Genomic DNA, 53,933 nt, shown 5'->3' with positions numbered 1-53,933 from the left:
AATCAAACCCTATAAAGAGCTTTAAAGTTCCAGCAAGTAACAAGACAAAAAATTACATTTTTAAAGTGCTAATATACCAATTCTGGGTAGCAACAACTTTGAACATTCTGAACCTCACGTTTTCCACAAAAATCTGTTGTAATGGGTATTGTTCGTGTATCTATCACAAAGATTTGATTTTAAGATGCTTTCATCAAACTTTGGATAGCTTTGGTCAGCTCTCCACAAGTTATTTATTTTCCTGAAGATCCTTCTGTGCCAATGTCTGAAAAGAAAAAATACAGAAATTATTTATGAGGAAAATTAAGTTCCTAATGATGGAATTCCATAAAGTTCATGTAAATTTAACACAACAATAACTGGGCATTTTTAAATCTTCTTTTTGAAAGTTTTTATAAAAAAATATAAATCCTGACATAAGCTATTGGAACATTTTTAAACACGAAATGTTTACAGAAAATAAAGAAACAATATGTAATGTACTAAATTAAAATTACATTTTAACATATTTTAAAGCTAGCTATATATGTCTTCCATTAAAATGGAGCGTGGCAAATACTGCATTCATTTTATAAACAACCAAAGTAAGAGGTTAAAAGCAATTTAAAGTGCTCCCACACAATCCGAAAATAAGTTTCCAATAATTGAATCCAAAGTTCTTGAGATCATAAAAAATCGTAATAAGAAAGTTTTAGGATCAAATATAATAAAAGTATATAATTTATGCCTATCAAAAACAAAAAGCTTTTAAGCATTATGATAGTTAAAACTCCTTCAGTGCATTAATCCTCTAATAACGGTTTCAGTCAAGAGAATGTTGAGAGGTCAGGTTTGGATTTTTTTTTTAACTTAGTTCGAAATTGTACATATTCTCTTTGAATATAATTTGCTTTATGTAGCACCTAACTCTCCAGGAACTCAAAACACTTCAGAGATTTATATCCTGACCTTAGTTTTGCTTCTTGTTGCTGTTTTATTTTTTTGTATCTAGTGAAAATCCCTGTGAAGGGCGAAGCACTAGTTCAGTGATATGTATCCCAGCAAACCTACTCTTGCCAGTAGGGAAAAGCACGGGGAAGAGAAGTTAAACAATCAGGGTGGCTTACCAACTCCAAAACTTCTATTTCTGTTTGGAGAGCTTCCCAAGCACTTTGCATGTCATCTTCCTTATAAAGTTCTAATTCTTTTTTAAGTCTGTTTTAAAGGAAAAATTTACCCTATGAGTGAATAAACTTTTATAATATTTTTTTTAATCCTATGGATAGAGGCAGATTTATAGCTGTAGTCAGAATTTTATCATCATCATTCTATCATCAGAATTTTAACACTAAAGAATTTGGAAAGAAATTTCAATTCTCTATACTTCTAGAAAGACTGTATAATATTGTGAAGAAGTAAAAAAAAAACTTCCATAAAGAAAATAAGGCAGACTAAATAAATAATAGACAATTTTAGGTTAATTAAAAGAGCAACATATTTTGGTGGGGAAAAATATAGTACTGTCTGAAGAGCTCTGTTTGAGTCCTGGCCACTAACAAGCTGAAAAACCTTGGCTAAATCATTTAGCCTCTCTGAACTTCACCTGCAAAATTGTAATTACAGGAAAAAATGACCTCTGAGATTTCTTCTTGAGCTAAAATTAAACATTAACTTTATAGTACACATATGTAATTAAAAATATATTTTAATTTTAGAGCGAGAAAGCAATATCAATATGTCTTTCTTCTAATTAAGTCTTTAATCCTTTGAATATTTGGAAATTTAAACAAATATTTTATGTCTATATTTAATGGAAAAAAATAGTGAAAAAACTGTCTTCCATTTTTTAGCATTAGGACTAATATTCCTTCCAAAAATAAAAACTTAAGGAAAAGCCATGGACTGCCACTGGAGAGGCAGAAAGCTAGGGCAGGGGGCAGATGAGGCTGCCCCGAGGGAGCAACACTGATCTCACAAACCTACGTTGGCTGGGCCAGCCACAAGGTGAAGTGAATAGATAGACTTGAACCTCTGCTGAACTCCAATCCTTAAAGAAGGTCTGAAAGGGTTTTAGGTCAGTAGCATTCCCTGTGTATTTGCAGAAGCAAAAGAAAATCCTCTCTGAAGGAAAGTTTAACGTATTTAGACCTACAGGATTCCTAGTGATTAAGAGGAAACCACACGAGCTCACAATCAAAGATCACCAAGCACTCAAGAAGCCGAGCCACCACAGGTAAAAGTCAGCAGAGACAATCGATTGTGTCCATAATACATGAAGAACTACAAGTCAATAAGAAAAAGACAACACAATGGAAAAGGGGCATTCCACCCCCCACCCCTCCCCGCACAAATTCTACCAGATTATCATTCACAAAAGATATACAATGGCTAACAAAAACATGAAAATGTGCTCAACTTTGTTAGTTATCAAGGAAATACAAAAGAAAAACACAATGAAATGCTATTACACACCCACCAGAAGAGCTAAAATGAAAAACAAGGAATTCCAAGTATTGACAAGGATATGACTATATGCCATAGAGGCTGATCCTTCACATTTGGTTGCAGAATAAAGATGAGAAGTGTGGCTAATGCCCAATGAACATGTATGCAGTGTGAGCAGGAAATAAAACACCCATTGTAAATCACTAACATTTAAGAACTGTTTGCTTCTGAAGCATAATTTAGTCTAGGTCACAGAAAAAAATATAAAAGATAATCACCAGGAACTGAGCACTGATGGCCACTAACACCTCCAAAACAAGAGGCACTAGGGCTCCTGATGGAAAAACAACACCACCTATGATACAGCTTTGCCAAAAAAGAAAAAAAAAATTTCAGCCTAAATTTGATCAAGCTTTTAGATCCAATTACCAATTTACAAAAAATATATATAAGTCAAACAGATTTAATACTACAATGGGAATATAATCAACTACATCCAACTCAAGGGAAACTCTACAGAATAAAAAAAAATAATTTCCTCAACAAATAAATTACAAGTTAAAAAAGAAAAAGGAAGGGGGATCTTCAAGATAAAAGAGATTTAAAAGACTTATCAACTGATTATCATGTGTAGACCTAATTTGAACTAAATTCAGACAAACAAAAAAAAATGACACCTATGAATTGTATGATATATATGATTTGCTTCAAGTAATAAAGCAGAAAAACAAGTAGAGAGAGATGAAACAAGATTGGCCATAAAGGGAGAACTGTTAAAGTTGAGTGATGAGTACATACAATTCATTATATTTTTCTCTTTTGCCTTTGTATGTGTTTTAAATCTTCTGTAATAATTATTTTAAGAAACAGAGTTTAGCAAAGATAGTGGCCATAAAGTCAACATATAAAACCTGTATATATTTTCATGCACCAGCAATAAACAATTAGAACATACCATTTAAAATAAACACACCATTTACAACAGCATCTTAAACTACAAGGTACCTAAAATTAAAACTTACCAAAGATGTGAAAGATCAATAAACATAAAATTATAAAGTTTTATTAAAAGATATTTTAAAAAGACAAATTGAGATATCCTAAGTTCATAGACAGGAAGTCTCAGTTTCATAAAGATAGTCTCTTAAAAGTAACTATAATAATAAGTGCAATTGTAACCAAAATCACAATAGATTTTCATGGATATGATAAATTGATTCAGAGATGTATATAAAAAGCAAAGAGCCAAATATAAACAATAAACTCTTGAGAAGACAAAAAAAAAAAAGACAAAGGGAGGCATCCTACCTTGTATCATGACTCATTGTAAAGTAAGAGTAATTAAATATTTAAAATGGAATAGTATGGATTTAGTAGTAATTAAGGCAGTTCTGAGCAATAAGGAATGAACTGACCAATGAAACAGAATAGAAAATAGAATAAGAATTATATCCATGATCAATTATTATTTTTATTTTTTAATGACCAGTATCTTTCTTTTTTTTTAGTAATTTTTTATTATTTTTATTTTTAATACAAGATGTCAAATTGTAGATCACTAGAGGAAGAAGAAACCATTCAATAAATGTTGCTGGGACAACTGATTATCCATGTGCAAAAAAATGAAAATGGATCTTGTACATATAAACAAAGTCAATGCCGTATATTTTAAAATGTTTTTTATTGTGTTAGGTTAGTCACCATACAGTACATCATTATATTTTTATACTTTACAACTTACACATAGTTAGGGAAGAAAAACATAATAATTGTAGGGATGGAAGAGAAAATAATACCCTATACATGTGAACTTCATTGTGTTCTGAACTTCTATGAATTTAATAGTAAATAGGAATTCTGAAGGAATGCTCAAGTAGGAAAGATAGAACAAGTTATTAATTTTGAGCATTAGATGTTTACACAAGCATAAAAAGCCTTGTAATGAATATTTTTAAAGAGTAAGTGGAAAGTTAAATGGAGAATTACAATGTACTGTGGAGAGCTATACAATGTACTTCAGGCTTCATTTGAATATATTTATCTCTTCAAATAAAATGGTAGCCATCTTTCTTCCACCGTACCATCCATACTCGCTCCTCCCCCTTTTCAGTTGAAATGAACTGCAGGTTCCGTGAGATGTTTCATGACCTCAGAGCTGGGCGGTGGACCACTTTCCCTTTCAGTTAGCTAACCATGAGAATGAGAGACTACTGAAATTAAGGAGGGCATTTAGAGCAAATTATAGGAAGTATTTCACTATTCAGCATATAATCAGGCTATAGAATTTAGATCTGCACTTAAAGAAAAAATTGCTGTTGCTAGCTTTAAAAGACGCTGGATAATAATGGTATGAATATTAAAACATTTGCAGATAGCCAAAGCTATATAATGGTAAGCAGATCTCATGCTTCAGTGCATAGACTGATTGCCTACAGGAGTCAAGAAGGACTTCCTTCACCTGCTGCACAATAACTCAGGGCAGTTTGCATTGGTTATTGTCACCTTTCTCTGAATCATCAAATAATGACGAGGATGGGCCAATACTGCTATAGTTAGTTGTGCAAGACTTATGTTCTGTGTATTTTTATGATTTTCTGCAAATTCCAATTTTTTTTCGGTTACTACTAAGTATTCTAGAAAAGGCTTTACTAAAAGAACACTCTTTTTAGCTATAGAACTGTACATAAGTACTATTTAAGTAGAAAGAAGGGAAAATTTCAGCCAAAGTCCTAGTACACAGACTGAAATGATAATAAAATTAAGGTATATTTTACTAAAAGAACTTACTAAAAGAATACTCATTTTAGCTATAGAACTGTACACAAGTACTCAGTGGAAAGAAGGACAAATTTCACCCAAAGTCCTAAAACACAAACTCAAATGATATTGAAATTTAGGTATATGTCATCGTGGTCTTCTGTTTCCATATAATGGTGATTATGTAATTTTATTTCTAGTTTTTTTTCTTTTGCCTGTTATCACTTATATTTTTCTCAGTTAATTACACATGCCAATTAATACCATAAAGAGAAATATGTAGTAGTCCAAGTGGCGATACCATAATTAACTTAATTGTTCATTTATGGGATAGCAATTAAGTTGTTCCTGTTTTTTCTCTACAATAAATAACATTTCTATGAACACCTTTGTGCATAAAGTTTCCTCTGTACTTAGAATTATTTTCCTTTGGATAGAACTCGTAAGTGTAATTTTTAGGTTAAATCACACAAACATTTTTAAGATGCTTTCAGTGATTTATGTACACCAAATTGCATTTGGAATATATGCAATGTATACTGTCTCAGCAATGTAAAAATAATCTCTGTACCACACCCTTGCCAACTTTGGTATGGTCACTTAGGAATGTCTTTCAAAATTTGATAGAAAAATGATGTTCAGTGGTTTTAATTTGCAAGTAATTGATAAACAGTATAACTGATTTAGCATCTCATTTATTCGTCTTGGTATCCCTACTAACTTGTACAGCGTTAGACACAAAGTACGCATTCAATGCATATTTGTTGGATAAATACATGAATGAAAACTTGATTTTAGTGTTTTCTGACTGTTTTTTTTTTTTTCACAATTGATTACTTGGCATGCTGTTATTCTTTGTTGTAACTACTATAAATTTCTCCCAGTTCACCATTCCCTGATGCTGAACTTCTTCGACACATGGAATTTTAAATCTTATATATTAAGTGTATTAATTTTATCCTTTTTGGTTTCCTTAATCACACCAGATGTTTACTAAGTAGTTCTTTTGACTTTTTGCTAGTGTTTCCATGGCTTGATTTTCCTAATAGTCTTTCTCTGTATTAATTCATATGAAAATATTTTAGTGAAATTTAAACACAAACACACTATTTTTGAAGACATACAGGTCATATACAATTTATCTTTCATATACAATTTATTTCTGAAAGTAGGTTTAAAAGTTGAATGTGTGAAACCGGAGTTTCAGTGTTCTAATTACGCCTTCCCCCAGTCCAGGCCACCAGCAGACAGGTCAGAACCTTCACAGGTGTGTCAGGACAAACCAGAGAGAACAGCTTAGAAGGATGGTAAATGGGGGATGGGTCCCAACAGCATCTCCATTATTTCAAATCCTGAGTGAGCTGGATTAGGCATCTTCTTTAACCACATATTTCCTCTTATCTTCCTACCCCCATACCAAAAGGGGTAGTTCGTAAAGGTAAACATATGAAAATGGAAAAAATTTGTTTTCTATTCTATTTCTATTTCTATTAAAGACACGAGTGATTTTTGAAAATGATTACTTTAACATTTATATACAGCTTCTGCAATAAACAAAATTATTTCAAAGTTTAGGAACATTTACAAATAGTCACATTTACATCAGAATATAATAATCAATTTAAAATAATCAATTGATTCTGTCATCAAAATTTCCCTTGTATTTACTTAGAAGCTTTAATAACTATAGTATGTGCCAAGAATTCACAAAACAGGAGATCTCTATTAGCTTGAAGGCTACATAATCAATGCTGTAGAGACACTTCTGTTAGTGAATAAATGATGAAGTTTTACTAGAAAAGATGCAGAGTCAACAGAAATAGTCAACAAAATACATAGCTAAGAATAATCCTGGAATTAAATGGGGATTTTCATATTTTATAAATGTTAAAAAAAGAGAGAGATGGATTGGCTACAGGTATATAATTATTTGACTGGTATTTTCCAGAAACTTTAATGCTGAGATCTTACTACACTTACCAACTTGGAGTTCATTCTTGTTGATATTACAAAGCACTGCAAGGTACCTGTGCATTATTTCCTCCGTGCAGCCAGGATTACAATTCTTATTACTCTACTAAATAACGCTTATTCTAATAATGTTACAGAAACACTCCCACAAGTATTTAAAGATACATGTGTAAAATGTCTTCAATTACGAAAATGTAAAAACTCTTACATATCTGTCAGTGGTAGAAAGGTTACATCAATATGGCATTTCCATATATTGGCATTAAAGAAGAATGAAGCTGATCAGCACAAACTAATATGGGAAATATCTATAATATTTTTCTAAGTAATAGAGCAAATTACAGACCAGTAATTCTGATCCCATTTTATGCTAAATGCACACACATGGCATGTATGTGCACACACACACACACACACACACACACACACACACACACAGATATAAACTGAAAAGATACATGTCAAACTTTTAACAATGGTTACACAGGGGATTTCTGGAATAAGGTGATAAGAGAGGAGACTTTGATGTTTTACATTTTCATAGTGTTTGAATTTTGGATTCAGTCTACATAGCCTAGTCTCATAATTTAAAAACACCTATATACGTCTGGTAAAATAAAAAAAATTAAATGTGTGTAAATATACATATTTATCTGTGTATCTTTTAGAAAGGTTGGGAGTGTTTGAATACCATCATGTATTTACGGCTTCTTAAAAATTGAAGGACCAGTCAATGTGACCTCTACAACCAACTTAACTGGATGACTTTTCACTGAAAAGGCAACAGCACTGATTTACTACTTCATATAAATGCATTTAAAGTCTCTCAGTAGGAGGTAAGTATTAACTTTCGTGCAGTTTCCATTGTAAATATCTCTTCACAAAACCACACTATCTTCAAAAGTTCAGAAGGAAAATCCCATGCTGTTGACTTTGCAGCTTCATTTCTGAAATAAACTTCCCAATGTATTAAACAGGCACAAATGCTGGTTACAGAAAATGTAAAAGCATTCTAGGAAAAAGTTTCATGGGTAAGGAAAATGCCTGAAATATTTCAAGTTGTCTGGTATGTCAGTATTTGGAGCAAATGAAAAGTCATGATCAAGAACTATATTTTGGTGGCCCTGGTGTTGGGCAATAATACAAAAATAATAGGTGTTGGGAGTTTGAAAGAGCGCAATACATAACATTCTTCTTTCTGCCCAATTGAGAAATAAGGAAAGCAGAAGATAATCTCATTTACTACATATGTAGCAGATACTGGAGAATGTGGCTTATATCTACAAGCGAAGGGCTTACTAAATAGGGAACCCCAGAATTAGACTAACTTAATGCACATCTTTACAGGCACAATTGGATACAACAAGCTCTCTTATGGACTCCTAGCACTGTAAAATTTAAGGGACAGAGGAGCAGAGAGGAACATACACTGTCTGAGGCAGGCCAGCTTCCAAAGAAATAGGGAAAGAAAAGGGGCAAGGCTCCAGTTCACCCTTCCAAATTCACCAGCCAGATTGACTCACTCCTCCCCACCTTCCAAAAAGAAAGGAAGGTGTTGGGGAAAGGCTGTGGGGATTACACCTATATAGCTTTTTCCACATGGAGGAAAAAATCAGGAGTGGAAAAAGAACTCCATCAGGCTATCCCTGTGGTGAGAATATACCACAACTTTGCAAATAACATTGAAATTATGTGAAGGACTTGTACCTTCTTTGTATTGAAAATAAAATTATATGTAGACTCAATCACTGGAGCAAATATTTATTGAACACTATGTGCCCTTGACTGTGCTAGATGTGAGACTGATAGAAAAATGAAAAGGAAGTAAAGGGAATTCCCCATTGAGTGAGATAGATTGATACAAATACCTATTATAGAATATGATTAATGATATAACAGAATTATAAGCATGCTCTCTATGAACACAGAGAAATGAACAGTAGAGGAAAGCTTTCACAACTTATTACACTCATTTATTCATTTATTTATTTAATGCCTACTATATGCCAAGCTCTGTACCCATATCTGTACCCATGAATACACAATGGTAAACCAAGTAGACAAGATCTCTTTTCTTGTGGAGCACATGGCAGAGACAGATACTAACAAAGTAAAGCATGTAAATACGTAATTACAAAATAGAATCTGTGCTATAAAGGAAAAAATATAGGGTGTTATTAAAAAAAGTAAAAACAAATTTAGATCATAGGGTAAGGGAGGGCTTCTCTGAGGAAAATTTCAATTGAGATCTAAAGGACAGGGTATGTTCCACATAGGTAGGAGAAAGACAGGCAGAGGGGCTAAGAGATAATTTGAAGAGAAGGAAAGGCAGAGAAAGAGGTCCTTAAGTGGAAAAAAGCTTGGAGTGCTTGAGGGAGCAGAGGGAAGAGGGGACCACAGCTGAAAATAACATCAAGAGAGGTGGTCAGAGGCCACATTGCGATAGGACCATACTAAGGATGTTGGGTTTTGTTATGTTTGTTATGAAGCCTTTGACTGATTTCAATGACATGATTCAATTTCAATGGATTGGCTGGTGCAAAAATGGAAGAATGGGGAAAAGAAGAAGATTATTACTGTGATCCAGGTGAGAGAGAGTGGTGGCTAGAACCAGGACGTTAGCAATGGGGAGAGAGAACTGGAAGGATTCAGGAAACATTTTCTAGGTAAAAGCAACAAAACTCGATAATGGATTAGGGTGGGGTGAGAATGATGAGAATTATAAATACATCAAAAATGCCTGCTACATTTTAGATTTGAGCAAAACTCATAAAAAATGACATGTGAACTGGGCATTAAGGACTAAGTTAGATTTTAGCTCATGGAGAAGAAAAAAAGATAGAGGTATGAGTTCCTGTATCATATTCAGAATTCCATAAACAGTTTTCTGATGCACTAGTAGTTTAGGATATGTGATAAAAATGCAGGAAGATAGTGGAAGGACCAGATTATGAAGACCTTTGAATTCTCCCATCCAAGTACTAACTAGGCCCAACCCTGCTTAGCTTTTGAGATTAGGCAGATTGGGCATGTTCAGGGTGGTTTGCCCAAGATAAGACCTTTGAACCTCTCATAAGACTTTTGTTTTTGCCTTTTTTTTTTTTTTTGCTTATTTAATCAGCGCAACATCACTTCAGATCTATGTTTATATTAAACTGTTGGGAATTCAGGACTGGAGTTTAAGAAAGAGGGATTTAGGAAAAATATTTGGAAATTATCTATCTGTGATAACTAAAACCATTAGAGCATATGAGGTAGCCCATAAAGAATATAAAGAGAGAAGATTCAGTGATTAACCTTTTGGGATCTCGTGCATTTAAAAGACAGGTGGAAGGAGTCCAAGATGGTGAAGGAGTAAGAGACCTTAGTTTTGTCTGGTCCCGGGAATTCAGCTAGATAGCTATCAAAATCATTCTGAATACCTACGAAATCAACTAGAGATCTAAGAAAAAAATTGCTGCAATTCTACAAATAGATAAGCAACCACTTTCAGCAAGTCTTTTTTTAATTTTCATTTTTATAGGTACATCCTATCATTTTATTTTATTTTATTTTATCTTTGCACATATATAAGTTTTTCTTTCTTCACAATTTTGGGATCTAGTTTACTAAAAAAACAGACCTAACTACACACAGGATCCAGTGTATTGCTCTATTCTGTTCACCTGTCTGATTATACTCTTTTTTTTTTTAATTTGTTTTTAAGTTTTGAGTCTCTTCTGATTTGTTTAGTGTATATTTCTCTGGGATCATTAGTATTTTTTCCCCTCATTCATATATTCTTCTCTAGACAGAATAACAAGAGAAAAAAAACTCACCTCATAAAAGAGAACAAGAGGCAGTACTCTTGGCCAGGGATCTAATCAATATGGATATAAGTAAGATGTCAGAACTAGAGTTCATAATAATGAATATAATGAATAATAATGAATATAAAGATCCTAGCTGGGCTTGAAAAAAGCATGGAAGACACTAGAGAATCCTTTCTGGAGAAATAAAAGAACTAAAATCGTAATCAAGTTGAAATAAAAAAGGGTATTGATGGGATGCAATTAAAAAAAAAGGAGGCTCTAAATGCTAGGATAAATGAGGCAGAAGAGAGAATTAGTGATATAGAAGATAAAATGATGGAGAATAAGGAAGCTGAGAAAGAGGGAGATAAACAACTTCTGGATCACAAGGGGAGAATTTAAGAGATAAGTGGTACCATAAAGCAAAACAATATTAAAATAATTGGGATCCAAGAAAAAGAGTGAGGAGTGGGCAGAAGGTATACTGGAGTAAATTATAGCAAAGAACTTCCCTAATCTGGGGAAGGAAACAGGCATTCAATTCCAGGAGGCAAAGAGAACCTCACTCAAAATCAATAAAAATAGGTCAACACCTTGACATATAATAGTGAAACTTGCAAATCTCAAAGACAAAGAGAAAATCCTAAAAGCAGCTTGGGACAAGAGGTCCATAACCTACAAGGGTAGAAACAATAGACTGGCAGAAGACCTATCCACAGAGGCCTGGCAGGCCGGAAAGGACTCACATGATATATTCAGGGTGTTAAATGAGAAAAATATGCAGCCAAGAATACTTTATCCAGCAAGGCTGTCATTCAAAATGGAGAGATATAAAGCTTCCAGGACAAACAGAAACAAATAATTTGTGATCACTAAATCACCCCTGCAATATTAAAGAGAATTCTTTAAGCAAAGAGAGAGCCCCAAAGTAACATAGACCAGAAAGGAACAGAGACAATACACAGAACCAGTGAATTTTTTTTTTTTAAGATTTTATTTATTTATTTGACAGACAGAGATCACAAGTAGGCAGAGAGGCAGGCAGAGAGAGAGGAGGAAGCAGGCTCCCCGCTGAGCAGAGAGCCCGACGCGGGGCTCTATCCCAGGACCCTGAGATCATGACCTGAGCCGAAGGCAGAGGCTTTAACCCACTGAGCCACCCAGGCGCCCCAAGAACCAGTGAATTTATAGGTAATACAATGTCACTAAATTTCTATCTTTCAACAGTTACTCTGAATGTAAATGGACTAAATGCCCCAATCAAAAGACACAGGGTATGAGGAGAATAAAAAAGGAAACCCATTGATATGCTGTCTGCAAGAGACTCATTTTAGACCCAAAGACACTTCCAGACTGAGGTGATGGGGGTAGAAAACAATTTATCATGCTCATGGACATTAAAAGAAAGCTGGAATTAGATTTCAAACCAAAGACTGAAATAAGAGATGAGAAAGGATACTGTATCATAACTAAAGGGATTATATCATAATCCAACAAGAAGATCTAACCACTGCTCCCTAACATCAGAGCAACCAATTATATAAACCAATTAATAACAAAATTAAACAAACACATTGATAATAATACAATAATATTAGGGGACTTTAACACCCCACTCCCTGCAATGAACAGATCATCTAAGCAGAAGATCAACAAGGAAACAAGGTCTTTGATGACACACCGGACTACATGGACTTCACAGATATATTCAGAACATTCCATCCTAAGGCAACAGAATACACACTCTTCTCACGGGTACATGGAACATTCTCTAGATTAGATCACATACTGATCACAAATCAGGTCTCAACTGGTATCAAATTGTGGGATCAAAAAAAAACCTAAAAAAGTTTGGGATCATTCCCTGCACATTTTCAGACTGCAACGCTTTGAAACTTGAACTCAATCACAAGAGGAAATTTGGAAAGAAGTCAAATACACGGAGGTTAAAGAGAATCCTACTAAGAATAAATGGTCAACCAGGAAATTAAGGAAGAATTAAAATAATTCATGGAAACAAAGGAAAATAAAAACACAACTGTTCAAAACCTTTGGGATGTAGCAAAGGCACTCCTAAGAGGGAAGTATATAGTAATAAAAGACTTTTTCAAGAAACAAGAAAGGTCTCAAATATACAACCTAACTTTATACCTAAAGGAGCTAGAAAAAGAATAGCAAATAAAGCCTAAATCCAGCATGAGAAGAGAATTAATAAAAAGAGCAGAAGTCAATGAAATAGAAACCAAAAGAACAGTAGAAGAGATCACTGAAACTAGGAGCTCATTCTTTGAAAGAATTAATAAGATCATTAAACCCCTGAACAGACTTATCAAAAAGAAAAGAGAAAGGAACCAAATAAACAAAACTATGAATGAAAGAAGAGAGATCACAACAAACATTGAAGAAATACAAACAATTTTAAAAACATATTATGCATAACTATAGGCCAACAAATGGGTCAATCTGGAAGAAATGGATGCATTCCTAGAGACACAGAAATTATCAAAACTGAAACAGAAAGAAATAGTAAACCTGAACAGACCCATAACCAGCAAGGAAATTGAAGCAGTAATAAAAAAATCTCCCAATAACCAAGAGTCCATGGCCAGATGGCTTCCCAGGGGAATTCTATCAAACATTTAAAGAACAATTAATACATATTCTTCTGAAGTTGTTTCAAAAAAAAAGAAGGAAAACTTCCAAACTCTTTCTACGAGGCTAGCATTATCTTGAACCCAAAACCAGACAAAGATCCCACCAAAAAGGAGAATTTCAGATCAATATCCCTGATGAACACAAATGCAAAAAATTCTCACCAGGATACTAGCCAATAGGAACCAAGAGTACATTAAAAGAATTATTCACCATGTCCAAGTAGGATTTATTCCGGGGCTGCAAGGGTGGTTCAACATCAGCAAATCACTCAATGTGATATGCTATATTAATAAAAGAAAGGACAAGAACCACATGATCCTCCTAATAAATGCAAAAAAAGCATTTGACAAAGTACACATCCCAATTCTTGATTAAAACTCTTCACAGTGTAGGGATAAAGGGAACACACCTCAATATCATAAAAGCTATTGACAAAAAGCCCACAGTGAGTATCATTCTCAATGGGGAGAAATTGAGAGAAAAAAATGAGAAAAAAGCTTGAAAGTCATGAAATCCTCATGGATAATATGGAATAAAAATGTAATTATAAGTAATTACATAATTATAATTGAATCTAATTTTAGAGCATTTACTATGTTCTAAGCACTGTTCTAAGGGCTTTTAAGTCATTTAATTTTTACTATAATCTTGTGAGGTAGGTGCTATAATGAACCTCATTTTATAGATGTGGAGACTGAGGACAGACAAGTTAAATTGCTTGTCCAAGGTTACTAACCTAGTAAATAGCAGAGCTGGGATTTAAGGGGGTTGTAATCTTAACCTCTATGCTTACCGCCTCTCAAGAACCCAAGGTTTATCTTTTCTATCCTCTCTGAACTATATGAAAGAACTAGATCAGTCATAGTTATACAGTCTTCCAGGAGCTTCTTATGACTTTAACCCAACCTTCGACTTAAGTGTTAATCATAGCAATATTCTACAAGTTAGCTGCCTTAACATATTTAATTAATGATCCCACACTCTTCAAAATAGAATCTTTTAAATAAATAAGCATCTTGGTATTTATAAATAGGAAATGATTACCTAAAGGAGAGACCATGAAACCACTGTGAATAAGAGTACTAGTTCTTGGGGCTGCCTGGGTGGCTCAGTGGGTTAAAGCCTCTGCCTTCAGGGGGCGCCTGGGTGGCTCAGTGGTTAAAGCCTCTGCCTTCAGCTCAGGTCATGATCTCAGGGTCCTGGGATCGAGTCCCGCATCGGGCTCTCTGCTCAGCGGGGAGCCTACCTCCTCCTCCTCCTTCTCTCTGCCTGCCTCTCTGCCTACTTGCGATCTGTCAAATTTAAAAAAAAAAAAAATCTTTAAAGCCTCTGCCTTCAGCTCAGGTCATGATCTCAGGGTCCTGGGATTGAGTCCCACATCAGGCTCTCTGCTAGACAGGGAGCCTGCTTCCTCCTCTCTCTCTCTCTACTTGTGATCTCTCTCTCTCTGTCAAATAAATTAAAAAAAAAAAATCTTAAAAAAAAAGAGTACTAGTTTTTTATACTAAAGAATGGCATCAAGACAGAGTCCAACAAATAATCTGAACATGGCAGATTAATTAAAAAAAATCATTATGAAAGAATTCCAATGATATAGATAGTATAAAATATGTGTAAAATTTTCTAATTACTAAAAGTAGAAACAATAAATGCATATAAACAAGCTAATATTAATTTTATAATTGCTTTCTTAACTGGTTAAAGTTTAATAAAAGTAGAAGTACAATTATAATAACCTTAAAATAAAACTGGTTCTCAACTGGGGACAATTTTTCTGACCCCTCTCTGTCCAGGGGACGTTTGGCAATGTCTAGAGACATTTTTGGTTGTCAAAGCTGAGGGTGGGAGATGCTGCTGGCATCTAGTGGGTCGAGGCCAGAGATGCTGCTAAACGTCTTAAATTGCACAGGGCTGTCCTTTCGCAACCAAGAATAACCTGGCCCCACTGCCAAGTTTGAGAAACCCTGCTATAAAAATGGCATCTATACCAATAGTAATTAAACCTGACAATTTAAGAAAAAGGCAACAGAATTCAGTATACATTTGAACACACGGATGGAAAAGAATATTCCAAAATTTAGGGATAAAACCAACTTAATTTTGGCCTTCATGATATTAATAAATGTCTTGCCATTATTAGCTTCTTGTTTTTGCACTAATTATAAGGTTTATGGCCCTATTTCCTAAAATCTTTATTTCAATACTTTGACTTGGTTCTTTATACTTGAAATTACTTTTATGGAACATACCAGTAAGCAAACTAAACTACACATATTAAATGATTTAAAGTGGGAACTGGTAAATATTGCCATTTCATTCGATAAGTGCTAAAATGCAAAAAATGGACAATGCATAAAGACTAATGTTTCTTTTTATTCACATTTCTTCTGTCACCATCTGTGAAGGAAAAAACACTCTCTAACAGACTCTGTGTGTTTAATTTTAACCCAGGGCAGATTTTTATGATTGATAAACCCACAAAACTGGAGTTCATGTCAGAAGCCCTTATAATACTACCAATCATGACACCAGTGGGCATTATCATTTTTGAAAATGTAAAAAAATCAATGAGCAGATTGTCATTACAGAAACTCATTCTGCATCACACATATCACCCAAGAGATTGATATTTCATGCTTATAAAACTTAACATAAAATTAAATTGCAAATATTTTCTCACAATCTACTAAAATTATGGCCTAAGGCAATACACAGCTAATATGAAGCATTTGTTCAGCTCTAGTGGACATATTTCTATATGATTTATGTAAAAGAAGGCTTCATTTGCTTCTCATAGATTCAGTAATGAGGTTTCTTTCCTTATATTTAGCCCGGAAAGTACATGAACTTCTTTGAAATTAGGCTGGCAAATATAACATTGAATTATTAATAAACAATAGTAAAATTAACAAACTGAAGGTTTTCTCCTTGTGTGTATGACTATGCTGTTTCAAACACCAGCCATTCTTTCATTATCCAAATACATAAAAAGTAGCTCAATATTCCATACAGAAAATCTATTTCATTCTTTCACCATAAAACAAATAGTAATAAATTTCAAGTAAAATAGTAGGTTGTGATTCCCCCCCCTCAAATTTAAAACGGTAAAAAATAATTTCAATCATTAAAAAAAAAATTAAGGGGTGCCTGGGTGGCTCAGTTGGTTAAGTGTCTGCCTTTGGCTCAGGTCATGATCCCAGGGTCCTGAGATCCAGCCCCACATCAGGCTCACTGGTCTGGAGGCAGTCTGCTTCTCCCTCTCCCTTTCCCTCTGTGTGCTCTCTCTTGTGCTCTTTAATCAATCAATCAATCAATCAATCTTCAAAAAAAAAAGTTAGGAATAACAGAAAGGAGAGTTTTAGAACTAATACTTTGTTTTAATCTACTGGGATGTGAATAACACTAAGTCCATGAGGTAAAAGAAAAAATTGATTTCAGTATTATCAACCTGATACACTGTGAAACTTACATGTACCACTTTTTAGCCAGTGAAGCCTTTTTCATTAGCATATTTCACAATACACATAAAAGGAATTAATATCTTTATCTGGAACTTAAAAAAAAACCTACACATTTAGCTTTATGCTGAAATCTCTTTGACAACTTGAAAAACTACCAGATTTTATATCAAAATACAATAGGGAATTCTTACCTTAAGCACTCAGCATCATTTCGAGGCTTTTCATTGATCTTTACTTTTTCTGCCTCTAGGTATTTGGTAGTACAAATGGCTTCAATCCTTTTATCTTCAAAAACTAAACAATTAAGAAAACGCTTACAATCTTTTAAAAAAATAAACAGAAGAGTTCATTCATAAGAACAATACTCTAATTTTTGGTGTTTTATATAAAACATATGCACTCATGATTCTTAGTTTTCTACTTTAATATAGCAATTACAGGCATAAAAAAAGATCTTGACAAAATTTATGACATTAAAAATATCAGATCTAACACTGTTTTTTTTTAGTGTTTTACCTGTTTCATCTTTATACCAATAATAACACTGTATCTCAATAGGTGAGATTGAAAGAATAATATGACCCTGTTATGCATATGTAACTATATTCATCAGCAAAATAAACTAGCTCATAAAGATAATACCTTTAAGTTTTCTCTGCACAGTAAGTAATTCTTGTACTAATTCACTCTTTTGTTTTTGAAGTTCACATAACTGGCCACTATCATGGTCCATCGATTTCATTTCTAGAAATAGACAAATAAAAGCCATATTTTAACCACTTAGGCTTTGCCTTGAATATGTCAACAAGTATTAACTTTTGTGCGTGTGTGTGTATTAAAAATTTAAGTAGTATATGGTCAATTTTTAAACTGATAAGAACAGATACTGTATTTTATCTTAGTCAAAAGGCTGAGAAATGATTCATATGGTCAATTTTAAGCCCCAACAAGCTTTCTTTGGCCATCTAGAAACTATTTCTAATAAACTGACCAGAATTAAGTAAGCAACAACAAGAAACAAAAGAATTAGTTAATTGAGGGTTAGACTACCTAGAGAAAATTCAAAACAATGTAACATCACTAAGTAAAACAAGCTTCCCAATGAGATAATAAGAAAACTCTATCCTTCATAAGTAAAGCATATTTAAAATACATTGCATAGTACTCACTATATGGCTACAAACTTCCACAATACTGCTAATATTGCTTCTTCTACCTAGAATATCTTTCCTCTTTTTCTCCCCCACAATAAACTCCAATTCATCCTTTAAGATTCATCTCCTAATTTTTCAAAAGGTAAACAATAATTTAGGACACAAAATTTAAACACATGACACCATACAACTAGCTAACTTCCTTAATTTACAAAGAGCTCATATAAATCAGTAAGAACAAAAATGTAGAAAGATGAACAAAGAGTATGAACAGACTGTTCACAGGAAAATAAAAAGAAATTTAACTGACCAATAAATTCAGAGAAGTAAATTTAACATCATGCAAAATCAAAGAAATGTGAATTAAAGCAACAATAAAAATAATATTTTTGCTTGTCAGATTGGCAAAGATTAAAGTCAGTGATAATGCCCACGTTGGTAATGGTATAGGATAATAATACAAGAAAACAGGCACTCTCCTGAACAGTTGGTGGGAAAATTAATTACTTTGGTGATTTAAGGAATCTAATTTGACATTAAGTCTCTTAATATTTTCCTCTGACCTAGCAGTTCCATTAGTAGATTCTATGACACAAATTTAGTGACAAAAGTATAAGGAGATATATACTCAGATAATTAGAGGCCCTTATTGATGGTCATGTAGGTTGTTTACTGATTTTGTTTTTATTTTGTTTTCTTCTGAAATCACCACCAATCCCTCCACCTGTGCACTATTTCCTATCTTCTCTGGGAACTTTACTTCTCTCTTGAATTTTCAACTCTACTTCTCCATGGGCTCTGATCCATCATCATTTAATATGTTCAAATACCTCCTGTCTCAAAAAACAGAAATGAAAAATGGACAACACATAACCCACTAGAAGCCCTCCCCTGACCTCATAACCCCCTGGGTTACTGGACTCTCTCATCCAGAGAAACTTCGTTTCAAGGGCTTGTGGGCGCTTAACGATCACCATCTCCTCTGTTCTCACTGCTGAACCCATTACAACCTGGCCTCTACCCTTCCTCTCTTCCTACCCCCATCTGTTGCTTTCCCTAAAGATCACAACGGACCTTCCAAGGCTGCTTCTTAGTCTCCATGGTTGACAATTTGGCAACATTTAACATGGGCTGATCGCTCCCTCACACACTCTCTCCCCCTGAGGTGATCTCCCATTTCACACAGTAACGTGTCCTGCCTACCTTACACACTCATCACTGGCCTTTTTCTCCTTCTTGCTTTGAAAATCCTGGTGTTCCTCAGTGTTCTATTACTTACTTTCAATACATTTTTCCTGGATGACTCCCGAATTAATTAATTAATTAATTTTTATGTTATGTTATCTTAGTCACCATACAGAACATCATTAGTTTTTTGCTCTAGCATCCCATGATTCATTGTTTGCATATAACAGTTTGAGCTCAAATCTCCCTCGGAGCTCTTGAATTACATATCCAACTTTCTGATATTGACACTCAGATCTGCCATTTGGCTAATTCCTATCACCCTTCAGACCTCAGTCTGAAGGTCACTTGCTCTGGGAGATCTTCCTTCACCCCTGGTCCAGGGTAACTTCCCTTAATATACATTCTCACCTCATTTTATACTTCTTTTGAAACAGTCATCAATTCATAATTATCTCTTTCATACTATTGGAGACAGAGCATTAAACAAAACAAAATCCTGCCATTACAGAGTTTAAAGTTTCATATAAAAATGTTAAAATATATGTAGAGACGGATGCGTTTTGTGCAAGTACAAAGACCAACAGTACCAGGTACTATGGAAGCAAATCTATTAAAATAAATCCATACTTCTGGAAGAAAGGACACAAAAGAGAGGGCTCCTACAGTATTTGTGGTATCAAGGACTTTTTTCTTTTATCAATTTTTGGAGGAATAATTTACATAAAGTATATCCACTTAACAGCATACAATTCTGTGAGTTTTGGCTCTCACATACACTAGTGAAAATACCACCACAATCAAGAAACTGTGTTTCTATCAATCCCAAAAACTTCCTCTGCCCTTTTGCAATTTATTCATTCTGACACTGGCAACCACTGATCAGCTTGTTGTCCCACGCAGTTTGCCTTGTATTTAGTATGTATTCTTCCGTGCCCAGCTTCCTTCCACCACCATATCCTTTTGAGATGCATCCGTGTTGTCTGTGAGCAGATCTGTTATTTCTTAACTCTGAGTATTCCACGGCATGGGTACAGCAATTTTGTTTATCCATTTACCTCTTAATGAACATTTAAGTTATGTTCAGTTTTTAGCTACAGTGAATAAATTTACTAAAAACTTAGTGTGAACCTAAGTTTCACTTCTCTGGCGTATCTAGTTGTAGAATGGCTGGGTCATATGGCATATGTTTGTTTAATGGTTTAAGAAATTGAAAAACAATTTCCAAAGTGGTTGTACCATTTATTTTATGTTCTCATCAGTACCATATGAATTTCAGATGCTCCCCATACTTGCCAACACTTGATATGACCAGCCTTTTGAATTTTAACTAAATGTAGGTACAGTGATATTACACTGTGGTTTTAATTTGTATTTTCCTGATGGCTAAAGATATTGAGTATCTTTTCATGTGTTCATTCATCATCAGTATATGCCCTTTTGTGAAGTTCAATCCTTTTCCCCTTTCAGAATCAGTTTTGATGCCTTCTTATTATTAAGGTGTAAAAGTTCATTATATTCTAGGTAACAGTACGCAAGCAGATGTATGTATTGCAAATATTTTCTTGAAGTCTTTGGTTTGTCTTTTTCTTAATAGTATTTTTTAAAATTTATTTGAAATCCAGTGTATTTTTTTTCATGTTTCTCTGTCCCATCTAAGAATTCTTCTAGGAGTTTCATGATGTTAGCTTTTATGTTTAGATGTATGGTACATTCTGAGTTAATGTTTAATATGGTATGAAGTAAGATTTAAGAATCATTGTTTTGCAATGGATGTCCAATTGTTCCAGCACCATTTACTGAAAAGACTTTCCTTTCCCCACTGAACTGCCTTGCTACTTTTGTTGACAATCAACTGACCCTATCTACATAAGGCTATTTCTCTTTCCTTCCAGTGGTACCAATATGCCTATTTTTAAGGCAGTGACACATTATCTTGATTACTATAGCTTTTCAGCAAAACTTGAAATCAGGGAGTATAAATCCCCAAATTTTGTTCTTTTAAAAAATTTTGGCTGTTCTAAGTGATTTACATTTCTATATAAATATTAGAATTAGCTTGTCAAGGCTTACTAAAACTTAATGGGATTTTTACCGAGATTCTGTTGAACCTATGATCAATTGGAAGAGAATGGACCTATTAACAAATTGAATTTTCTAATCCATGAACATGATAAATCTATCTACTTAGGTCTTCCTTAACTTCTCTCAGCAATGCTCTGTAGTTTATAGTATAGAAGTCCCTCATGTCTCTTGTTAAATTTGTTTCTATTTTGTTTTTTGATGCTGTTTAAACGGTATTTTTATTCCATTTTCTATTGTTTGCTGTTAGTATATAAGAATTCAACTGATTTTTTTTTTTTCTTTAGAGAAAGAGAGAGTGGTGGAGGGAGGGAAATAGGGAGAGGGAAAGAGAGAATCTTAAGCAAGCTCCATGCTGGGCAGACCTGAGATCATGACCTGAACCCAAATCAAGAGTCCGACACTTAACAACTAGGCCACCCAGGTGCCCCTCAACCGATTTTTAAATATATTCCTTATATCCTATAACCTTGCCATATTGACATTAATTTTAGTAATAGTTTTCTAAATTCCTTATAATTTTCTATGTAAACAATCATGTAATCTATAAATAGAGACAACTTTCTCTCATTGAAATGGTTAAAACGGCTAGGACATCCACAGCCATATTGAATGGAAGTGATAAGAATGGACATTCTTGCCTTATTGTCAATCTTTGTGGGTAAAGTATTTAATATGTCACCATTTCAAATGATACTGGTATTTGGTATTTCATCATTAAGTGTAATATTAGATGTAGGCTTTTCAAAGAGGTTCTTAATCTGGTTGAGGAAGTTCCCTTCTATTCCTGGTTTTCTGGGAGTTATGTAGGGCTGTATAGATCCCTTTACCAGTTCTCTTTTCCAGTCCTTTATGAGATAGCTGTCATAGATGCATATGGTATGCATGTATACAAACTGCCTCTGCATACATTATAAATTCCATAAGACAATATATTATTTGCTTTAAACAATCATATATATCTTTTCAAGTTAAGAGAAAAAACTGGTATTTATAATTGTCCATATATTTGCCATTTCTGTTTATTTTAATTCATTAAACATGATCCAAGTTTCTCTCTGGTATTATTTTTGCTTCTACTTGGAAGACTTCCTTTAGCATTTCTTGTCTTTTGGGCATGATGGCAATGGATTCCCCTAATTTTTAATTTATCTGAAAATATATTTTCTTAACTTCATTTTTGAAGGATATTTTCACTGGATTTGGAGGGAAATTTTCCTTTCAACACTTCCAAGATGTTATTGCACTGTCTTATGACTTTATCATTTCTAGTTACAGGAACATAGTCATTAGAGTTATTGTTCCCTGTTTTCAAGACTTTTTCTTTCTCTTTGACTTGTTAACAGTTTGACTATTATTAAATGGCTAGGCATGGATTTCTTTGAATTTATCCTATTTGGATTTGCTGAACTTCTTGAATCTGCAAATTAATGTCTTTTAGAAAATTTGGGAAATTTTCTGCTGAGATTTCTTCAAATATATTTTCTGCCAATTCTCTTTCCTTTCCTTCAGAGACTTCAATTACTTGAATGTTAGACCTTTTAAAATTGTCCTACATGTCCCTAAATTTCTAATTTTTTTTGTTTCATTTTATTTTGCTTTAATTTTCCCCCTCTTTTTTAGATTGGACAATTTCTATCGATCTATCTTCATGTTCACTGGCTCTTCTATGAGTTCCATTCTGTTATTAAACTTATTCAGTGATATTCTTATTTCAGATAATGTATTTTTCAGTTCTAATATTTTTTTCACATTCTCTATTTCTCCACTGAGATTACCTATCATGTATTACAAGTGCATCTTCCTTATCTCACTGAGAGTAGCTCAATAATAGATGCTATAAAGTATTTCATAATTCCAATATCTAGATCACTGTGGGTTTGGCATCTCAGGGTTTTCTTTCTTTCTTTCTTTTTTTTTTTTTTTTTAAGATTTTATTTATTTATTTGACAGACAGAGATCACAAGTAGACAGAGAGGCAGACAGAGAGAGAGGGGGAAGCAGGCTCTCCACTGAGCAGAGAGCCCGATGCAGGGCTCGATCCCAGGACCCTGAGATCATGACCTGACCCAAAGGCAGAGGCTTAACCCATTGAGCCACCCAGGCACCCCTCAGGGTTTTCTTTTGATACTAGGTCACATTTCACTGATTCTTCAAAGGTCAAGTAATTTTGGATTGCATCCTGAACATTGTGAAAACATGCTGTGTAAACTTAGGATTTTTTTTCATAATAGCCACTCTAATGGGTATGAAGTGGTGTCTCTTTGTGGTTTTGATTTCCATTTCTCTAAAGGCTAGTGATGTACACAGCTTTTTGTGTGCTTATTGGCCATATCTTTGGAGAAATGTTTATTCAAATCCTTTGCCCATTTTTTAAATTGAGTTGCTTATTTTTTTGATGTTCAATTATAGTTCTTCTATATTCTGGCCATTAGAAGCACTTGGCTGGCTGAGTCAGTAGAGCATATGACTCTTGACCTTGGGGTTGTGAGTTCAAGCCCTAAACTGGGTGCAGAAACTACTTAAAAAATATCCTGGATATTAATCCCTTATCAAAGATATGATTTGCAAATATTTTCTTCCATAAAAAACCACAACTCATTCTTTCTGAGAGTTCTGTTTTTACTCTCTTGATAGTGTCCTCTGAAATACAAAAGATCTTAATCTTAATGAAATACAATTTATCTATTTTTTCTTTTGTTGCCTGTGTTTTTGATATCCAAGAAGTCATCTCTAAATCCAATATGATGAAGTGTGAAGTGTTTCCTATATGATTTCTTCTAAGAGCTTTCTTGTTTTACTTCTTAAGTTTAAGACTTTCATCCATTTTTAGCTAATTTTTGTATATTGTGTAAGGTAAGGGTGGTTTCCAGTTTTCCCAGGTCCATTTTTTCAAAAGACTATCCTTTCCCATTGAATAGTATTGGCACTGTTATAAAAAATCATTTGACCATATACATGAGAGTTTATATTTGAGCTCTCTATTCTATCTTGATTTTCTATATGTCTATCCTTATTCTAGTACCACACAGTTTTGATTACTGTGGCATTTTAGTAAGTTTTGGGATCAGAAGTATGAGTCTTCCAACTTTGTTCTTTTTTTCCAGGATAGTTTTGGCTCTTTGGGATCCTTTGGGATTCTATATGAATTTTAGGATGGTTTTTCAATTCATGAAAAAAAGACTGTTGGGATTTTGATAGAGATTACTTTGAATCTATACATCATTTTGGGTAATAATGTCATCTTAACAACACTAAGTTTTCCAATCCATGAACATGGGATGTCTTTCCACTTATTTGGGTCTTCTTTAATTTATTTAGCAATGTTTTATATAGTTTTCAATGTACAAGTCTTTTACCACTTGGTTAAATTTATTTTTAAGTATTTTATTCTTTTTGACACTATTATAAATGGAATTTAAATTTTTGTTCCTTTTTAGATCACTTATTGCTCATACATAGAAATGCAACTTATTTTTGTGTGTTGATTTTGTATACTGCAACTTTGCTGTATTTATTTATTAGTTCCAGCAGGGTTTTTTTTGTTTTGTTTTGTTTTTTTTTTTTTTTTTTTTGTGGTATCCTTAGGTGTTTTATATGTAAGAGCATTATCATTTGGGCACAGAGACTACTTTTTCCTTTCCAATGTAGATGCCTTTTATTTCTTTTTCTTGCCTGATTGAATTGGCTAAAATTTCTAATATATGTTCGAAAGAAATGGTGATACCCATGACTTTTTGCAGAAAGTTAGTTTTAAAGTATGCATCTATTACTTTTGTATTCTGACTTGTTATTGAAAATACACATCAATATCACCTCACGGATTTAAAAAAAGTTCCCTATCCTCTCCCACAGATTCTGATTCAATAGGTCTTGAATGAGACTCAAGCATTTAATATTTTTTTAAAGCTTTCCAGATGTGTGCCTCTGTCCTACACTCTCTACCCAAAGTAATTTATCTCTCAGAACTTTATTTCCTTCATCTATAAAATCAGACTAAAAAGTATAATCCTCACATTTTTTGAGGGTTTAATTATGTGGCAGGCAGCATCCTATGTGTTTCAGTATTATTGCACTGAATTCTCACAACAGCCTTTGTTAAGGTCATGACTACTAACCCCCATCTTTACAAATGGGGAAACCGAGCCAAAGAAAAGTTTGGCATCTTGCCCCAAATCACACAGCTATCAAATGGTAAAATTAAGATTTAAATGAAATCAACATGATATTAGCATTTATAGTCTTTAGGATGGCGGTTGCTTTATAGTATAAGCTTGATGAATATTACTTAAAATAGTAGTTGTCATATGTAAAGCAAATCAATAAATTATTCATACTGAGAGTTCCAAGTCAGTAAAAGAGTTAAATGTGTTTATTATTCTCCATTTACTAAAGTCATCAAAGTAACAATATATTTTAGAAAGGCTTCCATTAAAAACTAATTTTGCACTTAATATCATTTATATTTGCATTCTCTACTTCCTCAACTCCCATTGACTTCAATCTATTACCACCAGTCTTTCTCTACTGCTCTACTCTATGCTACTGCACTTGACATCTTCTGTTTGTCAAATTAATATCCTATTTTGTTTTCCACTAATTTGAGGAATACATATCTTGCTTTTGGCTTCTAAAATATTACTCTCTGCTGGACCTCCTCTTGCTTTCTTTGACTACTCTGTCCCATTCTTTTTCTTTTGTTCCATAAACGTAATGCTTTCCCAGTTTTTGGCTTCAGTCTTCGCTCCTCATCTATGTTCCCTCTATATGTTTTCTCTGAATGATGTCACCAACTCCTCTGGATTCAGTCCAAAACCTAATGGTCTAGCTCTAATCTTTCTTACCAGCTTTACAACCAAATTTTCCCCTGCCACCTGGGAATCTTCCCTGGTATATTCCATAGACACCTCCAACTAAAAAGACCTGAAACAAAACTCAGTCATTTTGTCCAGAATAGGCTATAGTTCCAACATACTTCTCTACCTCTGCTCTTCCTCCTGGTACCCTATTCTACCCAATCTCTGACATATGAAAACTATAATTCATACCTACCTATTTTGTTCACCTCAATCAGTGATAAAGTCCTATCATTATGCCTATATATCTCTTTAATTTACCCTCTCTTCTCTTTGGCAATGTCTTTAGTTCAGGATCTTATCACAGATTGCAATAACCTACATGCTAGGGTTTCTGAAATGAAATTCTCCCCATGCCACTGTGTAATCTTGTTTCCTAATTTAAATTGTATTGGTGGTAAAATGAGGATCATCATATCAGTCCTACCCCTATTATTGCTTCTATAATATTGTACTATAAATATCTGCTTCATAATTGATTCCTCCACATTTTAGTTTTATATCACCATAACCCACAACAATGCCCATCACATAACAGAGAGTAATAGATAATTGCTTATTGACTGAATGACTAAAAGCTCATGTCACATCTACTTCTAAAGAACTTGAGACCGCTCACAATGTAAGATACATTTCCATTAGGATAATTAAGATAAAGATAAAAGAATAGCTATGCAATAACCAATTTACTTATGAAAAAGTTAATTTCTGGAAAATTCACTGGCTCAAAATAAGTTATTTTCATTAATGACAGATAAAAGAGGTGGCACTATATACTCATACCCCTCTTCAAAATGTTTGCCTGGTTTTCTAAGGCAGATATTTCAATCTTGGCATTTTCTTTCATCAAAAGCTTTCTTTTCTTTGTTACTTCATACTCATTATTGAAGTCTGCAATTTCCTTAATAAATTTTTCTTCCTCCTCAGTCACCTTTCTCTTTGTAGCCCCCTGAAAAACAGAAACAAAAGATCAACTATAGATGTTAATTGTAATACTATTTTTCTATAGTGATTTGAAATGCAATCCTTTGGAATTACTAACAACAAAAATATAAGATTATACTTCCTGGTGTTATCACAAAAATGCTTTATTCCTCCAGCAATATTAATAAAAACATGAAGCTACTGCCTACTAATAACCAATAATTTCCACATGAAAGTTTTATCCTTAATGTTTTGGGAGTATTACTGAGATAGAAATCCTACAACTTGTCATTATATCTGTGTTTGTTTATGTATTAAACTTAGCAGCATAGGTGCCATTTTGTCACTGAAATATAAAATTAGGTAAAATAATTAAATGTCCAAACAGGAAAATGAAAATCTACACTCAAAGGAATTACTGCTATAGAGAAACAACAAATAAGGAAATTCAAGGAAACCTTTTAAAATATAGACAAAGGAAGTAAAATTATATATTTATTTCCAATTCAGTTCTACAAAGTAGTTTATGTTTTATGAAACATCAACATGAAGAGGAAATAAGAATTTCCAAAAACTCTGTGCCATGATATAATCTAAATATTACTGTATTTTTCTATTTTTTCTAAGAAATGTCAACCAACTGTGAACTACATTGGGGAACTAGCCATGTCATGCATAAGCTCAAACTCTGTTGGTTCTGACTTCAGATAAATATTCTTAGAATTTTTAAATGTATTTTCTTTGAACTGTCAATTAATTGTAAGTAACATTCTTAACATTTAAAACTGAGTCTGCTGGTTCTGAGTTAAGATAAAAAAAAATAATAAAGAAAATCTATCTCTTCACCAAGATCCATAAATATGCCTAAAGTGTGAACCTCTCTGCCTTTCAAAAGCATTAAAACCAAGGTCTGAAAGCCTGAGCAATTCAAGTCAGTTTCACTGGGCTTTTCTATGCTTATTACAATTGCAAATAATTCCTATATTGCATATCTTCTAATAGAATTCTTTCAAACTATATTACTCTACCAACTGGTTATAAGTAGCATTTAATACTTTTCCATATCTGAACAGGACTATCTTCCAATATGCATACGTATAATTTTCTAAAAGTACATCTAAGTATATTTAAATACTTTTCAATACAGTTAGTGGAAATAGATATTTCTAAGGAGCTGGAGACTTACAAAGGTTTGGAGAAGCATATTCCTCTGGTTTGTAATTTCACTACACTGTCTTTCTAAGGCATTTTCATGAATTTTCCAAAGCTGTAAGAGGAAGGCTTTTTCAGAAAACTGCTGAACCTTTAAAGTGAAAAAACAGAAATCAGAATGAAATAATTGTTAAACATTTTAGGGTGCCTTAGCTAACAGAACAGATCTGCATAGTATAAGGTATTTTTTGTATTAATCTTAAATGCAAAATAAAATTCACATTAAACATCTTATTTTAGGGACACCTGGGTGGCTCAGTGGGTTAAAGCCTCTGCCTTCGGCTCCGGTCATGATCCCAGGGTCCTGGGATCGAGCCCCACATCGGGCTCTCTGCTCAGCCAGAAGCCTGCTTCCTCCTCTCTCTCTCTCTCTGGCTGCCTCTCTGCCTACTTGTGATCTCTGTCTGTCAAATAAATAAATAAATAAATAATCTTAAAAAAAAAACCTTATTTTATATACACCATCATATATTATTTTATAACGGTTCTATCATTGCAAGTTTTATAATATTTCCCCCAGTAAGAATATAGGCCCCTCGATGACAGAAAATGTGTTTTCTTTTTTCTTTACAATACCTCACACAATTCTTAGCCTAGATATCAAAAGCTTTTTGACTACACATATTAAACTCTGCTTCAAGACAGCCCATGTTAAAGAACAAGTTTCTATTCTCATCACTTATGAGGAAGATATGGATGAATTAAACATGTATACAGTAAGACTAATAAAATGAGATAAAATCTATAAACCATAGGCAAAAACCCAGTCCCACGACTATAGTTATACCAAGAAAAACACAAATCTGCTAAAGTCCTCCAATGCTTTTGAGAACTCATTTTTTATTTCAGTACCTCATTTGGGTTCTAGTTAGCAAAAGACATAATAAACATTAATATTGGATATGTAACTATTATTTCATTTGGGCTATAAAGAATAGCATCTCCTGAGACCATGAATATTGAAATTAAAGTCAGGAAGCTTTAATATATAAAAGCTAAAATTGATGCCAGACTGGGAATAATCTTTCCTTTATATTCAGCACTGGCCCTCATAAGAAAGCATCACTTTTAGTTTGGGGCTGTTCCCATCTCCACAGTGAAAAGAAAAAGGAAATAAATTCAATTTAAATTGCAGAAAGCAAGATTTATGTTAGCCACCAGAACTTCCTGAAGGTGAGAGACAGGGTGTGAAATCTCTGTCCCAGAAGATACTGAATAGTAAAGAGCTTAAGAATAGTCTAGTCCAGAGGCAAAGGGTTGGCCTGAAAGATATTTTGAAATGATATGGCTAAAAAGTCCAGGAAATACTGGCATTAAAAAAGTAACAGAAAAAAAAAAGTAATGGAAATAAAACAGAAAATATGGTCTTGCATATATATAATATCCTGGCACATCTGCTCACACCTTCAATACTTGTTGCTGTTCTCATCAACTCTATCTTAAGAAAGACATCAATAGAGAACGATGAAAAAGATGCAATTTTCATGACCAAAGAAACTCAGAAAATACTTTTAAAGTTGGCGGAAGGCAGAATGTGGCAGTTAGTTATTTTACTATCTAAGAAGACAGAAATTAGAAAACATATGGCCAGATCTATGAAATTGTTGGGTCCCCCAATAATGGGTCCATGATTAAAGGAGCGAGACTGATACAAAGTGAAGGTCAAGCAAAGCTTTATTTCACACCAAGTATCAAGAATCAAACCCAGCGTTTGGGGCCGCGCCTTTTACAGAGAGGGCGATCCCTCTCTGTTTCACAGACTAGCTTTTATAGAGCAAAGGCCATGTGGTTGGGCCTGGCCACGCACAGGTGGCCAATGAAGTTGTAACACACGGAGAAAGCCGCACAGTCATGCTAGGTCACACATAAGTGATCAACTGAATTACAATTTACCCTAGTAGACATTTGAACCAGCCTGTCACCTTGGTCACAACTGGCGCCCAAAAGGCAGGGCCCATACTCCTTGGTAACTAGGGAGACAGTATGCGGGCCCCCCCCACTGATCGGATGTCTCCACCTGACCTGACCCACCCTTGTATTTGGGCTTTGTTACCTGGGGCTGGACTTGTTTTTAAGTAAGTTCCGGGGGGGGGGGGGCAGAGTCAATTTAATTTTTACAACAAAATGGCAGTTCAACCGGGGTGGGGGGGCTGCTCTGGCTAAATAGGCCCTTACAAAATCATATAGAAGATGGAAGCAGCAAACAAAAGGAGGACCATGAATTCTATCACATTATCACATTCTTTTAGAATAAGAAAATACTTCAGAGCTATTTACTATTTACTTATTATATGAGAATAAAATGAGTTCCAAAAATGTGAAATTTCTTAACATAGGTCATATAATTAATTATGGGCAAACCCGGGACTAAAACCCAGCTCTTCTGATTTCCTTTCTCCTAAATTAGGACTAGAACTATTTCAAAGTAATAGAGACACTTCTGCAACTAAGATGGACTTTAGTCTCTGATAAATGCAGAGTATGAAAGTATGTAAGTTTGAGAAACGGTAAAACCACCAGAACTTAATGAGAGAAGGTTGCTTGTAGTATATACCTAACTCTCAGAGCTGTTATTTTGGACAATAACCATGAATGCCTGCAAAATTGCTTTGAGACCAGATATTGGGCTGGAAAATTTTTGGTTTAATCCAATAAGGTATGTCATGTATGAATCAAAATTCCTGAATTCTAATTGTTTCCGTCAGTGATCTGTTGTGAAAGACCTTTGTCGAAACCCAAAAATGAAGAAAATAGTACTTATCAGGCTAAGAAATTTAAGCCATAACCAAATTTATTATTCAGGTTCATAAAAGCCTTATGGTAAGAAATAAAAAATTAAGGTGTCCCATTCCAGCTATCACCAACTAAGACCTAAAATTACCACTGTCCTCTTTCCTAAAAAAGAAAATAAATATTAAAGAGAGCTATTAGACAAGTTGTCATTTAATTGGAATATTTTACCATAATCTGAAAAATGAAACCTATATACCCCAAATGAAAAGTAGAGAACTATTCAAAAGCTTTATAAGAAAAGCATATCTATAAATTTCCTCTTCCCCCAAACTTCTATGGGAATTATCATTTTGAGGTCTTTTCAGCTTCTTTGTTGTTGTTGTTTTTATTATTATTGGTCTGCTTCTCCTCATCATTCCCACTTTCCCTCTTATATTCCGTCTTTATCTTTTAATTCCACATTTTCCTCTTTAAATCAACCTAAAAAAGTTCCAGAGTCAATAAGTACAGAAAATTATAGTAACACTAATTTCTAAATTCACTTGGGGTCTGTGATGAAAACATTTAATACAAAATAGAATTGGCAAGTAAAGGAAAAAGCGTAATAGAAAAAGAGGCAGGAGTTTGGGAAAGCTCAAGTCAGTAATAGCAGATGCCCACAATATGATGATTCACATGGTGAAGACAACAGTAAGTTAAGGTTCCAGAAGCTACATGGGTCTATTATTAATAGAGTTCTTTCATATTTTAATGAAACTGAAAGGACAAAGACTTGTGGATCTTCCCAGTTCCTCTCTGCCAAGTGTAAGCTGTTACTCTTAAAAACGGAAATAGCTTTTCATGGCCACCTATTTGCAGAATGTGTTTCTCATTATCCCTTTTGTTCTTTCTGTTATCATGACCAACTCCTTAAACTATTTTTCACACTCCTGTGTTTGAAAACCAGACCTACTGATATGTAAAATCTAGGTAAACAATTCCAGACATAACCCGGAACATATTGCTATGATCACAAGACAAGGTCATTTCACAGAATAAATTATCATCAGAAACATCTCTTTTTTTGTAAAAATGATGGGTGCAGTTGAGAATTGGAAAGATACTAGAAGAAATGTAGAACAGACTTAAAAATAATTTTAACTAAGGTATAATTGATTTACAGCGTTATAGTAGTTTTGAGTGTACAACAAAATGATTTGATATTTATATACATTGCCAAATGATCACTACAGCAAGTATAGTTACCATTTGTGTCCAAAGGTATAAAATCTTTTTTTTTCTTTTGAGGACAACTTTTTAAGATTTATTCTCTTAGCAACTTTCAGTATCACTGACTATGGTCACCATGCATTATGACCATGTATTATGACCTGAGCACTTATTTAATTTATAACTGGAATATTGTACCCTTCGACCCTCTTCACCTATTTTGCCCCCCACCCCTACCAAATTCCTCCCCACTGGTAACTACCAATCTATTCTCTGTATCTATTAGTTTGGTTTTCCTTTGTTTGTTAGTATGTTTTGTTTTTTCAGATTCCATATATAAGTGAAATTTTATGGTATTTGTCTTTCTCTATCTGATTTATTTCACTTAGCATAATACCCTCAATTCCATTAATGTTGTTGTGAATGGCAAGATTTCATTCTTTTTGTATGGCTGAGTGGTATTCCATTATATATTTAGCTACATCTTCTTTATCCATTCACCCATTGATGGATACTTAGGTTGTTTCCATATCTTGGCTATCATAAACAGTGCTGCAGTGAACATAGGGGTACACATATCATTTCGAATTAGTGTTCCCGTTTTCTTTGGGTAAATACCCAGAAGTGGAATTGCTGGATCATACAGTAGTTCTGTTTTTAATTTTTGGAGGAACCTCCATACCATTTTCCATAGTAGTTGCACCATTTACTGTCATACCAACAGTGCAAGAGGGTTCCCTTTTCACCACATTCTTGCCAACACTTGTTATTTCTTGTCTTTTTGATTATAACTATCTTAACAGATAGGTGATATCTCATTGTGGTACTGATTTGCATTTCCCTGATGACTAGTAATGTTGAGTATATTTCCATGTGCCTGTTGGCCATCTGTATGTCTTCTTTGGAAAAATATTTATGCAGATCCTCTACCCATTTTTATTTTTTGTGTGTGTGTGCATGTCCACCAGCTTTAATAAGGCAGTGGGAGAATGCAGGGGTGGGGCACATCCACTGGCATTATCGAGGCCGCTGGAGAGTGCTGTGGCTGTGTGCATGTGCCAGCAGTATCAGGATAAAGGGAGAGGGCAAAATGGTGCTAGCAAGTCAGCAAAATGGCACAAGGTGGAGGAAGAGCAGGAAAATGGCGCCCACCTGTGCCTCCATCTTTACAGAGTCCCAGTAGGCCCCTGTCCCTCTGACAGATGCTTTACGATTAGGAAATAAATTTCTCCTTCACATATGTATAGTCTAGGTGCTTTTCAAACTGCTGCTTTTGCACTAGTTCTGGGGCAAATGATTCTACACATGAGCCCTTTAAGAGCAGAACATTCACTTCCTACACCCTTTGGATCTCCTGGATGTAATAAGCACCGCTGATTTTCAAAGCCAGATGTTTTGAGGGTTCATTTCTCCTATCTAAGTCCCAAGTGCTAGTATGCCTGATGCTGATGTGCTTCTCAGGCATAAGCTCCATATCTGTGATCTCCCTCCTGATAACGGGTTGGTGTGCCAAGGTAGAAGAGGGTTCTGGTGAGACTACGTGTCTGCCTCTCCCACCCATCTCATTGTGGCCCTGTCTGTTATCCTTTGTTGCGGAGGAATTTTTTAGCTAGTTTTCAGGTCTTTTTCTGAGGGAATTTTTCCATACGTAGCTATAGATTTGGTGTGTACATGGGAGATGAGTTCAGATATACCTATTCTACCATCTTGAACCACTTCCCAAAATATTTTTGTACATAGCTTTTCCAATCAGGGAAAGGTTTGAGTTGAGGCACTATCTTCTATCCATGGTAGCTTGGACATCTTTCATAAATCAGCACTTTAGAGACTACTAACACTATATCCTAAATTACCCAGGAATGTCAAGGGGTTATAACAACAAGAAGAAAAGGGTAGAAGGTTCCTAGTAGCGGTAATACAAATTTCTCTTTCTCATCTCTCTTCTTCCTCTGACTACAAATGAAGAGAAATATTTGCATGCAGCCTTAAAGTTATATTCTAGAATCAAATAGCCAAGCTTTGTCAGAAAATATTGCTGTTTTGGAAAATTTTAATTTATAGCAGTGCCAACACTCAGGTTAATTCTGCGTCCCTCAGCCATAAAGGCTTTTTTCTTTCCCTGTTTTATTCCTCTTGGGATATTTGATTTTTCAACAGAGCTTATAGTTTTCCCAGTGAGCTGACTTATCTGGTCAACTAGGTCAGTTTTCAGCATAGCCATGATTTGTGACTCTTCACTACCCTTGCTGCCTGGGTGCCTTTAGGTATTTTTCTACCAGAAGAACTCAAAAATTGAAAATGACTGAGAATTCTAAATTAATGTTTAGGTCCAAGTAAGCAAAGTACAAAGCTACTCTTTGTGTGGCTGCTGTTGTTTAAAATATTCTCAGACTTTAGGAACTGACATTTTGCTGATTAAATGACCTACCCCACAGTGTAAGGCAACTTTGCATAAGAGAGTTATGTAGATTTCACATTTGTAAGCTCATGGGAATTGGGGGGGGAGAATGTGTTATGACTATAATAAAAGACATTTTAAATGCTAGAGGTACATCAGTGAATATTGTATCAATAACAGATATGAAGGTTTTGTAAAAGAAAAATATCTATTTTTTATACATCTATTTCTTTTTTTTTAATTTAAGTTCAATTAGCCAACACATATCATTAGTCTCAAATGTAGTGTTCAACAATTTATCAGTTGTATATAATAATACCCAGATGCAGTACTTAAAGGAAAACTCACTATGACACAGGAATCCTAATGTAGGAAGTTTCAATATCAGGAAATATTAATCCTTACATGGCTCATAAGACTTTTCATGATCTGCACTCCTTTATTCACTGTCCAACCTTATCGTCTGCTACTTTCCTCTTCATTCACTTTCTCCAGCCACATTGGCCTTCTTGTCATTCCTCAGATTTACCAGGTGCACTCCCTCATTATGACCTTTGTACTGACTGTTCTCGGCCTGAAAATCTCCTTTCCCAGATTCCTTCTGGTTCATTTCTTTACCTCAGTCAAATCTTCGCTCATCTTTCATCTTTCCATTGGCGGTTATTAGGATGCCAGATAAGACTACTGCTATTTAAGTTTGTTCTGGAAGTTCTCATTAATGCAATATGGCAAGAAAAAGGAATAAGAGATACAATTATCAAAAAGCTGGTACACAGCTCTCTTTCATTTGTTTAGGTAAATGTTATTGTCACATACCCAATAAATCTAAATAAATCTATTGAAAACGGTTAGAAATAAAAAAGAACCCAGTAAAAAAGTTAGTAACAAATAAATATAAAAACAAAGTATCTTTTCTAGTTACCAACAATAAATAGAAAAAAAGCATGGAAAAGATTTCATTCATAACAGTAACCACATAAAGAAAACACAAATAAGCTTTCAAAATATGAGACCTATATGGGAAAAAAAACAAAACCCTCTACTGGAGAACATAAAAGATCCAAATAAGTAAAATGATAGGCTTTGTCCTTGAATGCAAAGATGCAAAGATGGAAATACACCAATTCTTCCTGAATTATCACATAACTGTAGTAGAGTCTTAATTAAAACCCCATAATTTTGTTAGAATTTTACAAAACGATTTTAATTTTATCTAGAATAACAAAAAACCTGAGAAGAATCAGGAAACTTCTAAAAAAGAAACTATCCTTCCAGAGAATCAAAGATACTTAGAAGCAAATGTAATTAAGTAAATATGTTACTGGCGCTGAAACAAACAGATTAATAGAAGGGTACAGGCTATCTAAAAACAAATATATATGCATTACTGTATCATAAAGATGGTGCTTTTGGTCAGTGGAGATCATGTGATATTTACCCAGGGAAAAATGGAGGAAGAGTCATTTTTATTTAAGATATTAAAGAAAAAAAAAACTGGAAAAGTACTGGAAAAACACACTGTTTAAAAATTTTGGAGTGGGGTAGGCTTTCCCAAGCCTGAGATAGATTTCAGATTTAATCTTTTAAAAGATTAAAAATTCTATCAAGACAAACATTCTAAACTTTGACTAGATAAAATATGTCATAAAAAGCCAAGCTACAAACAATAAAATTTGCAACGGATGACAAAGAAAGGGTAATATCTGTAACTTATAAAAAGCTAGATGTCAATAAGAAAAAGACAAGGAAAGGATTTGAATAGGCAAAAAACATAGTAAACATTAGCAATCAATGAAAAAAATAAAAATATAAGTAAACAAAAAGTTCAAATTAAAACTATAAAAAGATGCCACTTTTTCTTATATTTGCCAAAACAACTGATAATTTCAATTTTACAAGTGGTGAAATTGTGGGAAAATAAACTGGAACAACTTTTCTGAATGACAATTTAGAAATTCTCAAAAGCCTTAACAATATATAACTATTGATAGAACAATTTGATTTCTAGGGCTTTATCCTAAAAAAACCAAGTGCACCAAGATGCATGTGCAAGATTGTCATCACAGTGATAGTAATAATAGTAATTTATTAACAATAATAGTATTTATCAGTAGGAAAGCAGTTATCTAAAATATGATATAACCATTGAGTGGAATACTATGCAATCATTAAAAACTGCTCATTTAAATATATACATTTACTGAGATATGTGGGATACAGTAAATGGAAAAAAAGCAAATCATTTCAGAAAAAATACATGCACTTATAAATAATTCTGAAAGAAGATCTATGAAAATATTAACTATAGAGTGGAACTATGAATAGTTTTCACTCTGTGTTTGACCTATTTATATTTTTGGAATAATCTGCAATACATACATACTACTTTTATGAAGAATTAAAACAATTAAACTAGTCCAATTCAGAAAACAAAAATGTCTGCTGCATGTTCATCAAAAATGATAGGAGGTCCTCATATTTCCCAAGACTATAAGCCACTCTTCCATTAGCAACATAAGCAAGTGCTCCTAATAAAGATGGAGACAAAGAGGAGCTCATAATAAAGAAAAAAGGACCATTTTAGAGACCATTTAATCCATTTTTTCTACAGTGGCAATCACATATCTCCCATTCCTTCATCTTTTCTGTCTTCTCTTGGGAGGAACTAATTAGAATTTTAACCAGGAAAAACTGGACTATATTTAAAGTCATGAAACTAGACTGAATCAAAGAAGTTGAGGTAGGCAACCTTTCAACTTATCTGGAGCTATTAATTCAGGCAATAACAATTCATAAAACCACATAAGTACCAAAGGCTATATGAGATATTCTTCTCAGCAACATCAAGATCACAGGCACAGCTGCAAGTAGCCAGTTTGCTTTTGACCTCTTTCATTCACCTTTTTTGAACCCGTCTTGTGTTACAAAATCCATAGTCAACCCAAATCTAACCTTCTCAAAATAACCCCCATACTCCAAAATTACTTCTTCCCTTCTCCTCAAATAAAACTCCCATTTCCAAAGAACTGCTGATACAGCTAGATACTAATATGATTAGGGAAAGAGCAGTAATGCACAAATACTGATAGGCCAAGAACATTTGTAATGATACTTCTTAATCTGAAAGACTCACTGGGGAGATACTTGGAAATAAGGTGACTTCTGTGTTATTTGACAACGCAGGAGGCAGTACCTTATCTTACCTATCACTACATCTTCCTATTCTGTCAGGATATAAAACAATGGAATGCTGCAGGTAGTGATTTTTCATGTACTGCTTTTAATGGAAGAACTATAAAATGTCACAGATTCTTTAAAACACGCATTTTCCTCCTCATAATAAGAAAACTTGGCACATGAGCATGAAAAGATCCTACCTCAGTCAAGTACACTACAAGAAATGGTGGGGGGATGGAGGAAGGGAGACACATATTCACATCAACTTGTTAACCAGCAGCTTTAGCTTTAGGAAGACAGTTCATTCTTTAAGAACTGGAGCAAACAAGAATGGGACAAAGAACAATGTGTATACTGTACCTGTTGGCAAGCTGTAAGTCTGGACAGCTCTCACATAGAAACAGCAGAAACCCCAACCCCCCCCAAAAAATACTGTAATGAAAGATAAAAAAATAATAAAATTACTCAAAAGCTTACAAAAAAAGAGTACTATAAATCTCTGTAAGATACAACTGTTACATGGTGCAAAAAGATAAATTTTGTTAATCAATTATGTCAATACCAAGACAATGCAAAGGTATGTCCCCCAAAAAACAAGAGTAAAAGAGCAAGTAAGGACATAAGAGAGTAATATTAAATAAAATAAAAAGCTGAGATAATAAGGAAGACAGGAAATGAAAGAAATATAAAAAAGAAAAGAGCCCAACAGAACTTTTAAATTTAGAGTATTAAATAACAGAACCAACACTGCAAAAGATGGAATCAGTAAGGTAAAGTATAAAGAGTTCTCTAAGGCTGCTGAGAAGATCACAGGTTCAGAGAACAGAGAACAAAGATCTCATCTTATAAGGAATAGGCGAACACAAAAACGAAATCACAAGTAATAGTTGAGGTTAAAATGGGAGTTGAAGTTAAAATGGGAACTTATAATTAGGTTAATAAAAATAGTTGAGGTTAAAAAGTAATAGTTGAGGTTAAAATGAGGGACACCCGTGGTCTAGAAAAAACTAACAGGTACATCTGTTATATTTGGAATTATAAGAATAAAAAAAATCTGCACGATCAACCAGGGAAGAAATAATGAAAACAGTTTAGCTGAAAAGGATTTTAATAAAGCAGCCTGAGGAGCGCCTGGGTGGCTCAGTTGGTTAAGCATCTGCCTTTGGCACAGGTCATGATCCCAGGATCCTGGGATCAAGCCCCAAATCTGGCTCCCTGCTCAGCGGGGAGTCTGCTTCTCCCCCTCCATCTGCCTCTCCCACCCTCCCGCCCCACCCCAGCTCGTCCATGCACGTGTACATGCACACTCTTATCTCAAATAAATAAAACCTTTAAAAATAATAAAAAAAAAAACCAGGCTGATTTCAGTATTTCTCTTCTGCATTAATAAATTCCAAAAATCAGTAATGCCACTTCTTGTGACAATCCCCGGGTGTTGCATTTAAGTACCAAATCACTAAACTGTACTCCTGAAACTAGTATTAAACTGTATGTTAACTAACTGGAATTTAAATAAAAACTTTTAAAAAATCAGTAGTGTTAGATCTACATAATTTTCTATAAACAGGCATGAGCCAAGAATTCTGTATACAGACAAATTTTCATTCAAGTGTGAAAACAATAGAAAGAAATTTAAGATCTTAATGGCTTAGAAAATTCATCATGCACAATAGTCCCTGAAAAATTACTTGAACAATTATACAGACTGACCAAAAGATGAAAAAGAAATAAAAATCCAAGAATGAGGAAGTTGAAGCATTAAAAAATTTTAAAGTTAAAGAGTTAAAGTTAAGAATTCTGGTTAATAAGGCAGTCTAAGCAAATGTGGGAAGGACCCACTTTCTGCTTAAATATAGAGGAACGCTATATAAAACAGAACTACATTTAAAATAAGGTATCATTTACATAGTCAAACTGAAAGCAAGAATGGAAAATTGTCAAGCCAAACGCGAAGAGGTGACTCGGGTTAAAACGGTGTGCTAGAATTTAAGTCCAAGGGGTATCCTTGAGATTGGACAGGTGTTACGGCTAGGGTTTTAAATGCCCACATAAGACCGAAAGTCAAGACCAGAGGGAGCTGGAACTGGGCTCACTGGATAGAGTCAGGAATCGAGCAGTGTCTATGCCAGCTGTGCAAGTGGAATAACAAAACTCCATTCATTGGTTTAGAGAAGGAGCATATAAATGAGCTGCCACCATTGAGCCATGAGTGGAAGGTGTCATCCCCAAGAAGCTCCAACCCCAAGCTTGAATGGTTTATGGGTATGAGATTTATGTATCTCTCACTCATGTACTGCAGAAATCCCAAGCTCAGAAATTAACATAAAAACTGGTTCTGAACAAGTGATATTTGTACGCCCCTGACAGCCAGGGTGATACTGTTCCATAGGGATGTCTTTTTTATCAAGGGAATATGTGGTACCCTAGGAAACATAAGCCCTGCTAAAGATAAGTTCACAACAGAAAAATCTGAAGCTCATAAGAATATACACCATTACATAAGAAAGCCACCAGCTTAAACAAGCAGAATTCACAGAAGAGAACAGAAAACAGAATCCTATGAGAAAAGTTTTAATTTATTCACTCAGTAATATTTATTTAACACCCTCTACAATTGAAGCACTGTTCTAGATACTGGGAATAACAGTAGCGAGCAAACTGGATAAATTTGTATTCCTTGTGGAGCTTACATTCCTTTGGGGGGAGACAAGTAATAAACAGATAGATATAAAATATGTCAAGAGGCAGTAAGTGTTACAAAATAAAGGACTGTGAACAAGGAGAGATGGGACTGGGTGATACCATTTGATAGACTGGAGGTCAGAGAGGATCCTCTCCAGCAGCCATGACCAAACTTTTTGGTCTCATGACTTTTCTGTGTTAAGGACTTTAACACAGTCTTAAAAAATTACTGAAGACATTTTTGTTAGATTGTTTTCATAAGCTAGACCTATCAATATTTTCTGTATCAGATATTAAAACAGAAATTTTAAGAAACATTTAATTCATTAATTTAATAAATTAATTCATTAAGAATTAATGTAACAGTAAATTTATTGCATGTTTAAAAATATCCTAAGAAAAAATAGTATTTCCCCCCCAAAAAAAATAGTAAGAAGAGCTGGATTCACATTTTTTTGTGCATCTTTTTAATGTCTGCCTTAATAGAAGACAACTGGATTCTCACATCTACTTCTTTATTCAATCTTTTGCAATGCATTTTTTGGCTGAAGTACATGCAGGAAATCTGGCCTCACACAATGTATTTTAATCCCCTTTTCAAATGATTGTGGGTATGCTTGATACTGTACCCGAACTAAACCAGTGAAAGTTCCCTAAAGGTTAGTTGCAGTGTGGAATCATTTCAGAGAGCTTTTCACCTTCTGTTACAATAAAACCTGTTGGTCTATCCTGTGCTTTCAGAGGATATTTTATCCATGTATGGTTTTGTGACTTGTGCTGGTCATTTGGGAAATATTGCTTCACTGAACTATTATTCCGATCCTCCAAATGTTAATACATTTAATTATATGATACTAAAAAATAACATTCATTAATATCATTAACAAACTCATCAGAAAAATCTTTAAGTATTGGGAAAAATACAGTCAAGTTTATAGTGACAGATAAGAGTCTTCGAAAATTCAGACTTTTGTTTGAAAGGTTGAATATTATCATTGGCAAGATACTACTACTACTACCAGTTGTTTGCCTTGAAATGTCAGGATCACTTCATTTTTGAGAAAATTTTGCCAAGTACTCAAGTTTAAATAACTATAGCCTGTCAGTTATTCAAGTAAAAATGGTGTTCCAGGGGAAGGGGAAAGAAAAATAAGGTTAGTTCATTTTGTAACTCAAACACGTAAGTACTCTCCCTTGAGACAGTCATCGTACTTTGGAATATAGGTACTTTATGTGAACTTCCATTTCATCACACACGGTATTAAAAACTCATAGACCCAATGGTCAACTTCAAAACAATCAAGGCGTGTAGTGAAACTGGTGGGTTCTGTTCTTTACTGTGAGCTTACAGCAGTGAAGAAGACAATGACCTACTAGAGCAGTTGGGTGCCACTGCCTTGGTTTGTGCTAAGGCACCAGCGGTTTTACTCATCATCGCCTTTACTTACCATCAATGTGCGCGCAATCGCGGTGAAAATGGTAAATAATGCCTTCGCATCATTAAGAAAATAGTTGGACCTCATAGACCTCCTGAGGGAGTCTTGGGGATGCCTAGGTTGCAGATTACACTTTAAAACCCATAGCTCTCAAGTGGCAACTGTAACCTCAGGTAAAGAGCCATCAAGATTTGCATGTCTTGACGTAAAGTCTCACATTGCAGTGGAATGGTTGGCCACCCTGCTGAAAGAGACCTGAAAGAACTGAGTAGACCCAAGACACCCCTAGCTGCGGGAAGAAGCATTTCAGGCAGAGGAGACAGCAGTGCAAAATCCCTGAAGTCAAAGAACGGTTTACAGATTCCAGAACAAAAGAACCCACCGCAAAGGCAAACGCCCTTAGAAAAACAGACTACCACCAGGAAAATGCCCAGTGCTGTTCTCTAAGGACACCTTGTGCCCTCATCTATTTTTATGCTTCAATTACTTGCGACAAATATGAAGAGGTTTTCTTTACAGAACCGCACAGAAAACATCAAAAGTTAAAAAAAAAAACACTTTTCTTTTTTTAGAAAGGAGAACATCAAGAATTTTGAGTTTACAGTTAAGTTTATACATAGAAGCTGTTTGATGCCAACTCTCAAATTCAGGTAGAGAATCATTATGTAATTTATTTCCAGTTATTCATGGTGTGATGCAGAAGTTGCTTAATGAATGTTTGTTGAATGAATAATTTTAATTACCCAATGTGTGATTGGAGATATTTAGAAATGAGGAACAGAGTTAATTGATTTTCTAAGAAATCACAAAACGCAAAAAGGCCAACTTTTGAAAGGGCAATCTTTTGTGCTGTGTAGTCTTAGGAGGTTAGCAAACTAAATGTACTCTCATGCCTTCTGCACACTGAGCCACAAACTTATTACTGTTCTTTAATTAGAGAACCCTTCTCTCAGTTCCTGGAAAGGAAGGTTTTGTTTTTTGTTTTTTGTTTTTTTTTTCCTGTTGAGAACACTTCTAACATTTCAGGCTAAACAATTTACTTAGAGTAGCTCTTTGAAGGGAAAAGGAAAGGAAGGAGAAAAGAAAAGAGAAACGAGAAGAAAGAAAAGATAAGAGAAGAAAGAAATAGGCACACTGGTGTAGATTTTATACAATTAGAAACAGTGCAGTAGATTTTCCACTTTGTGGACCCAAGACAGGAAGTGAGCAACTTTTGTGATTTATTTTATAAGAACTTCCAAATAGAAAGGCTCTCTGGCATACTGTTATAGGGTTTGCTCTAAACTGCTATTACCATGAAATAGTCTTCGGATTTTCTTAAGATCATGAAAACAAAGTTGAGAAAAAGGAGTTCAATAAATGCTACATGTAATATTTTTCACTTCAATTAGAAATGTAATCATTTCAGTTCTATCAGTATGAAGAGCAATCACTACTCAGAGACCAGTGCCCCCCAATAAAAGAATTGGAACCATGGACACGACCATTAATCAAACAGCTCATTCTAAGACTAGATGTGCCAAATGGCCAATAAGCACCTGAAAAGATGTCGAGCATTAATGTCATTAAGGAACTTGAAATATAAACCAAAACCAAAGTATAAACCAGATACTGTCTCACACCTGCTAAGATGGCTTTAACACAAAAACAAAACAAATAAAAACCCAGAAAATCCCAAGTGTTCGTGAGGCTATAGAGAAACTGGAGCCCTGGGATGCTGCTGGCGGCAAGTAAGATGGTGCTGCTGCTATGCAGTCTGGCGTTTCCGCAAAAAGTTAAACCCATCCTAGCCATACGACTCAGAAATTCCACTCCTGCGTGGAACACCCAGGAGAACTGAAAATGTATGTTCGTACAAAAACTTGCAGGCAAATATTCGTAGTGACATTATTCATAACAGCTAAAAAGGTGCAAACAACCCAATGTCTATCAACTGAAGAATGAATACACAAATCTGGCATATCCCTACAATAGAATATTATTCGGCCATAGAAAGGAATGAAGTAGCGATACATGCTACAATATGGATGAACCTTGAAAACACGCTCAGTGAAAGAAGCCAGGCAGAAGAGGCCAGCTATCCTAGAATTCCACTTACAGGCCATGTCTGGAGACAGAAGGAGATTAGTGGTGACTTAGGGCTGGTGGGGTTTGACGGGGATGGAGGGGAACTGCTAAGGGCATAGAGCTCCTTTTGGACTGATGAAAATGTTCTGTAATTAGTGATGACTGCGTAACTTTTTGAATAGACTATACTGAATAGACTATAAATACTGCTTTGTAACTTATAAAATGTATCTTTATTTTTTAAAGTCACATAACAGCTATGTCCCCACTCCCAGCTTAAGAAATTAAACATTATGTGTACAGCTGAAGTGACCTGTATACCCTTCCCTGATTACATTTATCTTCCAACCCCCATCAGAGATAATCACTACCTGATGTTGCTACTTATCATCCCATGCATGTCATTAAACTTCACTATAAATTTATAATCCCTCATAGATGTTTTGTGTGTTTTTAAATGGTCTCATACATATGTACCTTCTATAGGTTGCTTTTTTATCATAATATTATGTTTTTGAGATTTGTGGATTTTTTTTGGGGGGGTCATTACTAAGTGGCTTTTTCATAATGACATTTAGCACTTAAATTCTGAGATCATACTCCCAGGAATAATAACTAAACCTGTTAAATGTCTTTGTCTACTTTTTAAAAATCAATTCAATCAGGTGATTCCTTCAAACATCTCAAACTCTCATTGAGCTCTTGTTCAAAATAAAGGAATTTTAAGTGCATGTAATAACATAACGGCTTTTTTAGGACTCCAACATAAAACAACTCTTGCTTGACTGAGGGGTAACTTACAAGGGAAAATCTTGCATTGTGTCCTTGCATACATGACAAATCACACTAAGATTAAGTGATAAACATAATTAACCTTACATATTCCAACCAACGACAGGGCTTCTCTACATGGTCATTCTGGCTTTGACCACTAAAGTATTTGTTGTAGACACTGTGGTTGCCTCCCAAACATGCATTCCTCTTTTCCTTGGTTAACTATTGGTTTTTGGCAACCTGTACTATCCCTAGACAGCCCACTGAATTTGGGAGAATTTACTACCTTTGATCACAGCTATTGTTATAATTTGTGTATATGAGGCGAAAGAAGGTATCCAATGAGGATAATTCCTTTGCAATTTAGAGAAAGCTTCAAACAAACTTCCTTCTCTCTCTCCCTGATTTAGAAGGTAAAATCATGTGGCTCTGGGAGTTATCAGTTACTTTTAGGGGAACATAAGGAGAACAAGCATTCTGCCATTCTTCTTTATTAATAAAACTCCAATTTTAAGATTTTTTTTTTTTTTAATTTATTTGACAGACAGAGATCACAAATAGGCAGAGAGGCAGGCAGAGAGAGAGGAAGGGGAAGCAGGCTCCCACTGAGCAGAGAGCTGGATGCGGGCTTGATCCCAGGGGACCCTGGATCATGACCTGAGCCGAAGGCAGAGGCTTTAACCCACTGAGCCACCCAGGCACCCCAAAACTCCAGTTTTATTCAGTGAAGTAACGCATCCAGTTAAAAGTATTTACATTCCCAGGCTCCATTTTCCAAGGTTGGCCATGTGACAAAATTCTAATCCTTAGGATGCAGGACTAAGTCCTTAGAGAGGACTTTCCTTCCACCAAAACAATGATAAAGCCACATGAGAAGTCTTTTGATTTTCATGCTCTCCTTTTCTTCTGGAATTCACCTGGAATTCAAATATGATGCCTGCAGATGGAGCAGTGCTGTGACCGCAAGGATGAAAGCCACGTGCTCAGCATAGCGGAATGGAAAGAATATACCTCGGTCTTTCACGACTTCCTTGAGCAATTTTAATAAACGGCCATGGATCTCCTACCTCCAGACTTTCTGTTACACAGAAAAAAATAACCCCTTATTCGGTAAAGCCACCATGGTTACATTTTTGTTACAAGCAACCTGATGCAATTCCAAAGCATATAACGGCAGAATCAAAGGTTGGGTTTTCAAATATTTAAGCCAATCGTTTCTCGATATGTTTAAGCCATTTTGAACTGAATTTCTGTTATTTGCAGCCCAAACCACCCAAACTGATAGGGCCTTCTAAGGAAGGGATGGTGCTTCTGACTGGCCTCTTAACCCTCGGGGGCTAACCTGCTGGCTGACTGAAGTAGATCTTTACTAACGAGGAGCCCCTGTGATGACAGGGCAACTTCTGCGAACTCGTGGTGCTGCCTTGCTTGTGTACGGCCGCCTAACAGTAAAAGCAGACGAACAAAGAAATAAAACATTCTTATTAATAATTTCATTAAACACATAGGACACATACTCGTCAAAATTGTTGAACTAGTAAAACCAGGTGGCTTTATCACTGTCACTGTCTCCAAACTTTCCTATAACCTCACCCTTTCCTTATTCTGTTCTGTATGCTATACTACGGCAGCTAAGAGTGAGGGTTCTCGGGGGTGTCTTATGGCTGAGTCGGTTAAGCGGCTACCATCAGCTCAGGTCAGGATGCCAGGGTTCTGGGATCCAGCCTGGCATCAGGCTCCCTGCCCAGCAGGGAGTCTGCTTCTCCCTCCGCCCTTCCCCTGCTCATGTTCTCTCTCTCAAATAAATAAGTAAAATCTTTTTTTTTTTTTAAAAAAAAAGGAGACTCATTTAGTTAACCCCATATACGTTCAAATCTTCCATCTATTATGATGATGATGATGATGATGATGATGTGACCTCGTGCAATGTACTAAATTTCTCTGGATCTCAATTTTCTCAAATGAATAATGGAATAATTCTATCTCACAGGGTGCTTGAGAGAGTTAATTGAGCTAAGGTTTGTAAATGCTTAGCGTAAGGTCTGATTTATAGTAAGATGTGCTCAATACCTACTACTTTTAGGGGTTTTGTTTTTTTGTTTTTTGTTTTAGATTATTTATTTATTTGAGAGAGCATGAGCAGGGAGCAGGGGGAGGGGCAGAAGAAGAAGGAGAAGCAGACTCCCCGCAAAGCAGGGAGCTCAATGCTGAGCTGGATCCTATGATCCTGGGATCTTGACCTGTGCCAAAGGCAGTCTCTTAACTGACTCAGCCACCCAAGTGCCCCCTATTTTGTTTTTACAACAGAAATATCACTCCTCGGGACACCTGGGTGGCTCAGTGGGTTAAGCCGCTGCCTTCGGCTCAGGTCATGATCCCAGGGTCCTGGGATCAAGTCCCGCATGGGCTTCTTCCTGGGCAGGGAGCCTGCTTCTCTCTCTGCCTCTGCCTGCCTCTCTGCCTGCTTGTGTGCTCTCTCTCTCTCTCCCCTTCTCTCTGACAAATAAATAAATGAAATACTAAAAAAAAAAAAAAGAAAAAAAGAAAAAAAAGAAAGAAATATCACTCATCTCGTCTAAGGCTAATTCTTACCTTATGTTCTAGATCCCACCCATCCTCCTTCCACCTCCTCAGGGGCTTTTAACTACTGACGTGTTTTCTCTCTAGTCTATTTTCAACCTCTTTCTATAGGCCCCTTCCCACTAATATGCATAACAATGGCCATGAGAATGATAATGAAGATGATGGGACTTAAAGCATAGATAGAATTGTCCTTTGTTGAGGAAGCCCATCTCCTTGATAAAAGGAAGAAAATGGGAGAAGATGGGTTTTCACTTAGGCAGGGTTGGAAATCAGAAGGTGGGAAAATAAAATATTTCCTGGTGGATGGTTTCTATTTTCTCTGAAACAAAAGGCAAAGTTAACTCCTGAGAGTTAAGTAGTTCAGAAGACAGGATCAAATATAGAAGAGTGAAGGCTGAAATAGTCCTTAGAGAGAGTGAGAAAGGAATGCAGTAGTATTTCCAGACCCTGTGGAAGTCTCAGTGGAAGCTGAGGCTCACATTCATGACTACTAGATCCAGTCTCTCCCGGAACTGCCCGAGTGCCGACACTGTAGCAGGTAATTGGGTCACTTGGAGTTGGAGTGTTGCCAGGGGAGTAAAAAAAAAAAAAAAGGACAGAGGTCAGGAGGAAGAGTAGAATGACCAGTTCTAAGGGCAAAGGAGAGTACACAGAGAGTTAGCAGGATAACAGAAAAGAGAAGTGGTGAAAAGATGGTAGAACATAGCATGAGCTACCATAAACAGGTAGAGAAATGTCCTGAATTAGCATATTGGGGAGTGACGAAAACATCCACCAAACCTCTAGGAAGTACTTTGAGTATAAAAGAAAAGTCCTCTGTAGAATGGACTCCAAACTCAGAAATACATTGACTGACTATGGAACTGTACATATGACCAAAGTGAATGTAAAAGAGACAATAAGCCAAAATTCTATACTCCCATTTTTCAGAAATCAGCCATACATGTTTAGGACAGGAGGGATTTTCCTTAAAAGACTTTAATGTGAAAAAGTCAGAGAAAGTGCAAGCGACTAAGTGAAGTGTCCTGGTCATAATTAATGAATCTATATATAGGAATGTGTTAAATTGTGATAAGCAGAATTTCCATATTATTTTCTAAAATTGGGATTAAATAAATCACATGTACTGCTATTTAAACAATGTTATAGGGAAGAAATAATGTCCTTTTATTTATGTTTTTAAGTAACTTTTAATTAATTAAATTTAAAAAGGATATAAATTTTTCTTGATGCAACTTTTACAAAAAGAAAAATCTCCATAACAAAACTCTATTTCAGTATTATACATGATAACAACTTGGGATTTTGTTCTTTCCCTAATTAGGTAATAGAGTACTAACAGATATGACTTTGACTGCTGGTCTTGGAGGGCTCCTAAGTAGGAGGGTCACTAACTGGCAGGGGTTTTATCAACTTAAAAAAAAAGGACTGGGCACAGTTTGAAGTAAAAGAAGTCACCTTAAGTTACTTGTTTATTTCAATATAATGAATTTTTTAAAAAAATTCATGCCATATTATTTTATTATTGTTATAATTTTTCTAAAAGATTTTATTTATTTGTTTGACAGAGAGATCACAAGCAGGCAGAGAGGCAGGCAGAGAGAGAGGGGGAAGTAGGCTTCCCGCTGAGCAGAATGCCCGATGTGGGGCTTGATCCCAGGACCCTGAGATCATGACCTGAGCTGAAGACAGAGGCGTAACCCACTGAGCCACCTGGGTAGCCACCCCTATTACTGTTATAATGTTTATATAAGTTAAAAGTGAGAGAAGAAAAATTAAACAAAATAGCTTTCCACCATTTCCTTTCTTTTGAGACAGTATTGCATTACATTAGGTTTTATATAACATGTTTATACAGATTAAATAGTCAAATTTTAACTATATACTATTTTTAAAACAGAAAAAAAAAACCCTTTCAGATGCTTAGAAGAAACTACAAATGTTCTGGGAGTCCTTAATTTTGATTTGTTCTGTCATCCATACCTCAAAACCTTTCTTTTATCAGAGGCGTTAGGTATATTGGTAAGCATTAATGCAAATCCAGGGCATTTTCTTGTCTTTCTGTTTTCATATCACCAAACCTAACCAGCCATACTGCAGCTCTCCAACTCACAAAATATGCATACTACATAATCTGAGATTTTGCAACCATATATTCTAAAGGACTCATCGAGCCCTGAAAGGCAAATGCTATCATTCAAGTTCTAATTACATGCTACCTGGGTTTTACAGAACAGAAAAAAAATGAGCATTGCACTTCCTAAATATATTTTTTGACCACAAGCAACTTCCAAAATAAATGCCCCAAATATTGTCCGAATGTATCACCGTACAAACAGCACAAAGCACTGGCCTATTCAAATTATGTTCGAGTTTCTCCCGATGCTGCTTCCACTTGATAAATTGGTCAATAAATGCCAAGTCAAATATTCAAGTAAATATATTTTCATTGTTATTGGCAGACGTATAATTAACTCAGAATAAAAGATACAAGAAATCAATTTATGATTACTTCTTCAGTTCCTCCCATTAGTCATCTACGTTATAATTGTGGTTCCACTTTAAAATCTTTATCCATACATACTCACACACACCATTTTGACTATATTATAAATCAAATTATTTCAATTACAAATTAGTATTGCATGAAACGGTGAAGCTTATATGTTAATTTTATTAGTAAGATACAATCATACTATTACCCATGTATATGAGCTGATTAAAAAACAATCCACATTTAAGAGCTTATATTAATTAGAAATTTCAGCAGATGTTTCTAAACAATGTTAAGGACTTGCTCTGTCTTTTCTCAAGTATAAATATTTGAGTCAACATTTTTTATGTATGTGTATTTTAGCAACAAATTACATTTCCATTTTCAACAAAACAGGCTGCTAAAAAAGAAAAATAGTACAAAGAGTAAACCTATTTTTTTTTTTCAAAGAAGACATATAAAGAGCAAATTTTTTTAACATTTGTTATCTGTCAGGTCAGTATCTTCACCAATCCGGGAAAAAGACATTTTGTAGAAAAACTTACCTAAGTGACCTTTTAAAAACTGCCCTAAACTAACGTAAAAGCTTCAGATACATTATTACATGTGGATTTTATGAAGAAAAAAAGTCTAAGAAGAGCTCAAGAAATCCGTTTTAATAAAATATTCTGTCATTACTCAGTTGTTACTTTCATTATGGTAGCTTAATTGTTTTTAATTATATATCATGGGCAAGTCATTTAACCTCTGTGTTTCCTCACCCATAAAGGGAGATTAATAATGGTGCCTCATCACAGGATTCCTGGCAGGGTTAAAGCAGTTAACATGGGTGAAGCGTTTAGAATAGTGCCCGGCATACAGTAAGCGCTCAGTAAGTGTCAGCTAAGCATTACCTAATTGTATGTTTTGCCTATTACTTCCATTAGCTTCCAGTTACCAATGCTTAAGTATCTGAATTCTTTTTAAAGAAAAAGAAAGCTACGTCATGACATTCTTTTTTTTTTTTTTTAATATTTATTTATTTGACAGACAGAGATTACAAGTAGGCAGAGAGACAGGCAGAGAGAGAAGAGGAAGCAAGCTCCCTGCCGAGCAGAGAGCCTGATGCGAGGCTCGATCCCAGGATCCTGGGACCACAACCTGAGCCGAAGGCAGAGGCTTTAACCCACTGAGCCACCTAGGCACCCCTAGGTCATAACATTCTTAAAGCTCTGCCCTTCCCATCAGCTTACAGTGTTCGCAGCTACTTTATCTGCTACTCAAAAGCAAAACAGGACCTAGGGTCTCACTTGAGTAACAGTCCAAACTTCTATTTTAAAGAACATCTTACTATTAGTAATCATTAATTCATTCAAACACCAAAGTAAAATAGGTGCTAGGCGCTGGACATAAGCTATGGAAACATAAGATGGTTAAGAAAAAAATTCCAAATACATTGCTTCCAAAACAGTGAGGGGGTACAAACACAAATTCAAGTAAGCACTCTTGTCTAATTTTAACATGGTACCCTGAACTGTAATTTTTTAAAATTTCCAAGCTGCCCAAGGGCGGGCTTCATAGGTGACATTTGAGTAAGACCTGGTAGAAGAGCAAAAACTCATCAGGTAGAGAAAGGATAGATGGCTACCTTGTTCACAAAGAAAACTAGAAATTCCTCACACTGGTAAGTTAAAATAGACATTTTTTAAGTAAACAGTCTTCCTCAAACAGATATCCCACTGCACAGGGCTTGCTTAGTTTATCTCTAGGTGTTGAATAAATATTTTTGAATGACTGTCCTCCCGTCTTCCCTCATAGGCAAGGTTATCATTAGGGCATGCTTGGATGATGTTCTTAGCTCCCCTCCTCCCAGGGCTCAGAGAAATCTTCCTAAAACCACTTTTATCACACTGCTCCCTGATCAAAAGCCTGGAATGCTTTCGTCCTATTCCCAGATAACAGCTCTCTGCTTTGACTAGATTTCTCTCCCAATATGCCTTGGGCATGTCTCCCTTTCATTCATATCCTCTCTCTGTCCCCAATACTTTTCTCCTATTACTTATTTCTACCTTTCCAGAATTCTACCCATCCTTCAAAATCTTCCTTCAAGAGGCCATTGGATTGCCTTGCTTCTATTTAAATAACATAACTTTCCAAATGATGCAGAAAAGAGAGATGCTAGTGAAAAAAATTACACTTTAGGATGAAAGAAATGTCCCAAATGTGGTAGAGAATTGAAAAATACAAAAGACAGAGACTGGCTGGAAAGTCACATTCCACCTGTTATATCAACAGGGCACACTTCTTCAATTATTTACTACTTAAAACGTATACGCTGCACCAACTACTTATTGAGCAATTATTTTTTCCAGTGACATCGGGCTCTTTTAAAAAGTCAACCATCCCACACCATGGACCATCAAGTCTTCATTCCTTAAACTGGTTTCCTTGGGACAAGTGCCTTGTTGGAATGAGTGTTCCCTGGACCTGGAGTCTGGAATATTACCCAGCGAGATGGCACTGCACTAACCAGCCCAGGGGTACGCTTCCTACTTGAAGGACAACTAGTTAAATAATAAAATATCTTCCAAAAGGCAATTTCGAATAGATTTTTTTTCAAGCTCTCCATGTCAAGCTACCTTAGATTCCAACTTGGCTTTCTCCTCGTTCAGCAGCTCGGCTGCTTTCTTCATTTCTTCACGACATCTGTTTATCTCCGACCTTACTGGAATACAAATGAAATCCATAAACACCTCTTCTATCTTTCTGGAGTCCCCAGGCCTATGCGCGTGGACAGCCGAGCCCCCTCCCTTCTCCGCCCGCGCCCTGGGGGCTGCCTTTCGCTCTAAGCCCCCACCTGGAGGAGACAAGGGACCCCCCCCTCCCAGCGGGCGACCGAAGCACCCACCTTCTCGGATCACGCGGCGACCCTCCTCGGCCTGATGCTCCGAGAAGATGATGTGCCGAAACAGGGACTCTAAACTCATCTCGCGCCGGGCTCCCGCGGATCCCTTGACGCCTTTTGGTACCTACGGGCGAGGAGTGCGAGGGGCCTGCAAAGCGCAGTGAGGAAGGAGGAAGGTTCAGGGCTATCCCCGGGCTGGCCTTGACTCTGGATGGGCCAGGTGGGCGCCAGCCCGGCTGCCGGCCTTTGTTTCCCCGCTTCACTAACAAAGGACAGCCGTTCACCCCCCTCGCACCCTCGCCCTGCCAGGGACAGAAGCCGGGCTTTCGTTCCCCGGCTGAACGCAGCTCCCCCGAGTCGAGGCCCCGGGCCCTTGCGGGTTTTCCTTCTGTGCTGGTGGCAAATAAAAATGGAGGGGCCCAGGCGGGGCGTCTGAGCCGGCCTGGGCAGCACCCCTCGGTGTTTCTGGCCTTTTCCTCTCCACCCCCTCTCTTTTTCGGGCGAACGTCCTCACAGTGTTCTGTCTCACAGTAATCCGTGTACTTGCTAACAATACCGTCGGCTGGAGCCCTTCCTGCAGGCCGCAGCAGGGGCCTCGGGTTGGCCTCGCCGGGTGGGGACTGAACTACGGCGTCTCGTTGGGCCCAGACTGCGTCGGGGGCTTCGCTTTGGCCACGTGGCCACAAAGGTCTTAAAGCCGCACTTGGACTTGTGGTGATCTTTCTCCGAGGCGCAAACACCTGGCATTATGAAGAACTAAGTACCCGGGATTCTAAATATAAACTGCAACGTCTTATCCTTTGACTGTGGCAAAGACTGCTATAAATGTGCAACGTCTGACATTCCGCCTTAATCATTCCTTTGTAATCAGGGCATATCTTTTTAGTCTGCTTTAAAATTAATCATTGCCTTTTGTAATCAAGCTTCAGTAATATTAACACTTCAATATCTGCACAATATGTGTCAGAGACCAAAGTGGTTGCTAATTAAAGCTTAAACATGAAAGGCACCTTTGGGATTTTTG

The 53,933-nt window shown here is 35.5% G+C and overlaps 1 protein-coding gene across 1 annotated transcript; it reads right to left on the bottom strand.

The window, feature by feature from the left end:
* Window positions 1–229: 229 nt before the first annotated feature.
* Window positions 230–53,027, bottom strand: LOC111144667 (coiled-coil domain containing 172). Its single transcript, XM_022499068.1, has 8 exons — window positions 52,913–53,027; window positions 52,644–52,729; window positions 28,447–28,563; window positions 27,120–27,285; window positions 17,702–17,803; window positions 17,251–17,353; window positions 1,107–1,194; window positions 230–265 (listed from the first exon to the last, which is right to left on the bottom strand). The coding sequence occupies exons 1-8, from the start codon at window positions 52,989–52,991 to the stop codon at window positions 230–232; spliced, it is 777 nt and encodes a 258-aa protein (XP_022354776.1). The 5' UTR covers window positions 52,992–53,027.
* Between the last annotated feature and the right edge of the window lie 906 nt (window positions 53,028–53,933).

The sequence above is a fragment of the Enhydra lutris genome, unplaced genomic scaffold (assembly GCF_002288905.1).
Source record: "Enhydra lutris kenyoni isolate GAN:26980312 unplaced genomic scaffold, ASM228890v2 scaffoldscaffold12, whole genome shotgun sequence".
NCBI classification, from domain to species: Eukaryota; Metazoa; Chordata; class Mammalia; order Carnivora; family Mustelidae; genus Enhydra; species Enhydra lutris.
This window is presented reverse-complemented; position numbering and strand designations above follow the sequence as displayed.

What these genes read in the sequence shown, in the direction of transcription:
- LOC111144667 (XM_022499068.1), bottom strand. Translation starts at nt 52,991, where the DNA reads ATGAGTTTAGAGTCCCTGTTTCGGCACATCATCTTCTCGGAGCATCAG. An exon ending in ATATGCTTCTCCAAACCTTT is followed by an intron (nt 27,286 to 28,446) that starts GTAAGTCTCCAG and finishes TCTGTTTTTCAG; the next exon opens with GGGGCTACAAAGAGAAAGGT. An exon ending in AAATAGAAGTTTTGGAGTTG is followed by an intron (nt 266 to 1,106) that starts GTAAGCCACCCT and finishes TTTTCTTTTCAG; the next exon opens with ACATTGGCACAGAAGGATCT.